The 72,089-nt window shown below is 42.8% G+C and overlaps 2 protein-coding genes and 1 long non-coding RNA gene across 3 annotated transcripts in view; 2 read left to right on the forward strand and 1 right to left on the reverse strand.

Moving 5' to 3' along the window:
• The first annotated feature begins 8,214 nt into the window (after window positions 1-8,214).
• Window positions 8,215-27,781, forward strand: LOC138765678 (uncharacterized). Its single transcript, XM_069942647.1, has 11 exons — window positions 8,215-8,305; window positions 11,394-11,625; window positions 11,731-13,170; window positions 13,458-13,550; window positions 19,310-19,414; window positions 19,608-19,717; window positions 22,129-22,323; window positions 23,615-23,777; window positions 24,099-24,264; window positions 24,960-25,054; window positions 26,850-27,781. Exons 2-11 carry the CDS (start codon window positions 11,478-11,480, stop codon window positions 26,942-26,944), a joined length of 2,610 nt encoding a protein of 869 aa, XP_069798748.1. The 5' UTR covers window positions 8,215-8,305; window positions 11,394-11,477; the 3' UTR covers window positions 26,945-27,781.
• Window positions 27,782-29,319: 1,538 nt separating this feature from the next.
• LOC138802930 (uncharacterized) lies at window positions 29,320-47,073 on the forward strand. The gene is made up of 3 exons (XR_011364829.1): window positions 29,320-29,478; window positions 43,322-43,452; window positions 46,672-47,073. It is a non-coding gene; the product is annotated as an uncharacterized lncRNA (long non-coding RNA).
• Window positions 47,074-62,353: 15,280 nt separating this feature from the next.
• Window positions 62,354-72,089, reverse strand: part of LOC138802738 (uncharacterized) — a 14,850-nt gene continuing 5,114 nt past the window's right edge. Inside the window, exons 2-6 of the mRNA XM_069986361.1 lie at window positions 71,488-71,928; window positions 70,065-70,397; window positions 68,596-68,892; window positions 67,434-67,528; window positions 62,354-65,192 (exon numbers count right to left, since the gene is read on the reverse strand). Coding sequence (XP_069842462.1) covers window positions 65,139-65,192; window positions 67,434-67,528; window positions 68,596-68,892; window positions 70,065-70,397; window positions 71,488-71,503 — 795 coding nt within the window. The 5' untranslated portion in view covers window positions 71,504-71,928 and the 3' untranslated portion in view covers window positions 62,354-65,138. The remainder of the gene's footprint in view (window positions 65,193-67,433; window positions 67,529-68,595; window positions 68,893-70,064; window positions 70,398-71,487; window positions 71,929-72,089) is intronic.

The following is a 72,089-nucleotide window of genomic DNA, read 5'->3' on the forward strand; positions in this document are numbered from 1 at the left end:
GTAAAGATTTTCCTCGGTTAAAAAGTCATATACGCAGGAAAATACTGTATATATATATGTCAATCATTTTTAATTGTATGAAATGATACATATTGCTTTTTGTATACTTTTTCTTAGTATGAGAGAATATTGTCCTGTGCCCCTGAATTCTGTGTTTCCCAGAAAGGAATTTGTTTTTTGTCCTAGGTCTAAGAGATAAGGATGCGTCACTGATGGGAGACAGGGCGAGGGCATGGGCAGCTATACATATCATAATCCTTGATGGTTTGAAAACATGACCAAGGGACATCTTTAGCCCAGCTGATATGACATACTCTATGGGTTCAAGTTGGGTCATTTAAGGTATCTACATGTACAGGATTGAACTTATATTGAAGTGGAATGGATCAGATCATTAATAAGACCACTAATGCAGAGTAGCTTTGAGGAATAGATTAGTCGGTGTTAGCAGCTCAGTCTCGGTTGGTGGGCAATGGGTGCTGTTCTACATCTTTGATGGCTCTGACATTATAAAGAAAATCTACAGAAAATAAAAGAACTCCAGGAACCTATACAAAAACTCGGCCAGTAGGACCCATTCTCCTGGATGGCTTCTATTGGGGCCTAGTTATATGAGTTCTTTGGTTCTTTCTTCAAACAAATTGTGGTGTTCTTTGTTTTCATTTTAGCTTTATATTTTACATGTTTGTGTTGCATAAAGGTTTTTACAAATAAAGAAAAGCCGGCGCTGATAAAGAAATTACGATATATAGCGCTAATAATCAATTATTATTTGTGTGAAATGATATGTACTGCTTTTTGTATACTTTTTAGCACAGTATAGTATAAGAAAATATTGTTCTGTGCCGTGGATTGTGTGTGTCCCTGACAGGAATTTGTTTTTCTTGTCCTAGGCCTAGGAGATAAGGATATGTCCCTGAGAAAGAGCGAGCGGCATGGGCAGCTACAGACATCATAATCCTTGATGATTTAAAAACATGACCAAGTGAATCCTATGTGTTCATTTCTTTACATCGATAGAGTAATTTGTAAGGGGACAGACAGGGGGCAAGTAGCCAGAGATTGGCCCCAAAGCTTTTATATGTAGGCAGACTCCCCGCTTGCTATACGGGGGTCTCCTCCATGATGTACTTATTTCTGTTTCTTATCTCCTTGAACTTCTTTAACTTTTACTTTGTAACCTTCATTTTTTAATAAACTTACGACTGCTTTCATCCTCTGTAAGATCCTCTTTCTAGACAGACGTCTTTATCTCTATAGTGCACTCCGGGTTTACAGGAGCTGTGATGGATAGGATTGATACATTATGATCCATTTTGTAAACAGATTCTAATGCACAGTTGTCAAACTCAGGCCCTCCAGCTGTTGCAAAACTACAACTCCTATCATGCCTGGACAGGAAAAGCGTGCCCATGCATGATGGGAGTTGTAGTTTTGCAACAGCTGGAGGGTCTGAGTTTGACCCCCCTGTTCTAATGGATCGTGCAGACTTCTAGTGACTACTAGTATGTAGTGATCTGTCCGCTAGGGAGTCACTAAAGATTGGCCTAATATACAGAATGCACTGTAGAGCGACTATTAGTCATGCAAATACCCACATAAGAGTGCAAATTACATCATGGGAATGTTTCTGTCCCTTACACACCTGAGAACGACCTTGTTCAGCACTGAAACCTTCATCACTCATGAGGGTTCATTGCTACCTGTCCCTTAGAGCTATCTCACCTTTTCCCTAGAGTTGTACTCCCGCAGCTAGTTCAGAATAGGAAATTTACAGGAATGGGTTGTATACACTTTTAAAACATGACCTTTGGGCTAAGTTCACACAATTTATGGCAGAGGCCATTCTGTGACACAGCAGTGTCACAGAACAGTCTCTGTCTGTAAAGGTCAACCCAGCCAATACCGTCAGGATAAAGTTGATTTCTTTCGAATTGTAATTCGAGTGCGCCCGCGTTCCAATTAGCCATTGCAGACAGTGTAAAGTCCGTCTGAAGCCGGACTTAACATTGTCTGCACTGTCAGTTTTCTGTGGCCGCTATTCAATGAATAGCGGATGCACAAAACTGACATGTCAGTTTTCTGTTTGGCCACATGAAATCCCAGCCAGAGTGTTTACAAAGTTCATATAATCCAGCCGGGATTCTATAGAAAACAATACAATGTAATGTAAGCTGCCTTCATAGGAGTCTGGTAGCAGCTTTCCTTATTGATTAGTCCCATACGATTCCAGTCCTGCTTTCAGAAGCATACAGTCATGTCCACCAAATGTTGGTTTTCTTAGGTTGTTTAATCTTTTACCATGATCATTGTCTTTGTGAAACAGCGCTACCCCTGATTCGAGATACGTGTCCTGGCCAGTCCTGGCACCCCGTTTGTGACATATCTGAAATAGAGTTAAATGCACAGTTAATAACAAACTAAAAACATAGCTGAAAACATAGATACAAATAGTGAGATAGCAGTGATTGAGAGTTGTTATTAATCAAACACATTCAGATTCTGCTTTAGATTCATGCTCCGTGGCCATAGACCATAATCTAATGTATTGATCCCCCTGGCTTCGTTTTGTTTTAATAATCTTTCCTTATGACCTCCTTTCCCAAGAATCAGGACACTGTCAATTATCGTGAATCTAAACTGACTCGCTGAGTGATCAGATTCAACAACATGCTTTGTCACCAGATGTCTACTTGCTCTTGTGGTTATTCATTCTAAGTTTTACCTCCGTTGTAGTCTCACCCACGTAAATCCGTCCACAAGGGCACTGAATCATGTACACCATGAACTTAGAATTACAAGTGTATTTATTGCAAATCTCATGTTACCTGCCTGTATGTGGATGTTGAAAAGAGTTACCTTTCACAATATTACTGCAGTAACTGCAATCTTTCTTGATCCGATATCTGAATGCATGTTTATACTCTTACTTTTACTTTTCTAGTGTGCCATGACTGAGGGTTGGCCAAATTTCGGGATTTTATCCCCCAGACTTTTCACCACAAAGAATCTGTGAAACCCTGCCACTATAGGGGCTGTAAATGGATACAGAAGGGATTCTCTTATTCTCCTTTTTCCTCAACCTAAATACTAATGTCTGTTCCCCAGTGATATTCTCCAATCTATGACCCTCTAGTACACTGTCAGGGTACCCTCTATTTTTAAATAGTTGGCTCCAACAGAGTGAATTTATCATAGGTCGTGGGTGGTTAATGGTATAATGGAGTAAATTATTTCTGCCTGTAATGTGTTACAATATATGGTATACCTTGTTATCTAAAAACTGTCATTCACTATTAGGCCAGCTTCACACTATGTAAGACACCGGTCATTCTGTGACACGGCCGGGTTACAGAAAGGCCAGTGTCAGTGAAGTTCACCCTGGCCGGTATTGCAGTACCTCATTTCTCATTCCAGTAAGCCCACATCTCAAATCACTGTAGCCGACAATATAAAGTGCGGTTGGAGACGGACTTTACATTGCATGATCTGTCAGTCTTGTGCCGTCGCAATTCAATGAATAGCGACCACACAAAACTGACATGTCAGTTGTTTGTGCAGTCGCTTGGAATCCCAGCCGGAGTGTATACAGAGTGTATACACTCTGGCCGGGATTATGTAATCGGTAATTCCAAAACTGCCACTATGGCCGTTGTTTAATGAAATTATACAGAGTATTAACTTAGCCTTAGAGCCTTAGACTTCACCATGGTAAATTTTATTTTTATGCAAATTATTTATATAGACAAAAAACTCTGTTCAAGACTCATCCAAACTTTCCTCGTCCCAAATGACAAATTATGTGTGTGTATATATATATATATATATATATATATATATATATATATATATATATATTTATATTTAGGGGGGCGCTGAAAGGAAGTTTCACACTGAAAGGTTTCACACTGACAGTCGGTCAGTAGTTCTTTGTTAAAGCATACCTGTCATTGCAAAAATCTTTTGACATGTCACAAGGACACATCTAAACTTTTGCACAGTTATGATCTCCACTGATCAGGAAAACAATTGGGGACAAGCATGCGGCAGCTTGCTTTAATTACCCCTGTCACTTGCCTCTGTCTTGCAGTACCATAGACTTATAATGAAGGATGGAGATCACTGAGAGCAGGGGAGTAATATATGCTACCACGCTCATCTCCCAGCTTGTTCTTTTGATTGGTTGGGATCTGAAAACTACCCTACCAAAAAACTTAAATTTAGTGTTCATTTACATTCTACCTGACAATCACTTTGGTTTAAATCCTTTGTTTTAATCAACTTTAGACTAATGTACTGTATATGGCCACCATAGAGAACAAGGCCAAATAGTGATGTGTAAGGGGAGATAAGTGTCGGCGGAACAGTTATTTAAGGTGTAGAGGCACTGTAAAGGTCCTTTTAGATGGCCTAATATGTGTCCTGTATTGTTTGTGCGGCTATTCAAATATATGCTAAATAGGAATAGTAGCAGCACTACGTAGTATATAAGTCGCATGCCAGCGGATCCAAGTCCAGAACACAGACCGAGCTAAATTGACCTACTATTATCCAAACATTGTACAGAAATGGGACATTTGGAAAAAGACTTAAAAGTCATGGTAAAGTCATTGACAGAATACCTCCACTAATATATGGTTTAGACAGAATGAGTGTACTTACAAAACGAGAATTACAATGGATCTTTGACCTCAATGCGTTAAGTAATATGGGACTCAAAGTAGAGTTAAAGGTCAACAACTCTATGTTCAGGTAAATTGTGACTCCACTTGCCTTAACAGACTCCAGCTACTAGATTTGTGGTCATGTTGTGAAACACAGAAAATTTTTTTTTTTGCTTTGTACTCAACTTTTTCTCATCTTCTATAGATTATAAAGATAGCAAGGATAGAGAACTCACCACGTCTGACGGGAGATAATTGGAACTCAACAGCAATCCTTCTATGTCCCCAGGGCTGTGTGACAATCTTCACACACTTTGCGGCAGTACAGACTTGCGTTTTGGACCTGGAGTGGTCCTTGGGAAATTGGCTAAATAACGATCGCCCACAGAACTACTCCTTGGGGTGGATACGGTGGATGATTCGTTTAAGCAACAGGACACACTGCTGCTACGGACGGTTTCCTGTATTTCTCTGCGCTGATGTGGTATTCCCAGGTGAGCAAGCGAGTAGCGTCACTCTGCCTAGTAACGCCAGACAGGGTGCCACAGGTCACATGACCTGATATCAGGAGTTAACTGCCCATGGATCACGACTTGAGCGTCTTCATCCTTTTATACTAATATGTATGGATTTTGGACTTAATAAGAATATTGGCTATTTGCCTAACATTGGCTTTCAAGCGAAACTACCAACTCATGGACATTTGAGTTTTGACACTATGCCATTGAAATGTTGCGTCTGAACCCGTATGCTGCACATGTGTTAATAAACTGCACCTTTTGAAGTTCTACCCAGGAGTGCTGTGGATTTTCCCTTACTATTTAAATACATGGTTATTGGCTTTACATCCCCTCTTTACACAGAGAGATGTGCAGACGGTAAATAATAATTTTTAGGCCTACTCAGAAGATGTGATCAGCTGATGCATGGGCATTTTCCCTCTCCTCAGGTGATCGCTGTCACTGTTACACAGGCCGATTATCGTCCGAATGAAAGTTTCTAGCAACACTCGTTGTCGATAATTTTGCCTTACTTTTCTAGCAGCAGCTTATCTTCCCGAGAACAAAAGGATCAGGCTGTTTAAATTCTGAGTTTTGGCTATATATCACAAGTGTCAAACTCAGGCCCTCAGGCCCTACAATTCCTATTATGCTCGGGGTGGGTTTGGTTATCAGATGGTGTCGGTGGTGATAGGGGTCAGCCATGAGGGAAAATCACTACCAACTCTTTGTTTTGGGAGAGATATGACACAGCGAGAGCACTCTTGCAGTAGCTTACCCCTCCCCACAGAGAACCAGGAACGCTTGGCCATGCTGAACGTTCCTATGTATGGGGAATACGGGTGGAGGGCGGGAGAGATAACTGACGGCTGACCCATTGTTATAGAAAGTGTATAGGAACCTTAACTGTTAGCAAAACTATATACATGTGCCGAAAAAGGACTGATAAAAACTGAAGACTATGTAAGCTACATGTAATCTGTATTATTTACATGATAACATAGTCTTTTAAGTATTAATAGAAGGAAAACTTTTTATACCTCCTGCTTTCAATTCTTACCTCTTCCTCTACCAGCAGCTTTCATGCTTGAAGAAACAATCAGTCAGTGGAGATTTCTTACTACAAATCTGTCATCAAGCTGTTACATGGGGACATTGCTATACTATATGTGCCTCATCTACAGGCTAGGTCGAATATTTCTACTGATACTCGACATTTCCCGACATTTTGCAACAAACCCTACCCTACCCCATGTCTGTCCTATTGGGAACTTTTTACTGAAAACTTTGTCCATTTCCGCATGGGGAGCTGTTGTATTACTTGGATGTATGTCAAACATTCCACTGGGTGATAAGCTAATGTTTTACTTTTACTTGTAACTATACAACCATCCAGTAGCTAGAATTGCATCTAAATATCCTAAAGCTACTTGATTTCCAATGCCGGGGGCAGCACTACTTGTAGAACAGTACTGAGGTTGTTACAGCTTCAAACAGCGCAAAAAATGAATAGACCTCACATAGGCAAACTAAACATGAGCCTAAGGCGGCAGAGAGCGGAAACTTTGTTCTGTGTTTAAAACAAATGTTTGTTACTTCTGTTCCTCATAAATGTAAGAGAGGAGAAGTGATATTAGAAAAGGAATGCAATGTCAGTTCATCGGATATATAGGGTTCACATTAGGGCTATGTTCACCCAATGTAAAAATAAGTGCAAATAACAACCATTGTTGCAAAATAATGGCCGTTATTAATGTTCAAGTTGAATAGCCCAGAAGTGAACAGAGAAGTAGCTAGGATTAATTTGGGACCATGGCAAAAAACTGTACACCACCTCCCCTCCCTCCTCCTGTACCGTTTCTTGGCTTACAAATACCAATGCAAAATACTGAGCCAAATATTGCCACGTGAAACCAGCCTTTTTACAAGTGCCACCTACCTGGCAACCTAAGAACACGTATTCCAGATTATTAACCCATGTTAAAGGGACAGTGATCAGCCGAGGAACGAAGAAACGTTTTTCGTTATCGGCCGCATATTGCTTTGTGTGAACAGCTGATAATAAATTTAAATGGCAGCACATACAATGGTTTATGCCTGATTACACAATTGAGCCCTATGGAGGATCTATAGACGAGCGCCAATCGATCACAAAGATCGACTCTCACGTTATGTGGCACAGATCGCAGAGATTGACTTTAGTTATGTGCAGCACATTGGATTGTGTAAAAGAGTCCTTACTTTCATTTTTCAGTCTATTTCTAATGCTGTTTAAAGTGAATGTACCATCAGTACATTCACTTTAAGTGCGTCATGTGGATAGAATGGTGCCGCCACAGGGAAGCTGCATTTTGAACCGTGGTTCCCATGTACGGTGCCGTTCTATTCCCAGACAACGGCGAGGGAGAAGCACTGTAGGTGGGCGGCCTGCAGTCAGTGGGAGGAAACCCCCGTCCCTCTATGATGCAGCTCCATTGATTCCTCCCACTGGGGCAGGGCCGGCCGGTGCTCAGGAATAGAACGCCACAGTACACGGCAACCAGGCTTCAGTTCAAAAAATGACCACGGCACCAGCGCCATTCTATCAATGTGCGACACTTAAAGCGAATGCACTGATGGTACCATCGCTTTAATATATATCTCCATCTATTAGCAGATTTTTAAAAATTAGTGATGATCTCCAAATGTTGCAGTACATACTGTATAAACATGTTGTGGTGGTAGATGTTGTCTATGGACGTGTCCACACATAGTTCCTGGGGTTTCACAGCTATAAATAGAATCCTAATCATTTCATTACTGTGTACAATAAACAAGGAACTATTCACGTCTTGGGAAATGAAAGCTATAAATAGCCCGGGAAAGACTTTATAACTTCTGATGTCAGATAGCTCTGAATGGGTTCATAATGCTGCTTATGTCACGGAGATTATCACAGACACAAGGAATGAGGAAATGAGTTGCGATAACTACGTTTTTTTTTTTTTTTTTTTTTTTTTTTTTTAGCAGCAGGAAATAAATATTACTTTTGAAATTCTACAAGCTCTCCGCCCTTGCAGGTAATGGAGGCTATAAAACTTGTCACTCACAGACAGTCCTGCAGCCAGCTCAGGCAGCTCACAAGACTGCTGCTGTCTACAGGTAAGTCTCAGGCTTCTCTTAGTTTATGTATAGTCAGAAGTATCTGCTCCCCTGTATGCTTATGTCTGACACAATAGATCCTCAGCAGATTTTTTTACTTTGCTTATTTAGCAATTTTATTTTGTTTCTAGATAGACATAGAAAGACAGAGAACTGCTAATGTTATCCTGTAGCTCCAGTTGTATCCTAAAAAGCTCACTAAAAATAACTACAATAGTAATGCACAGTTCTAGTATAGCTATAGAATAATGTCCTAGAATAGTACTGTATCACATAGTACTGTACATATAGGAGAATTAAAGTGTTAATAATAAACTGTATATATTGTACTTTCTTCTTTTTATGCTGTATCACATAGAAAAAATATAGTCCCCCATGAATACTAGATAGAAAGTAAGTGAAGGCAAAAATGATATGTCTTTTATAAGAGTAGTGCAGAACTATTATTTAAAAGGTTGAATACTAGCGGCATGTTCATTAGATGAAGAAATCACATTCACTGGAAGTCATATAATAACAGGCTGATCAGTAAGTGAGCGACGGCAATATCTGTGCTGAATTAACTCTTCAGAGGTTGTATAATCCAAAACATAGGCGGCAAATAGCACAGGAATATTTTTAGGTAATTTCAATGTAATTTTTGCCTTCTTTTTGATCAACTGAGTGTTATAAGCATAAAGCTGAAGAAGTCACACACAGCATTTTTTGGGGTCAAAGACAGAAGTGAATTAGAAAGGAAGAGACTTTATGGAAAGACTTATATTTCTCCTTTCTGCCTTTGGCTTTGGCTTTAAAACTGCTGTGTGTGAGTCCAACCTTTTATGAGGGTTCACATGTAGCGGATCCGCAGTGGATTTCACGCTGCAAGTTTGCAGCGAAATACGCTCTGGATCCTTCCCTGTCACTTTCAATAAAATTACATACTCGCATACTCGAATAAGTAAAAGTCAGCCACCTTAACCCCCACGGCCTGGTGCATACATTACTGGGTCCTCACTCTGGCTTGCTTCAGGGACCTCGAAGCCGGAGCTGCGGGGGTTAAGTGGGCTGACGTTTACATACTGTATTTGCCGCGGGATGACAATCCCTCTGAGAGGATGTAATTTCATTGAAAGTGACAGGGAAGGCTCCGTAGCGTATTTCGCTGCAAACTCCCAGCGTGAAATCCACTGCGCATCCGTTACGTGTGAACCCACCATAAAGGTTGGACTTAAAGGGAACCAATTACGCTAAAAAAGGACATAAAGCTAAGGAAATGTTCTGGTACATCACCCAGCACGCTTCCCAAACATAACCCTGTACTGTGCCTGCGCGGCGTAATACAGCAGCATCTTCTCCCGCTGTACTGCGCATACGCAGCATAGTAAAGCTATCGGTGCGGCCGACATGCATAGCCAACCCCCCCCCCACCCCCCACCCCCGGGGTGACGTCAGCATGCAGTTATTTTCAACACACCCAGAGGGGCGTGATAACAGCGCCAACCGCCACCATGACTACTTGAACAAGCCACACCCCCACCATGACTACTTGGCAGGTAATTTACATACAGCGCAAGAGATAATTAAACTAACTTTGCGGTTTATATGTACATGGTGTGCAGGGTACAGGGGTATGGGTGCTGGGTGATGTACTAGCACGTTTCCTTAGCTTTATGGACATTTTTAGCGTGATTGGTTCCTTTTAAATTTTCCCAACACTGGAAATACATTTGTAACTGAATACATATCGGACGTTGCAGATCTTTTCAGTATACAATGATCCAAGTGTACTCACCTGTCTGTTTGCCTGCCACTGTCAGTCTATTGGTACCCAGTCCTCAGCCAAGTCTCCTTACTACGAAGTGCCTACTCAGCCAATCATAGGCTGCAGTGGTGAGCAGTGGGGACTGGCAGTGGCAGCAGGCAATCAGGCAGGTGAGTGCAGTTTTTTTAAATTTTTTATTGGCTACTTAAACAATAAAATAAAAAAATAAATAAATAGCACAACTTCTCTATACCACAACAGGTCCGCTGACTTGATTGACAGTAAATTCCTCTCTGTGGCCAGAAGATCCAGTATCCATGGCTACAAACACACCAAGACCGTAATGTGCACGACCCCCATTCTGATCGAGGGGGGGGTTACGCGCATTACTGTTTCGGCAGGTTCATAGTCATGTATACGTGAATTTCCGGCCACAGAGAAGAATTCACAGCTGATCGGGTTAGTGGATGTGCTGACAGGTACATTTTAAAGGTGCTGGTCATTTTATAGCAACATTTAGCAGCTTCATGCACCAGTACATTTATTCCATATAAGCACTTACCACTAACCATTACCATTGCATTGTCTGTGTCCCCAGTGCTCAGAACAGCAATCCTGTCAAAGATATAGCAGAGCCTGGAGGAGCACATGACTTCTCATCCTCCACTCCACTTACATGCTTGGCCATATTATCGTACCGGATCACCGCTCTAAGCATTTCTGAAAATGTACGGTTTTAAAAACACTCTCATGAGTCTGCTTAGTGTTGCTCTCTTGTCATGGTTATGACTGTTGTAGCGCTCCCACAGAGATGGTCTATCATGTTCAGTACAACTGTAATCTTCTGTTTTTTGCCAGAAGTTTTGGCAGTTAGTCTGCAAATATGCAAGCAAGGGGAATTGAGGGATGGCAAGAGTACACCCCCAATTCAGAAAGTGAAACCAGGAAGTGATCAGATCCATGGGGGAGAAGAAATGTACAGCACATTTGTACTTCTTCACATATATGGATGTAACATGCATCTGATTTTATCAACTTTGCTACCCCTTTTGAAGCCACACAACTTACTCCAACATGCATAGAATCATAAGGGACAGTTCACACTGAGCAAAATCAGTGGAATTCCGTGGCAGACCTCTCCGCCGCAGAATCCTACCTACATCAGTGTCAAACAGTGTCTCTATGGGAGGGCTCTCACGCCTCCGCCACTCTATGGTCAAAGAATTGACATTCTGACGATTTTGCTCAGTGTGAACTGGCCCTTACCCAATAGTAACACAAACATTGCTTCTCTATGATCTAATTATAATTTGTGATTGACAGGAATATTAATTTTTTCTTCAGGTTTAAATCTCTGTGCTTTATTGGAAGAATAGGATCCTGGGACTGATAGATATTCATTAAGCATTTTCTATAAAGGACCTCGACATGGAGGGGTTTCCTGCAGTGTTTTACAGTGAGCCGGCCGTGCTGGGCCTCCTGGCTAATGCTGTCAGTGCATTCCTTGTATGTATGCAGAATTTCTCCCTATTTAACACCTCTATTAGTGCTGGAGGAGTGGAAAACATTCTTGCTGGTAAGAACCCCTCTCTGTATACATAGTACTCTACAGCACCCTACTGTGTACAGAGGGTCAAGAGATTAACATAAAAAGTTATTTTTATGTTTTTTTATTTTGCAGGTGTCCACTTGATTCTTATTGGAGGTGTAAGCCAACTCATTGCTGGTTTTCTCTCTTTCCGAAAATACGACCATCTTAGTGGCACTGCCTTCCTTGCCTTCTCGGCCTTGTGGAGCAGCTATGGTGCTACACGAATTATTGTGGGCTCAGAATTAAATCTCCAAAACAGTTCATCTGTAGATACACTGAGTCAGATCCCAGTCAATGAAGGAGCGGTGGCAGGACTGGTAGCCTACATTTTTATTGCCTTCATTCTAGCTTTCTGCTCAGCAACAGTCAACTACATCATGCCTTTTGTGTTTGGGGCTTTAACCCTAACGTTAATATTCGAGGCAGTGGGGCTATTTGGTCGCTGGGCGTTAGTGGTGTCTGGGGTTGTGGAGCTCATAATAGTGTTGTGTGGGCTTTATGGAGCAGGTGTCTTACTTTTGAAAGGCATCACTCAGAGATATGTACTGCCAGGGTTTGGAAATTCTCTGTTTAATGTCCTACTTCTTGGTTCTGCCAATCGTAACTCTTCGAAAACGGCTGCTGAAGAAGAAAAGAAGAAGAATACCACGTACGCTGAGCCCATGGCACTAGGCTACCTGTGTGACACCATCTCACCTTTCATCATGGCATTCTACTGCTTTGGATACATGAAAAACTTCTATGTAGGTTGTATCTGGATCAGCATCAATGTCCTTTCCCAAATATGTTCCAGTTACTACAGTTATCTGCGAGATGATGTCTACCATGCCACTAAGTTTGCTTTTCATGGCATTTTCTGGTTAGTTCAGTCTTGGGAGGAGTTTACGATTTCAGTAATTCTCACACCCGAGAATATCACCAAGAGCAGAGAATCAATGGTTGGTGACTGGTTCTTTGTGACTGTTTCATGTCTGTTTTGCTTTTTGTCCTTAAATAAGGACTTACTAGAAGTGATCCATAATGCCGCGTTTGCTGTCGTGACTATATCTACAATCCAGCAGATCCCAAGCATGGCTGGATACATATTTTTTGGAGTGACTTGCAGCATATTCACGGCAGTTTCTCTTTACACCTCATTTGCCAGCCTGGTTAACTCCATTGCAGAGAAGGTGTTAATACCCATTGGGAACATATTAATATCCAAGGCCAAGTTTCAAAATGTCCTTGTTTGGGGCAGAAAATGCCTTAGAAGGCAAGGAGAAGGATTGGACCTCAAGGAGAACCTCAGCTCTCGTCCATCAGACCCTCTGTTCTTTATCTGTAATGGATTGGCTGCCCTTGCTGCTATACAGAGCTCATTGGACAATACCATCCAGGCACATCTATCTATTCCTTGGGTGCTAATACCTGGAGCCATTATTCAGCTTTACGTCAGCAGAATTGATGTTCGAGCTGGAAGAAGATTTGGCTCAGTTCTACCATTTTGCTTTTCTGCTGTCTGGGCTAGCTGGGTGTGGCTGCGTTTTGCAGGTATGGGATTTATATATTTGAATAATACATGATATCACATATATAATGTTACTATAATTATAGGAGTTAAACTGCGATGGATAAAAGAGTACAGAAGTGTATTTATAGGGCAACTTTTGGCAAGATGCTCTTTCCCACATCTTAGTTTTATTGTTTAATAATATTAAATTGTAGAAAATGTTTCCATTTTTTATTTAATGTGTAAAGAACATAGAACTTTGTAAGATCTAATGAACAATAGTGTTCCTTGGGGATCAATAAATGTAATAAATGTCGTTTCTTTTTAGGTTCTATGCTCGGAATCCATGCAGATAATGACGGCGGCTTCACAGCTGGTGCAATTGCTTTTATGGTAATCGACTTCTTTCTGATAACCTTTGGTGAGTATAATTTGTAGTTATTACTTACAGGCCGGTTGGGAACTTGTTTAGAGATTACAAGAAGAAAGGATGGTCTTATTTGCATCTTAACAAAATCGCTTAGGGAAGACTTGCCATCACTCCTGGCCTGTCTGGTTTAACAAATACCTATACTGCCCATGAAATAACTGAAATTTAAAGAGATTCTGTCAGTAGGATTATGGCGTCCTATCTCAGGGTAGAATAAACTAGTGACAGAGAAGCTGAACAGAATCATATATCACTTACATTGTTCTGTGCAGCTGATTCAGAGATATCCCCCTGAATAACATGAACAATAAGTACAGTATTTTCCTGCGTATAAGACTATTTTTTAACTCAGAAAAATCTTCTCAAAACTCAGGGGTTGTCCTATACGCCAGGTGTCGTCTTAGGGCGGGTGCTAAAAAACGTCAAAACCGGACTAGAGAATCTGAGGTCAGTAGGAAAAAGGATTCCAGCACCACGATTAGAGAATCTGAGGTCACCACATGCGGTGGGGGGAGCTTAACCCCTTAGCGACCCATGACGTATCTAATACGTCATGGCGCCGCGGGGGGTGTTCAGAGCGGGGTCCCGCCGGGACCCCGCTCTGAACGGCGCTGATCCCGGCTGACACGTGCAGCCGGGCAGTGCCTCTGTTAGCCGGCGCGGGTCCCGTTGCCGCGCCGGCTAATTAAGCCTCTAAGTGCAGCTGTCAAACCTGACAGCTGCATTGAAGGGCTTCAGACATCACATCCCTGGTGTCTAGTGGTTCGGATCTCCCCCCCGCGATGCAATCGCGGCGGAGAGATCCATTCTTCTGGCCGTGCCGGGCCTCAGCATCGGAATGACGCTGATCCCGGCTCGGCAGTAGATTGCTATGGCCTGCAGAAGGCCATAGCAATCTATGACCGATCTCATGGATCTTTGCTGTGTATATACACAGCATTGATCTCTATGAGAGATCATTGCTGTGTATATACAAGCCCCCCAGGGGGACTTCTAGTCCATGTAAAAAAAAAAGTAATAAAGTGTTTTTATTAATAAAAAATCCCCTCCCCTAATAAAAGTCCAAATCACCCCCCTTTTTCCATTTTATAAAAATAAATTAATAAATAAATAAATAAACATATTTAGTATCGCCGCGCGCGTAATCGCCCGAACTATTAATTAATCACATTCCTGATCTCGCACGGTAAACGGCGTAAGCGCAAAAAAATTCCAAAGTGCAAAATTGCGCATTTTTGGTCGCATCAAATCCAGAAAAAATGTAATAAAAAGCGATCAAAAAGTCGTATATGCGCAATTAAGGTACCGGTAGAAAGAACGCATCATGGCGCAAAAACTGACACCTCACACAGCCCCATAGACCAAAGGATAAAAGCGCTATAAGCCTGGGAATGGAGCGATTTTAAGTGACATATATTTGTTAACAATGGTTTGAATTTTTTACAGGCCATCCGATACAATATAAGTTATACATCTTATATATCATAGTAATCGTAACGACTTAAAGAACATGCATAACAAGTCAGTTTTACCCCAGGGTGAATGGCGTAAATGCAAAACTCCCCGAAATCAAAACAAATTCGTTTTTTTTTCAATTTGACAGCGCAAATGATTTTTTTCCGGTTTCACAACATATTTTATGGAAAAATTATGCCTGTAATTGCAAAGTACAATTGGCTTCGCAAAAAATAAGCACTCATATAAGTCTCTAGGTGAAAAAATGCAAGCGCTATGGACTTTTAAACATAAAATGGAAAAAGCAAAAGCGCAAAAACGAAAATTGGCTTGGACCTTAAGGGGTTAAAAATGTCCCTGCCATATGCGGCGACTGTATGAAGGGCAGAGCAAGCTGCAGACCTCCGGGGTATGGAAAAAAGAGATACGGTACAGTGGAGCTGTGCTCAGAAAAACACCCCTCTTTCCCCCGTCTGACCGCCCCTTGTATCCTACCAGTATTACTATACCTCCTTCTCTGCTTCTCACATCTCGCTGCTGTCTGATGTTTTTCATTAATTTTTATTTAGGCTGCGTTCACACTACTTATATTTCAGTCAGTATATGCATATTTCAGTCAGTATATTTCAGTCAATATTGCAACCAAAACCAGGAGTGGATTAAAAACACAGAAAGGATCTGTTCACACAATGTTGAAATTGAGTGGATGGCCGTCATTTAATGGCAAATATTTGCTGTTATTTTAGAACAACGGCTGTTATATTGAAATAATGGTCATTATTTACTGTTATATGGCGGCCATCCACTCAATTTCACCATTGTGTGAACAGATCCTTTTTGTGTTTTTAATCCACTCCTGGTTTTGGTTGCAATTCTGACTGAAATATACTGACTGAAATATACGTAGTGTGAACGCAGCTTTAATGTGCTTTGGAAAAGGGGTAGTCTTATACTGCGAGTATATTCCAAACTCTATATTTTAACTAGAAAAGTTGGGGGTCGTCTTATAGACACAGTTATCTTATACGCCGGAAAATACGGTAATCCTCTCCATTTTATATGTGTGTGCCCAGTAGTCCTCGATATTTATTAGAAGCAGAAACTCCACCCACCAGCTGCTGATTGGCAGTTATCTATCCATGCTGTGTATAGGCAGTCAATTGTCAATCAGCAGCTGGAGGGCAGGAGAGGGGTGTGGCAAGAATCCTATTCTCCTGCATATTAGGAGAACAGCTGAACAAAATTACGTAATACAGCGATCTGTAAAGCATTTCTGTCAATAGTTTATGCTGTCTTCATTTAAGGCACCATAAAACTAGTGACAGATTCCTTTTAAATTTCTGGATCATCTATTTTAAAAGCTCTGTGTTGTGCCATTCATCTGTTATCCTTACCCCTTACCAGAAATGTAATACTTAATAACCAAGTGGGTGTTACCAATTGGGGTGTGTCCCTACCCTGCATAATGCTGCGTTTACACGAAATGATAATTGGCCCGATCGTACGATTAACGAAGTCGGAGTAACAATTTTTTTTTCATAACGATCAGCGTTTAGTTGGTACAATATACCGTACGGAAAATTCGTTTTGCGATCGCTTAAGTCTATCTCACACATTGGTTAAATCGGCGAACGACTGTTCACAAGGAATGATCTGCAAATTTTCTGCAAACGATCAACGACGATTTGAGAACATTTTCAAAGATCAAAATGAACGATTTCTCGCTCGTCGTTTGATCGTTCGTTGCGTTTACATGTACGATTATCGTTCGAATTCGATTGTTATCGCACAAATTTGCACGATAATCGTTACATGTAAACGCAGCATAAGACTATCCAATCAAAGCCAGACTGTGTAGCACACGCCCCTTAACTGGTACCATCCAGTTAGTTATTCAGTCATAGATTTCTATTAAGAATAAATAAAATGCACATCACAGATCTATAGACAGGCCAGGAGTGGGGACAGATTCTCTTTTAAGTTTTTTTTTTTTTTTTTTTTAAAGATTAGAAAATGCACCCTATGTTATGTCTTATCATTGTTTATGTTATGTTGCAAGTGGCATACTCCACCTATAGTCTACTGATATTCAGAACGAGCATGCTCCAATTCCCTTTTGACCTTTTCAATGGAACATCTATGAGTGACTGAACGGCACTGGCACATATGTAGTCATGTATACACAGCAGAGAATAGGACTATATTAGCATATGCATGACACGAGCTGGTGTGGAAACACAGAGATGTGGCCTATGGTATACGTAGACATTGGGAAATTTAGTTTGCATGTAGAAAAGGGTAGTAAATTGGGTATTGTCCAGGACAGCCAACTTTTATTTTCTACAGAAAGGCCTTAACATTTCAGCTAAAAATCAATTTAAAGGGGTATTCTGAAAAGAATCCCTTGACATTAACTAGAACCAAAAACTTATATAGATTTGTAAATTATCTCAAAAAATAATTTCAAGCCATATTTAATATCTTACTCTATATGTATTTGCTGTATGCCTTGGAGGAAGTTATGTAGTTCTTGTGAGGGTTTCCTTCTGCTCTGGACAGTTCCTGATATGGACAGAGGTGGCAGCAGAGAGCACTGTATCAGATTGGAAAGAATACACCACTTCCTGCAGGACAGGACATATAGCAGCAGATAAGTACTGGAAGACTTAAGATTTCCAAATAGACCAAATAGAAGTAATTTACAAATCTGTATAACTTTCTGCCACCAGTTGATTTGACTATATATATATATATATATATATATATATATATATATATATATATATACCAACTTAAGGCAGCAGCAAAAATATATTAAAATTCTGTATTCATTAAGATTTTGATTCTGATTTGAAACTGAGAAAAACACTGGAGTTATTTCAGCACATTACATGGAGTGTACATTGGATTTTAGCCACTGACTGTTGATATTTGAATCTGGTTGAACACGTATTTCATTAACAGCTAAAGACCAGAACACCGACTACTGAGGCAGTAAGAATAAAATAATATTTGAACCAAGCAAACATGCTATATATAATTATACACAGGGCCAATACAAGGAACTGGAACATCATTTACTGTGTACCCAGAACCAGTGGACATCCTTTACACGTGGAGCTGAAGCTATTCATAGATGTATATATTTCTCTAGTGCAGTCACATTTAAAAAAAAAAAATCCATACAAATGACATACTATAAGGTGGTGGTGGTGAGAGACTAGATGAACTGGGTCTAAGGACAAAGCAATCTATGCCTGGCAGCTCCTGAGATGTTAATCCATTACTGGTCCTACCCCAAAGTTAGTAATGGCAGATAAAGTGACAACATATAAAAGTGTTTAGTCATTTATATAGTTATTGGGTAACTATCATATTCAGAAAATTCTAACCATGTCACAGTTCCACGTCAGAAGCTTTGGTGAAGGAGCAGCATCATTTAGATGAGCACTGCCCCTGTCCATTTGCACTTGGCCCTTCTCGGGGGAATAACCTTGTGGTGTATGGGCAGTGTCGGACTAGGGTATCTGGGGCCCACCAGATGAAATGATCCCGGGGGCCCACCAATGAAGAACCAGTGTAAAACGGCATGTCATTCAGTGTAAGTGCAGGTTCTAAATCTGGGGGCCCACTGGGACATCCTCCGGTGCTCTGGTGGGCCAGTCCGACACTGCATATGGGTTCATATAAATTCTCTTAGGCCCTCTATAAATCTTCACAACACTCTTTCTGCTCTCCAAGGAGAAAAAAGCCAGAAGGAAATGAACAGGTTATGCACTTCTCTCCGTGCCTCCCTACAATCTTCATTTTGCTGCGTAAAATTAGCTCCATAGACTTATAGTGGAACTCATCTTGTGCAGTGAGATGGAGATTGCAAGGAGATGGGGAGAAGCTCTCAGACACACACTGATGGTTTAGACCCCAACTAATAATAAAAGTGATCAGTTTAACTATAATTATAACCAGTGATCATGCCTGTTTTAGTAAATACTTACAACCCTGAAAAAAGAATTGTGCACAATAATCACTTTAATTCATATAGGATACATTACATAAGATTACATAATATAGAATTTTAAGTTGTTTTTATATATATAGTATATTACGTACACAATACATACAATGCAAGACCATGGTGACTTGCAAAGTTTCACATGGCATTCAAGTGCCATTACATATTCACAAGGTAAATGGTCATTTATGGTCATTACAATAGAAATCCCTACATTTTCTTCCACAGCCTGCGTACAATCATATTAAGTGTGACAATTCTTGGTTGCTTCTCTTTTTTCCAGCTACCCATGCTAACACTGTTCTACTACTCATCACTCTTGGCATGGAGGTTGTGATTGTCAGCTTTCTGCTCTTCACATTGGAAAGGCTTCCACTGGCGTATGAAGGTAAGTGTTTTAGCAAATCTAAATATATATATATATATATATATATATATATATATATATATATATATATATATATCTCATAGGGATGATAAGTATGTAATGTATTAACTATACACTACTGAAGTTCATATACTGTACCTAATATCAATATATCTATCTAAATACTTACTCAATCCAACATCCTTTCTTCTAGTTACTGTGCTGTCCATCTTTAGCATCATCTGTCTATATGGCTTTTTCGCTTCTATGGTAAACTGCATGTTCAACAAAGAACTGATTCCCCTGGGACCTCCAATGTTTAAGGTACTTTCTACCTAAAGTTAACTTAGACAAGTTGTAGATTAAACCAGGCTCAGTGATCATCCTTTATGCAAAATTCATGAAATGTTGCATGATGTATGAGCGCATTTTTTTCAATGCACTTTTTGAGTAATGTAAAAAAAATTGTATAACAGTTGTATATAATAAAAGTCTATAGCACATTCTATGGCTATTAGGGATGGTCCGAACCTGGTTCGGACGGGGTTCGTACGAACCCGAACCCTCCGCAATGATTACTGCTGTCTGCCCGCTCCTTGCAGCGGGTGGATCCAGCGGGAGGAACGCCTGGAAAACTGGGATACAGCCATAGCCAGGCGTTCCTCCCGCTGTATCCGCCCGCTGCACGGAGCGGGCAGACAGCGGGAATCCGATGCCGAGCGTTCGGGTTCAGCCGAACCCGAACCTCGGCGGGTTCGGACCATCCCTAATGGCTATGGTCACACAACATCAAAAATAGAGAAAAGGCATCGGCTTTTGCAATTTAAAATAAAGTCAGTTTTTTCCATGATTTAACTGACTACAATGGCAATACATTGAAGTCAATGGAAAGACGGACGTCCAATGCACACGACGTCAAAATACTGTTTATGTTCATTATTTTCGGACGTCTTTTGCAAACGGGGCGTTTCTTATTAGTTGTTCACACACAGTTTTTCTTTTGTCACCATTCTTTCTCCGTTTTTTACTATTAAATTCAATGAACTTTTTAATTAAGCCGCATCCAAAGGCCAATTAGTAACCCCAATGTAGAATAATGTACTAACAGCCATCATTGCACAAGGGAAGGCCACACAGCTAAATGACGTCTGTTATTTTAGACTTAAAATGATGGCTGTCATTTTAAACGGAGCAGAAAAAATGTTGTTTGAACATAGCCTATAAATGATGCCACTTTTTGCTGAAGCTGCATCCATGTCACGACTGGGGTAGTGGATCCTCTCTTCCGTCACCAGCAATGGCATAAACTGAACCAGGGAGCGGAGTCTAAGGGGCCGCTGGTTTTCACCAGAGTCCGCCGCAAGGTCGGATGGGCTTGCTGTGGCAGGCGACCCCCAGGTTGCTACCCCTGGCTTGGTTTGCTGGTGACGGCGGGCAAGGTGAGCAGAAGCAGTAGGCAAGTGATGATGCAGATGGTGGTCTTAGGCGTAACCGCAGGTGACAGAGGCAATGGACAGGAACAACCGACAAGGGAAGCGGACAGGAGCAACAGGGAGCTGGGCCAAAACGCTATGGGAAGCATGTGGAGGCTCCAACACGAGGGACAGAGCATGCTGGGATTTATAGGGAGTGATATGTGCATACACCAATTAGGGGCGGACTGGCCTTTAAATCTGAGACAGCCGGCGCGCGCGCGCCCTAAGAGGCGAGGACGCTCGCACTGGCCGGTACAGACAGCGACAGGAGTGGGGCGAGGTGAGATGCCCCCAGGGGCCGAACTAGCAGCAGCGCCGGGTCCCTGCACGTGGACACCGGCAGCTGCATGAGACAGGGAAGGGGTGTGGCGGCGGCCCGGAGCGTGGGACGCCGCTGCAGCCCTGACAATCCATTTTATACTGAAGCCATGGTCCTTTAGGCTATGTTCACACTACGTAAGTTCTGTAATAATCACGACCGTTGTTGCAAATTGGCAACAATGGCTGTGATTCTTATGGAATTTACATAGTGCTGCAGGCTAAGAGAAGCTGGGATCCCTAGCGGTGCCGCAAAAAACTGACATATCAGTTTTCTGCGGCCACTATTCACTGAATAGCGGCAGCAGAGAACCTGTCAGTTTACACAATGGAGCGTGAGGCTCCAGTCGCACACTCCATTGTGTTCAGCGGGGAATTCGGATGCGGGCGCGTACTGATGCACTGCGCCTGCATCTGAATTCAGCTGCAATAAAGATCATCAACTCAAGTCTATCACTTTTAAGGGATAACGCAGGGTGATTTTTTGTAAAAGTGTCGGGGAGGAGGAGGCTGAAAGAAATAACATGCTTTCACCTCCCCGACTCAAGGGCTAATACCGTGTACCGCTGATCTGGTCCCCAGACCGCTTACTGTTTAGAGAGTTAGTGACGTGGTCACCCTGCCCAGAGTTGTCCCATATTTATGCATGTGGTACAGATATGTAACGCCCCTAGAATTTTATAGGGCACGAGCACCATTATTATACTATTTAGAATACTACTTATACTAATTATTATTATACTTATCATGCTAGGCACATTTTATCTCCCTACAGTGGTTTTCATGTAATATAGATCTCCTTCAGAAGGAAAGCTTTAAATTAAATTTTTAATATTCATTTATGACGGGGGATTATAGCCCAACCTGGAATCTTTTTCAAAAGAAAGAATATTCATTGGCAAATGGCCATTGTTAATCAATGTTGCATCAATGTGATTACAGAAACAAGAACCAGAGATCAAGGACGAAGTTTCCAGTTCCTGCGTCCTGCCTCAGTCTCGTCGTACAAGTGGTTTGAGAACTATAGCTAAGATATTGGAGGATGGCGGTGTATGTGGCATCCCTACCGATACTGTATATGCTCTGGCAGCTTCATGCAAACATCCAGAGGCCATCACAAGGATTTATACAATAAAGGTGAGAGCGACCTAGCCATACTGCTTCACTCAGCAACTAGATGGGATACATGTGAGAAAAGTTCACAAAAGTTACACGTAATAAAACTTAGCTACTATATATGCTGAGCTTCCATGTTGAGTGCAACTTATACCTATACACGAGTATACAAAAAAGGGGTCCGTGGAGCCTCAGTTGTGAGTCTCAAAACACAGGAATAGCCAGATATCCCTCCATGGAAGGAAAACCTGTTGCCAAGGGGGTCACTCCCAGTGGGGAGATCACCAGACGCCCCTGATACGTAGCCCCTTAAGGCCCACTCGGTTATGAGTATTGGAACATAAACAGGGAAATACCAGGGTGGCCCCTTCTGTGTCAAAGTCTAACTCAGTTGCGAGTATTGCAACATGACAAGGGATTACCAAAGCCAGGCATCCATCCACAGACAGCTGTTTTGGGGTATTTGCCCCTTGTCAGTGTGGAGCAGGATTCTGGCTAATGGGGGAAATGAAAAGTAGACCAACAAAACTCAGGGAGATCAGTGAAAAAAATCCAATGAAGTACTCACTCAAGAGTCTCCATTGATACATAGTCTCCATAGATACTGTAAGTCTCTTTGCTTTCTCTATGTCACTGGCAGCCAGCCTCTTACATGGAGTTGGGACAGTCTCTTTGCTGATAAGTAATATGCAGCAGATAAGAAAGAGTAGCAAGGTGTTTCCAAACTAGCTAAATCTAAGCTATACCATGAGCAATTATATAAAACAAGATTCCCTATGCTATTAATAGTGTAATACCATCACTCTGCGGAAAGGCGGTGACAATACAAGCCGCACATGAGGTGTGTCCCAGTTTTGATCACTCAGAGGTCAGATTAGACGGCTACTAAAATACATGACTTATATAGCTCAGGCACTTGCGTAGCCATCACAGATCAACAGACATGCAGTATATTCTAACTAGCATTTCATATATTACAATGCTCCCAGTTTGGGATGGTCTAAAATGGTTTATATAGCACGTCAAAGCTCCCAATATGTACTGTGCTAAAACAAGCTCCTGATTACATTTATTGCGCTGTTAAGTCAGGGCATTGGCTGTTCCCATGGGGCTTATTCATGCCATACATACATTGGCCTCTATAGATCTATTATGTCCTCCATTGTGCAATAACTGCATATAGTGTACTATTCCGTATGAAAATAGGTTTCCAAAAACATCAATCCCCCTGAGCTACAGACATAGCAGTAAAGTGAATATATTGTTCCATAACCCTGCCATAAAATGCTTGATATATGTCTGTTTACTGCAGGAACGACCTTCAGAGAAGCCCATCTGTATATGTATCTCTAACCTGCAGCAGTTGAGGGTAATAAATCCTCCATTCAGTCCACTACTGTGGAGATTCATGGGCTTAGTATATCCAGGAGGGATAAGCTGCATTGTACAGAAGGGTGAATGGCTGAAACGACTGGGTAAGTGATTGTACTTGTCAGTGTCACCTATAATATCCTATACTATTACTGCTCCTGCTTGTATATATTAAAGTGCTAATTCTCTTTAGCAAGCAAACATATGAGCAATAGGACACACCTAGACTGACCTGTCTTCTGTATAATGTATTCCTATTTAACCCCGTGCAGTGCATAGTCATCATTACTTATTATTCTTTGCAGTAATCATTGAACATTCTACCTTTCCAAGAATATTATAATGGGTTTAATGCTAAAACTTTACCTAATGCACGAAATCTATTGGGTAAAACTTTGACAGAGTCTCTCCTTTCTGTATCGTAGGTGTGGGTCCTGCTTATGCTTATGTTGGGACCAATGACTCCATAATGATCAGAGTTCCAGATCACTCGGTCACTGCCCATCTCACTGACATGACCGGTCCCTTAGCAATTACATCTGCCAATCCCAGTGGAGAAAGTGACAGCACCCACCATGATCATGTGATAAGGTAAGTAGCACCTAGTAGCATACACCTAAGAAACAAAATATGCATATTTGTATGGATGCTAATGCACCATGAACTTGCAATGGCCATGGGCCAGACTCCAATTACATGTTGTTTATATGGGCGGCTACTAACGTCACATGTCCTAGTTTCTAGGACATTAGGTGACTATCCACCACAGTCCATGAACTTTAGATGTAGGTGAAAGCTATAAAATCATGACAATCCAATATGAATGAAATGTAATGTCAATAGCTAGTCTTACATACAGCCTTATTAACCATGCCCTAAATACAATAAAACTTGTGTTGGGCTAGTTGTTTCTTGATCCAGACAGATATTAAAAAAAAAGTTGCTACACGTCTGTGTCTGGATCAGGGAGATTTATGGTAGACAGGTTTACTGTATGCGGATGAGAGCCATGATGGAAGGTGTGGAAAGTTTCAAGTCTCCTAACTTTGTTATAATTAGAATGCAGTAATACATACAGTATATATTGGGAGGGATGCTATATTGAGTATATTATGTGTCAATGTCTGTAATGCTATGCCACACCATGATATTTGGTACTTGGTAAAATATGATTTTGTCTTTATTTTGGTGAAAGTATTAGTTCTCTTCATTCATACAGTAGATTAATTTATTAATAATTATATATTTAATTTTATTTAGCTAATTATAATGTGATTTTTCCATAGCCGCCTGAGCCACAAATTGGACGCTGTTCTGTGTGATGGTTATTCCAATGAGATTGTGGGATCCACTGTTGTGATCTGTACCAAAATAGATGAAGGTATCCTACAAATTCTACAATACCACACAACCACTTTAGTTAAATGAACTGTAACTCTCTCTCTCTCTCTTTCTTTCTCTCTCTCTAATATTGTAGATTATATTCTAACCAGTAGCCTTAGTACAAAAATTTGTTCCCAATCCAGCCATCAACCAGACAGTATTCATCATTGGGATGCTAGACATAAATGGGGCCTATACTGTACACGTTTTATTTTTCCATACAGCATTTCCATACATGTTTTGCAACATTAAGATTTTGCAGAAATCAATAGTAATTAGGTTTATTAGCTGCAAAATGCATTTTTAACATGAAAAAGCAGTTTGAAGCTCTCCCCCGTCTTCATTGTTCTCCTATGGAGAGAGCTAAATAAAAGACCAAAACAGGACAACAAAGAGTTAATCTACAAATACCTCACCCTTTATCTCCTCTGACAGTCAGCACTGACCTCTCTGAGCTCTGATTACAGCTGTCACCCAGTTCCGTGCCTGTAATCCTCTGCTTTCTGCTGTCGGCTAACTCCCTCCTCCCCCCTCCCCTCTCCCTAGAACAGACTGGGTACGTCTCATGCAACAAGTCACAATTTCCTGATTTTTTGCAGTGGATGGAAAAGAGGAGGGAGGGGGGGGGACCTGGGAAAGGCTTTTTTTAATGCAGATAATGGCATATTTGGCTAATAAACCCAATTACAAAGTTTCTTAAAATCGCCTGGACTATTGATTTCTGCAAAAAAAAAAAAAAAATACGACAGTGACTCTTTAATTCTGTAATTTACTGATCTATCTGATCCTGTGACGATCAATTGAAGACGCTCCATAGCGCCTATATTTGTTCACTAGCAGCTGGCAATCAGTTTCCTCTGTAGTCACAACTCCTACTACTAGCATGATGGATCCAATTTCTGAGCAGCTATTCCAGTAATAAGATATGTGCTGTTACCTCTGTACTAGTACAAAGCCGAAGATATTGGCAGATAGGTGCTAGGGGGATAAAATTAATCATACCTTTAGTTTTGTTAAAATCTAGAAGAACCTTTTTATTAGCAGTCCCAGAGGTGGCGCTGAGCTGCAGCATGCACAACTCCATCCCCCCCACCCCCCACTCTACATGATTGATGTACAGTGATCAGTTTCCAGCACTGAGTGATAGAACAAATGGGGGAAGTATGAGGAGCTGCTGCAGCTTGGTATTGCCTCTGTGACACTTCAGTTTCTAACTAAAATGTCATCTCTGTAACTTTACGAAGGGTGATCAGAAAACCTAAAGGTATGTCTCATTTTATGCCCCTATCTTCTAGTGTATGCAGCTCCATACCTAGTACAGATCTGACAGATAGTTACCCATCATATCAGTAAAATTATCAGCTGTTCACAAAATCATAAAAAGTGCCTGTAGGTGTCCCCTCATCCATCAGTTGTCCCCCTGCATATAAATTTTAGCTTTCTTCCCTTAACACTATACACCTTAATTATCTCTCAGAGAACAAAGGGATCAGGCCGTGAAAAACTACCACGCCTGACCCCTATCTCCACCCATATCATCTATTGTTGGAGAGTCGGGAGGGCCCCATGCATCTTATACTGATGGCCAACCCTGAAGGTTCAGACAACTTTAGGATAAAGCATATGGGGGTCTTTATACATGAAATACCACTACAGACAAGGTTCCATAAAGTAGTTATTCCCTCTACTCTAAATCCACAAATGTTATCAGGATCAGTTGACAGTGTCACGTCTATGGTTTCTGTCTGATAGTCCACCAGAAAACCTATTACTTGGTATCCTTTTCTTTCCAGGATCCATTACAATTTTACGAGAAGGCTGCGTCCCAGCCACTAGAATTATGCAGTTATTTGAGCGTGCCAAGAACATGGAGCAAGAAGTGTTGTGAGAACAAACAACGTCTTTAGCTTCCTTTGATTCAGTAGTAGTCCTGCAGGTGGGACTGTGTATAAATGTGTATGTACATATAGTATGTGAGTGTATATTGTATGCTTATTTATTGGTCTCTATATGGACGTAGAAGAATCATTCTTTTTGTCTGAACAAATAAAAATGAATACCAAACCTTTACATTTTTACATTCTAATATAGTGAACTCAACAAGTAAATATAGGTCTATTCTTCCTTCCTTATTTATTGTAATTTCTTACCAACATTTCACGTACATGTACCTCAACGGTCAGGTAAGGGTGTAGGGAGTGGCTGCAGGGCTATTTGGTGGAATTTTGTGGGATACATATTATATATCCAGGGGTGGACTGGATTAAAAAACAGAATCAGAAGTTTTGCTTGCCTTACCGATCCCTTGCAACTACTGTTTCCTGGCTGAGGTGGGTTACCACTGTTGTCACTGACTGGATGCATAGGAATCTCCCGGTATTTCCTGTGTCACAAAATGGTCCCAGGAGGTGGAGATCAGTAGGGACCCAGGCAGTGTAAGCATTGGCAAGGGTATCGGTTAGGTCAGGAATACTCATATGCTCAACCCAATCTGTCCCTTTAAAAAAAAAAAAAAAAAAGGGTCCCACCAAACAACCTCTTTAATTCCATTGACTACACTAGTGTCCGGACTGACCTGGCATAATAATAATTAAATAGCTTTCAAGTAAATAAGTTGATATTTCAATACATGTTGTGAATTATTTAAAGTGTTTGTGTGTGAAAGCTTACCTATAATTATATGTTCATAAAGTAATAATATGAGTAAATAAAACTTTGTGGTATATCTGATTTGAAAAAGCCTCATTAATCATAAAAATTTGTCTGTAGGAGTACATGAAATAGCAGACATTGAGGGGGATAAGGTATCACACAATTGTGATAAGGTATCACAATCATTTAAATGATACTTTAAAATAATCCTTAAATTTTGCAGTATTCATTCTGGCCACTAAGGGCCATATTCCACGGGATGATTATCGTTCGCATAATCGTTAACGATAAATGATCCAAACGACCGCTATTGCGAAAGACTTTAAATCGTTAACCCATTTACATTGAACGATAATCGTTACTTATGATTATTCTTGCGGTCGTCTTGTCATTGCTTTTGCGTTCGTCACTACTGCGAACGACCAAACGTCTTATTCAATGCGAATGATTTGCGAACGAGCAACAATAGAAAAGGTCTAGGTCTTATTCAACAATTTCTCATTCGGTTGTTAATCATTAACTGCTATTCAACCGAATGATTATCGTTTACATTCAAACGACTTATCAATAATCTGAACGATAATCGTCCCGTAGAATAGGGCCCTAAGCCTAAAACTAAACAGATAGATGCTCCTCAAATGGATAGGTTTTGACAGGCGCAGCAACTCCAGAGAGATGTATAAAAACAATTTATTAAAACAACAAAAACAACAGGGCATAGCACGACACGTTTCCAGGCTGGACTGGCCTCTTCCTCAAGTGCTTCCACCTGGTACAAAAAATGTCGTTTATGCAAAAATGGGGTGTGGCCCACCTTGCACACAAAAATTGCACCTGAATTTGGCTGAAAATTCTGGCAGACTTCAAGCCAAGTAATAGCTGGTGTAAACTTTGCACCAAAAAAACTAGACTGTATTCAAGTGTGACAGATTTATAAAACAGCCTGACAAATCTGCCACATTTAAAGACTGTCTAGTCTAAGATTGCACTTACACAGTGTTAGTAAATGGCGGCCATTGTTTGGGAGAGGAAGAAGGTATAAAAATAGATTTACATATTCCTTGTAAGTTTGGTTTGGTAAGGTTTGAAAGTTAGATATTACACCTAGGAACAAGTACATGACATCATTCTTAGATGACTGCAATAAAAACTTAGAGATGAGATGGATAGACTGTAGACTCACAGCTAATAAACTCAATGGGAGAAACTTACTGAGTGGCTGAGCGGACCTGAGACGTCACGTCTCGGGCCCGCGTCAGACACCCGGAAGCGGCCGGGAACCGGGCACCGGAGCGGGGAGGTAAGTGGATGTCTTTTCTTTCAGCTACCTCCTCCCCGGCCACATCTAAAAATAGCCCCCACGCTGGATAACCCCTTTAAGAATTTGTGACTTTTGGTTCCTGGGCCTCCCTCCAAGGGCAGCATAAAACCTTATAGTTACTGTATGGCTAGTCTTGTAAGCAAGTTTCATTTATCATGTGCAGACTCAATGTAGGAACCTGTTCACTCCCTTATAGGGGCATAATGTCTGTAAAAGAGATTGGGGATTAAAGGGGTATTCTAATGGCCTAACCTTTTGTTAGGTGATTGAGAATGCAAAATAAAGTAATTTCGGTAATGTGTTGCATTAGCAAATTTATTTTCTTTTGCAGTTTGGCCCCTTTCTCTCCCTGTAGTGTTGACAGCTCATTGTCTAGGTTCCCGTCCATTGCTATCCGCTCTGAAAACGGTTGCCAGGCGTCACAAGATGGCCAGGATCATCAAAAGCTGGTGAGTTTTCACTTCCTTTCTGTCACCCACTGGCTGGACCAGGAAGTGAGAGGAGATGCAACGGTGCCAAACTGAATCTACAGGAGATGGGAAAACCCCTTTAAGGTCCACCACTATGATAAACCACAGCCAAAAATAAACCACAATTCTGACATAAAATCCTGGCAGGGTTTAGGCAAACTAATTTATCAGATAGCATAATGCTGCGTTTACACGTAACGATTATCGTGCGAATTTGCACGATAACGGTCGAATTCGAACGATAATCGTACGTGTAAACGCAGCGAACGATCGAACTACGCACAATAAATTGTACATTTTGATCTTTCAACAGGTTATCAAATCGTCGTTCATCGTACGCAAAAAATTCGCAAATCGTTCCGTGTGAACAGTCATTCGCCGATTTAACCAATGTGTGAGATAGGCTTAAACGATCGCAAAACGATCGCAGAGTGACTTTCCGTACGATATATCGTACCGTCTATATGCTGATCGTTATGAAAAAAAAAATGTTAATCCGACATCGCTAATCGTACGATTGGGCCAATAATCGTTTCGTGTAAACGCACCATTAGATACTGTAATAAATCAAATTCATTTTTAACCCAGAACCAACCACGATACAAGACCTATATTACCAATGAAAGCACTATACAGAAGACAAGTAATACTGTCATACCATGACCACATTTTACCACCATATAGTGACTGAATATTACCTCCAAACTATGGTATAGTGGTAAATACCATCTCTACACAGGATCCATATAAGATATTACAGTGTAGTTACATCCAGTGACTCATAGGAGGTGTCTCCTCTAATAAGAGTGGTTCACTCTCCCCACTATCTTCTCTATCTGGCCAGACAGTCATGGCGTCTCTGATGACTGCAGAGTTTGCTGCTAAGACAATCCTAGCCTCTTCTTTCTACAGTCATCCTAGTGCTTATAGCAACATGAAATATTTCATACACCACACCCATGACTTAATTTTTAACCAAGACCCCTTATTAAATTGGCACCTCTTAAATACCAATAAATAGTTTTAAATAGTAGAGGAGGTGATATACTACATTTTTCCAATTTACTTTTTCTATATGAAATGCAATCCTATAAATTCGGCCATTAGGTGTCTCACTTACTGGAAAACTGCAGTCAAGGCTCCATCACTAAGGCCATTTGGTCTTTAGTGACCGCAAAAAAGTGACCAAATGCAGGATGTGATGTCAGTTAGCCCTATGAAGATGAATACTAATTGGCCAGTACAAATCCCATAGGTGAGCATATGCACATTTCACGGGCAAGTTACAGAAAAGTATGACCATTAATCCAATCTATTACAGTATTTTTAAAACACACAATATTTTAGTTCTATGTATTGAGAAAAGCAAAAAAAAAAAAACTTCTATTAAAAAAATATCAAGTCATCCAGTACATATCAGCTGCTTTATGTCCTGCAGGAAGTGGTGAATTCTTTTCAGTCTAACACATAGCTTTCTGATGCCACCTCTGATCTTGACTGGAACTGTCCAGAGCAGTAGCAAATCCCTATAGAAAACCTCTCCTGCCCTCCAGAATGGAAAGAATACACCACTTCCAGCAGGACAGCTTCCAGCAGCTTATAAGTACTGGAAGACTTGAGATTTTTAATAGAAGTAAATTACAAATCTCAGGCCCTTTGTGGCACCAGTTGATTTGAAAGTTTTTTTTTTTTTGCAGAACTGCCCTTTCAACTCTAAGGCTATGTTCCGACGTGGTAAGACACCGGCTGCTCCTTGATCTGGCAGGGTCACGGAACGGCCGGTGTCATAAAAGATCATCCCAGCTGGTACTGCAGTACTGGCCAGATGATCCCTTCTGCCACTGAATTCTAATGCGGGCGCATCCATGTGCGGCTGCATCAGAATTCTCCACTGCTCACAATGGAATGTGCGGCCGGAGCCGCACGCTTCATTGTGAGCACTGGCAGGATTTTCTGCGTCTGCTGTTCACTGAATAGCGGCAGCAGAAAACCGACATGTCAGTTTCTCGGCCGTGAATATTACGTAGCTTACGTAGTGTGAACATAGCCTAATGCTGTATTAGCGTGGTTAGGGAATAACCTCTTATTTCCTTAGCACAGTCTTAATAAAATACACATTTTTTTTACAATTCCATTCAAATAGAGGCATGCAGTCCAATGGTTTGGTACACAAAATGGCGACAATGCATTTTATTGGAGTGTACACCTTTTAGCAGATGAAGCAGCGATTTTCAGTTATCTTTTCTTCTTCTTGGATTAACTGCACTAGAACTTTATTTATACAATAGAAGCAGTGAGTGAGTAGAGTCAATATTGAATATAATGGCGGATACATTATTCTCAGAAACACCTTTAAACCCGGAAAGTTCTGAATTGGAAATGTTTTCTTCCTATTTGGCAGGGCAAAGGTGAACACATATTTACACACTTACATGTTCAGTGATGAAAAGTCTTTGTCTCCTTTCTGTAGTGTTAGCTGTTAAGGACAAAGCCATCTGTCCACTACCTGTATCACCTGTATAACAGCTCAAAAGTGTCAGAATTGTTGCAGACCTCTGAATAGGAATCACAGCAACGCCATCAATTTGTATCAATGCACAAATCTATCATCTGTGAGTATATCATTAGGATACATTCACATGTACTAATGGTGGGGGAGATTTATCAAACATGGTGTAAAGTGAAACTGGCTCAGTTGCCCCTAGCAACCAATCAGATTCCACCTTTCATTTTCCAAAGAGTCTGTGAGGAATGAAAGGTGGAATCTGATTGGTTGCTAGGGGCGACTGAGCCAGTTTTACTTTACACCATGTTTGATAAATCATCCCCGTGTGTTTACAAAATCATGATCATTATTAGCGGCTGTCAATAATACGAGATGGCCACCTTTTCCCACTATGATCCCCTAGTGGGAACATAGCCTTATGCTGCGTTTACACGTAACGATTATCGTACAATTAGCGATGTCGGATTTACACATTTTTTTTTTATAACGATCAGCGTTTAGATGGTACGATATATCGTACGAAAATTCGCACTGCGATCGTTTTGCGATCGTTTAAGCCTATCTCACACATTGGTTAAAGAGAACCAATCACCTAAAATTAACTGTCCCTATAATAAAAGATTATCTGTCCCTAAGTCTATTCCTGAAGATACAGACTGCCTGTGCAGTCTAATCCTGCCTAATCCTGTAAAGCGGAGCAGTAAGGGCGGGGGCGGCCATCTTGATGACGTCACAGTGATGCGTTCCAGCGTTGGAACGCAAGGGACGTAATCAAGATGGCGCCCGGCTTTACTGCACCGCTACAGAGGACTGGGTAAAGTATAAGATACAGACTGCAAAGGCAGTCTGTATCTTCATGTAGTTTATTTCTGAAGATACAGACTGCCTGTGCAGTCTGTATCTTATACTTTACCCGGTCCTCTGTAGCGGTGAGCTAAGCCGGACGCCATCTTGATTACGTCCCTTGCGTTCCAGCGCTGGAACGCACCAGTGACGTCATCAAGATGGCCGCCCCCGCCCTTACTGCTCCGCTATACAGGATTAGGTAAACGCATAAGATGCAGACTGCACAGGCAGTCTGTATCTTCAGGGACATACTAATAGGCCCAGTTAGAATAGACATACACAGTGATCTCGCGCTGTATAGCGCGGGATCACTGTGTATTTACAGAGCGGCGGCAAAGGCTCATGGGAGCCCTTCCCGCCGCTCGGCATGCCGGGAGCTTCCTGTCTCGCGCCGGCTCTTTTAAAAAGAGCCGACGCGAGACAGGAAAAGAGAATGTGTATATTGTAAAATCACGGGAGTAATATAAAATAATTCCAATTACAAATATTAATAAAATATTAATTTACAGCTTATTAGCAAAAAAAAAATGTTTTAATTTCGGCCATGATTGGTTCTCTTTAAATCGGCGAACGACTGTTCACACGGAACGATTTGCGAATTTTTTGCGTACGATGAACGACGATTTGATGACCTGATGAAAGATCAAAATGTACGATTTATCGTGCGTCGTTCGATCGTTCGCTGCGTTTACACGTACGATTATCGTTCGAATTCGACCGTTATCGCGTAAATTCGCATGATAATCGTTACGTGTAAACGCAGCATTAGCTTGTATCATCGAGTCACACACCCTTTTCTTAAGGGTGCCTTCACACACTGGATCGGCAGCGGATTTCACACTGCAAATTTGCAGCAAAATCCGCTGCAGATCCAGTGCCTGTTTATCCCTATGAGGATACATGTTTACAGCGGGATTGACATTGAGTATGTAAGTTAACCCCCCGCCAGCCGGTGCATACATCACCTGCTCCCCGCTCCGGCTTTCTTCAGCGGTTCTCGGCTGGACGTTGCACTCAGGCAATCAGTGGATGTGGCGGAGCAGCGCACTGATTCGCAGAGCGGGACGAGCAGACGCCAGGAACCGGTGTGGGGAGCAGGTGATGTATGCTCCGGCGGAGGGTTAACTTACATACTCGCAGCAGGATGTCAATCCCGCTGCTATTATGTATTTTCATAGGGATGAACAGGCACTGCATCCGCAAATTTGCAGCATGAAATGCGCTGCCAATCCGGTGTGTGTGAATAATTATTCACCCAGATTTTCTGCTTTTAATGCTGTAAACGGTCTTGGCCTCAGGTCATAAGCTGTTTATGCAAATCATGTACAGAATTTATCTTTGTCAAAGTGTTCCATGTTCTAATGATATTTTTATTAACCTTTGTGTATAGGGTTATTGATAAGGACAATACAGGAAATAGTGCAAAAAATCTGTCTCTGTGAAATGTCAAGAGATTTTTTTTTCAGTGGCAGGTATGCTTTTGATGCACTTTTTTGAATGTGTCACTTTTTTAAGGGTTTGTTCTCATGTTCAGAAATTATATTTACAATCATTAAATGCAAAGCCAGGAGTGGATTATAAATGCAGGACGGATTTAGAGTAAAGACTGAGGTCTTCTCTTTTTGCATCCATTCCTGGCTTTGTATTCAATAATTTAAATTAAAAAAAAAAAACTGAATGTGTGAACATGCCTTAAAGAGTCACTGTCGTATTTTTTTTTTTTGCAGAAATCAATAGTCCAGGCGATTTTAAGAAACGTTGTAATTGGGTTTATTAGCCAAATCTGCCATTATCTGCATGTAAAAAGCCTTTTCCCAGGTCCCCCCTCCCTCCTCTTTTTCATCCACTCCAAAAAATCTGAAAATTGTGACTTGTTGCATGAGTCACACTCTGTCTATTCCTATAGAGAGGGGAGGGGGGAGGAGGAAGGAGGGAGTTAGCCGGCAGCAGAAAGCAGATAACAGAGGACTACAGGCACAGAGCTGGGTGACAGCTGTAATCCGAGGTCAGGGAGGTCAGTGGTGACTGTCCCAAGAGATATCAGGTGAGGCATTTGTAGATTAACTCTTTGTTGTCCTGTTTTGGTCTTTTCTTTAGCTCTCTCCATAGGAGAACAATGAAGACGGGGGGAGAGCTTCAAACTGCTTTTTCATGATAAAAATGCATTTTTCGGATAATAAACCCAATTACAAAGTTTCTTAAAATCGCCTGGACTATTGATTTCTGCAAAAAAAAAAATTCACGACAGTGACACTTTAACCCCTTGCCTCTAAAGCCTGTTTTGGCCTTAATGACCAGGCTCATTTTTCAAAATCTGACCTGTCTCACTTTATGCGCTTGTAGGTCAGTGATGCTTTAACATATGCTAGCGATTCTGAGATTGTTTTTTCGTCACATATGACACTTTATATTAGTAGCAAAATTTGGTCACTACTTTGTGTATTTTTTATGAAAAACATCAAAATATCATGAAAAATTTGAAAATTTTGCATTTTATGAACTTCTGAAATTCTCTACTTTTAAAATGGAAGTCATATCACATAAATTAGTTACTAAATCACATTACCAATATGTCCTCTTTATTCTGGCATAATTTGGGAAACATATTTTACTTTTTTAGGGTGTTATGGGGCTTAGAAATTTTATAGCAAATTATCACATTTTGTGAAAATTTCCAAAACTGATTTTTTTTAGGGACCAGTTCTTTTTTTAAATGGATTTAGAAGGCTTGTATACTGGAAACCCCCATAAGTGACCTAATTTTGGAAACTAGACACGTTAAAGAATTAATCTAGGGGTATAATGAGCATTTTAACCCTACAGGGGCTGGAGGAAAGTATTCACAATTAGGCTGTAAAAAAAATCGAAAATTTAAATTTTCAAATAATATATATGTTTAGATTAAAGTTTCTCATTTTCAAAAGGAACATGAGAAAAAAAGCATGCCAAAATTTGTAACGCAGGTTCTCCTAAATACAACGGTACCCCATATGTGGGCGTAAACCACTGTATGGGCACACAGCCGGGCTCAGAAGGGAAGGAGCGCCAATTAGCTTTTTTAATGCAGATTTTGCTGAAGAAGTTTCTGAGCGCCAGGTGCGTTTGCAGCGCCCCTGTAGTGTCCGCAGAATAGAATCCCCCCAAAAGTCAACCCATTTTGGAAAGTACACCCCTCAAAGAATTCATCTTGGGGTGTGGTGACCATTTTGACCCCACAGGTATTAGAGGAAAGTATTTAAAATTAGACAGTAAAAATGAAAAACTTGAATTTTTCCAATAATATGTTTGTTTAGTTTTAAATTTCTCAATTTCACAAGGAACATGAGAGAATCCGCACCCCAAAATTTGTAACTCAGGTTCTCCTGAGTACAACGGTACCCCATATGTGGGCATAAACCACTGTATGGGCACACAGCAGGGCTCAGAAGGAAAGGAGCGCCAATTAGCATTTTCAGTTCAGATTTTGCTGAAGTAGTTTCTGAGCGCCAGGTGCGTTTGCAGCGCCCCTGTAGTGTCCACAGAAGAGAAACCCCCCAAAAGTCACCCCATTTTGGAAAGTACACCCCTCAAAGAATTCATCCTGGGGTGTGGTGATCATTTTGACCCCACAGGTATTAGAGGAAAGTATTCAAAATAAGACAGTAAAATTGAAAAACTTTAATTTTTCCAATAATATGTTCGTTTAGTTTGAAATTTCTCAATTTCACTAGGAACAGAGGAGAAGCTGCATGCCAAAATCTGTAACGCAGGTTCTCCTGAGTAGAACGGTACCCCATATGTGGGCATAAAACACTATATGGGCACACAGCCGGGCTCAGAAGGGAAGGAGCGCCAATTAGCATTTTCAGTGCAGATTTTTCCGAAGAAGTTTCTGAGCGCCAGGTGCGTTTGCAGCGCCCCTGTATTGTCAGCAGAATAGAACCCCAATAAAAGTCACCCCATTTAGGAAAGTACACCCCTCAAAGAACTCATCTTGGGGTGCAGTGAGCGGTTTGACCCCACAGGTATTAGAGGAAAGTATTCAAAATAAGACAGTAAAAATGAAAAACTCGAATTTTTCCAATAATATGTTCGTTTAGTTTAAAATTTCTTAATTTTACGAGGAATGGGAGAAAAAACGTACCCCAAAATCTGTAATGCAGGTTCTTCTGAGTAAAACGGTACCCCATATGTGGGCATAAACCACTGTATGGGCTCACAGCGGGGCTCAGAAAGAAGGGAGCGCCAATTTGCTGGAGCAAAACCGCAGCTAGTAATGGTTATTAGAATAGCGCAGTTACTAAAATACAATAAAAAATGAGATTACAGGTAATGTGGGGTGGTCACGGGCAACCTGTGGTGGTCACAGGCAACCTGGGGTGGTCACGGGCAACCTGGGGTGGTCACGGGCAACCTGGTGTGGTTATGGGCAACCTGGGGTGGTTATGGGCAACCTGGGGTGGTTATGGGCAACCTGGAGTGGTTACGGGCAACGTGGGGTGGTAACGGGCAACGTGGGGTGGTTACGGATAAACTGAAGTGCTTATAGGTAATCTGGGATGGGTACCTGTAATTTGGGGTCGTTACAGGCAATCTGGCGTGGTTACGGGCAATCTGGAGAGGGTCACTGGCAATTTGGGGTGGTTAGAGGCAGAGGCAACGTGCGGTGGTCGGAGGCAACGTGCGGTGGTCGGAGGCAACGTGCGGTGGTCGGAGGCAATCTGGGGGGAATTACGTGTGATTAGGGGAAACCTGGGGGGGGTTACAGACAATCTGCGGTGGTTACAGCAACATGGCGTGGTTACAGATAATCTGGGGTGGTTACGGGCAACATGGGGTGGTTACAGACAATCTGGGGTGGTTATGGATAAACTGAATTGCTTATAGGTAATCAGGGGTGGGTACATGTAATTTTGGGTGGTTACGGCAATCTGGTGTGGTTACTAGCAATCTGGAGGGGGTCACTGGCAACGTGTGTGAGTTAGAGGCAACGTGCGGTGGTTATAGGCAACGTGCGGTGGTTATAGGCAACGTGCGGTGGTTATAGGCAACGTGCGGTGGTCAGAGGCAATGTGCGGTGGTTACGTGCAATCTGGGGGGTTACGGGCAATCGGGGCTGATTACGGACCACCATCTGGAGGGGGTCACTGGCAATTCTGGGTGGTTACAGTCAACATGTGGTGGTTACAGGCAACATGCGGTGGTTATGGGCAACGTGCGGTGGTTATAGGCAACGTGCGGTGGTTATAGGCAAGGTGCGGTGGATATGGGCAACGTGCAGTGGTTATGGGCAACGTGCGGTGGTTATGGGCAACGTGCGGTGGTTATGGGCAACTTGCGGTGGTTATGGGCAATGTGCGGTGGTTAGAGGCAACGTGCGGTAGTTATGGGCAATGTGTGGTGGTTAGAGGCAACGTGCGGTGGTTATGGGCAATGTGCGGTGGTTAGAGGCAACGTGCGGTGGTTATGGGCAATGTGCGGTGGTTAGGGGCAACGTGTGGTGGTTAGAGGCAACGTGCGGTGGTTAGAGGCAACGTGCGGTGGTTAGAGGCAACGTGCGGTGGTTATGGGCAACGTGCGGTGGTTATGGGCAACGTGCGGTGGTTATGGGCAACGTGCGGTGGTTATGGGCAACGTGCGGGGGTTATGGGCAACTTGCGGTGGTTAGAGGCAACGTGCGGTGGTTACAGGTAATCTGGGGGAGTTAGGGGTAATTTGGGAGTAAACTGCAATTATTGCTATAATAAAAAGTGTGTGTTTTATCTTTTTGTATGTTTGTCACTTTTTGTACTTTATACATTCATTTTCACTGTATTACTATGATTACTGTGATATTTTCTGTCACAGTAATCATAGTTCAGTGACAGAGACCAAATTGGTCTCTGTCACTTTAAATTTTCAGAGCTGGCTGGTTGTGAAGCGCATGCGCACTTCATTACCAGCCAGGATGTCGAGGAGGAAGGAGCTCCAGGATCAGGTAACGTATAAGCAGAAGGGGGGGGGTGACTGGGGGACGGGGGTGACAGGGGGGGTGGGGGGCGACTTGGGGGGTGACACACTGACACTTTTTATCCCCTGTCACCAATGATTTATGGTGACAGGGGATAAAAAGTGCTTCTTTGCACTGGGAACAGGCGATCGGCGGTATATAGTATATACCGCCGATCGCCTGCTCCGGGACCACACGGGGGGGTCCCGATCACTGCCCCATGCTCTCCGCTACCTCCGGTGGCGGAGAGCATGGGGCTTTGGTCATTTATTCATTTCCATCCCTGCGAACAAACATCGTTTGTTCACAGGGATGGGGGTGGCCATCTTGGACGTGATGGCCGCCCGGGGAGGGTTAGTTATCGCACACTAGGGGGCTGATCTGGGGGCTGGGGGTACATTTTCATCTCCCCCCACCATGGATTCACGGTGGGGGGAGATGAATGCTGTCGGCGGCGCCAGTAATGCCCGGTAGCGGCGGATCGCCGCTGTAATGGTAACAGCGGGGATCCGCCGGTATCGGGGGACTGGGGAAGGGGGCCGGGGGACATAACAGAAGTGGCGGCAGGAGGAAGCAACGTTCTGCAGCCTCCTCCCGCCGCCAGATCGCCGGGATGATACTGAATCTCCCCATAGACGCTGCGGTCGCATTGACCGCGGCGTTTATGGGGTTAACTGCCCGCGGGGAGCGCGGCTCCCCTCCGGGCAGATGCAGCGGGAGGAGGCTATGTGACATAGCCTCCTCCCGCTGCCCGATCACCGTCAGGGACAGCGGGGGGAGGCAGGGAAAGCATGATGTTTGGGGAACGTCATGTTGCGGGAACTACTTGTTTTACATGACGTTCCCCAAACGTCATTTTGCGGCAAGGGGTTAAAGAGTCACTGTCGTATTTTTTTTTTTTTTGCTGAAATCAATAGTCCAGGCGATTTTAAGAAACTTTGTAATTGGGTTTATTAGCCAAATATGCCATTATCTGCATGTAAAAAACCTTTTCCCAGGTCCCCCCCTCCTTCCTCTTTTTCATCCACTCCAAAAAATCTGAAAATTGTGACTTGTTGCATGAGTCACACTCTGTCTGTTCTAGAGAGGAGGGAGGCGGGAGGAGGAAGGAGGGAGTTAGGGCCCTATTCCACCGGACGATTATCGTTCAGATTATCGTTAAATCATTCGAATCTAAACGATAATCGTTCGGTTGAAATGCAGTTAACGATTAACGACCGAACGAGAAATCTTTGATCGCTTTATAAGACCTGGACCTATTTTTATCGTTACTCGTTCGCCAAATGTTCGCAAATCGTTTGCATTGAATAAGACATCGTTCGGTCGTTCGCAATAGATACGAACGCAATAGCGAATAAATAGCGAAGAGAAAACTATCGCAATTACGATCATAAGTAACGATTATCGTTCCATGGAAATGAGTGAATGTTTTCAGGTCTTTCGCAATAGCGGTCGTTTGAGATCGTTAATCATTAACAATTATGCAAACGATAATCGTCCGGTGGAATAGGGCCCTTAGCCGACAGCAGAAAGCAGATAACAGAGGATTACAGGCACAGATCTGGGTGACAGCTGTAATCAGAGCTCAGAGAGGTCAGTGGTGACTGTCCCAGGAGATAACGGGTGAGGGATTTGTAGATTAACTCTTTGTTGTCCTGTTTTGATCTTTTATTTAGCTCTCTCCATAGGAGAACAATGAAGACAGGGGGAGAGCTTCAACTGCTTTTTCATGATAAAAATGCATTTTTCGGCTAATAAACCCAGTGACAAAGTTTCTTAAAATCGCCTGGACTATTGATTTCTGCAAAAAAGAATTCACGACAGTGACACTTTAAGGTCTGGGGAGGTAGGTGTGTCGTCACCAAGTTCCTTACCCACCTGTAACCTGGCTCCAGTTTCTGAAAAACCCAGACTTTTAGGCTATGTTTACAATGGCGTTTAATTAGCGTTAATTGTGTGTTTTTGCTGAGATTTTGATGCTTTTTTGAAAAATGATTTATTAAAGTGATTTATTTGCTGTGAATTTGACTAAATGGACGAAAAATAGGGCTATTTCACAGCGATTGCACAATTCAATGAAAAATTGCAAAAATTTGCGACAAGAGCGCATAATTAATGCTAAAAACAGTGTAAACATAGACTCAGATATCCAAAACAAGGCTTTGAAAAAGAAAAAAGATTATTGTGAGGAGGAAGGGGGATTTTCAGGAAATTCCAGACAACACCTGAATGAATCAAGAATTCTGCTGTCATCATTACCCCATGAGTAAGAAGTAATCATCCCTCGCTCGACGTACAGTCTGACTGTTTGCCAGAGACAAGCTTTATAGACTTGTAATGGACCCTGCTTCCTGCAATGAGTTGGATCACGGAGGCATGGTCTGGATGACCATGTGTACCAGAATAGGCATGACTAGGGAATATTCTAGATACACAGAGTACCACACACCCACCACAGAATATTGACACTGACACTGGGTTTGGTGCAAAGGCCACAGCGGACCAATTTTATTAACACATATCAACTTACAGTTTAAGGCTAGGTTCACACTACATAAGCTTCCGGCCGTAGTGCGTTCCGTGAATATGCGGCCGGAAACTTACGTAGTTAGCGTACAATGCAAAGTATAAGATCCCAGCTGCACAGTTCACACTTCGTACGCCCGGATCGTATACGGCCCCGTAAGAAATGAACCAGACCATTGTTTCCGGCTGGAAGGCTGTAACTTACGCCCGTAGCGTATCGCGCGGATCCATACGTAGTGGTGATTTCTACATTTTTCCACTCTTCTATGCCGATCCAAAAGGTTCTGTGGGGTGTCCGGGGCTAGGCGAAGATTTCCAAGTAAAAGACTGCTGTCAGATCGCTTCGTAGGGGGCTCGGGAAGCGTAAGTAGACTACGGGCGTACGTTTGCAATGCGTACGCATCCGGCCGCATATCGAATATTCGCACGCCCTTAGTTTCAGCCGCACATGTACGGCACCGTAAGAAATGCGTACGGATTCGTACGCAGTGTGAACATAGCCTAAAACATAAACTATAAATTGCATAAGTAACTTTGGTATAAAACTTTTCCAGCAAAAAATACACAGACCAGCTTTCCCATTTCCCCCAGCCGTGCCCCCAGGCACCAGACCAGGTAAACCTGAGACCAAACTCCTCTCCGGGCCTTGGCCGCAGGATCTCATTTACAGCTAGGTAGCACCCCAGGCCCTAAACCATAACAACAAAGTGCCAATTTAACCACCGCCGCCTCCAAATTTCCCTCCTGCCCGTGCCATACAGTAGCGGATTATAAAAGGTCTTTTTTGGGTGGTAGCCCGGGGCCCTGAGCTCCTGGGGGGCCCATGGCTACCCAAAAAGCCTTTAACTTTCAGTGTCATACTGTCTCCTGGCTCTATTTCTGCCATTATTGCAAAAAATGCAGCTTTTTTTACCGCAATTTTGCACAAATCAAGGCATCATGACATTATCTATCCTGTACTATGAACACCACGTAAGTGCTGCCATAGTTACAGTGGGTAGGGGGGCCCAAACTTGATGAACAGCCCAGGGCCTATGGTAAAGTTAAAGCGACTCTGTACCCACAATCTGTCCTGGGGTCCGTTCGGCAGGGGATGCAGTTATTGTCATAAAAACAACTTTTAATCCGGCAGCGCTGTGTCTAACGGCCGGGGCTTACATTTGTATATGCATTAGGCTGGCACCACCTCTCCGTCCTTCCTCCCCACCCTCCTCATCATTAGGAATGATCCAGGAACATTTACTGCTGTTTGAGCTTTGCACAGGTGTATTAATGATCTAGCCCATGTGCCGGGCTGATACAGGTGGGGAATAGGAAGCAATCTGCCTGGAGCATTCCTAATGATGAGGAGGGTGGGGAGGAAGGACAGAGAGGTTGTGCAAGCCTAATGCATAAACAAATGTAAGCCCCGGCCGTTAGACACAGCGCTGCAAGATTAAAAGTTGTTTTTATGACAATAACTGCATCCCCTGCCGAACGAACCCCAGGACAGATCTTGGATTAAAAGCAGCTGTCTGAAGGTACAAGTGGTTTGGGGGGGTCAGATTGGGTGTACAGAGTCGCTTTAATCCACCCCTGGTGCCATAGACTCCATTCTATGCACAGGTGGATTCCGCAGTCTGCCCAAAGAATGAACAGGTTCATTCATTAAGCGGACTGCGGAATCTATCTCTGCTTAGAATGAACGGGCGGAGATGCACGCGGGCACGAGCGGGGGTAAGTGGTAGAATCTGTGTCGGGGTATCCGCATGGATTCCGTAGTGTGCACATACCCTTACACTTTGGGTGCTTGCTTTATGATGCACTGTGGAAAGTTCTGGGTAATATTTCCCTGGGAAATCTTGGGCCTAGGCTGATACATACCATCTACCTAAACTTTTTTTTAGACCCCCATTTTATGTTTGTAAATTGCTATACTTATCTTTTACACTACTGTATAATTTTATATATTTTTTTTTCATTATTGCATATTGCAGACTACTATGAAAATCTTGTAGCCACAGGCAGTATGACTTTTAGAAAGCTCCTTTGTGACAAACCAGGAACTACTTGACTATAAAATGACTGAGTTTCTGGATGACAATAAGGCTTCACATTCAGTAAACAGGTTAGTCAGTAATAGGTAATGAGTAACAAATCCCATGTCTATTGTTACAATATATTATTATAGTTAGAAATTTTATTTTTCAGTGACAATGAAACAACCTGTTCTAAGAAGTAATAATGGCAGAAAGTGACACTGAGGGTTATATGTAACTTTACAATAAATTATTATTATCCAAGAAAGAATAAACATAATGGACGTGTCTTTTTATACCCTAAGGGGGGCATTTATTAAGTCCGGCGTTTTTTACACCGGACTTAAAAATGCCCCTGCCGCTCCGCCGCTACGGAGATTTATGTAGAGGCGGATTGCCTCTACATAAATCCCGTGCGCGCCGGTGCGCCCCGCCGAAAACCTACGCCAGCTGAAGACTGGAGTAGGTTTTCGGCGTATATTTGGGCGCAACGGATGGTAAATTGCGCGGACTCTGAGTCCGCGCCCTCCGTTCCGCCCCCCTACACGCCCCCTTTCCGCCACCCTGGCGTACTCGGCGGAAAGTATGTATGTCCTGCAGGAAATGTTGTTCTCCTTTCAATCTGACACAATGCCACATCTGTCCGAGACAGGAACTTTCCAGAGTAAATCCCCATAGAAAACCTCTCTTGCTCTGGACAGTTCCTGTGTCAGACAGAGATGGCAGCAGAGAGCACTGTGTCAGACTGAAAAGCAAACACCACTTCCTGCAGGACATCCAGCAGCTGATAAGAATCGGAAGACTTGAAATAGAAGTAAAATACAAAACTTTATAACTTTCTGAAACCAGTTGATTTGAAAGAAAAAGATTTTTGCTGGACAACCCCTTTAAGCTTCTGTGGCTCTGTGTTATGGAGCCATGCATACTGCCGTAGGGAGCTGCCATATAGTGCTTCTAAAAAGCACTGTGTTGCTTCAGGGGGAAAATACACCAATAATACAAGAAAAAAAAAATCTGTCTACATATTAAGGCCACGTTCACACAATGTATGAACGTCAGCCGTTGTTTGACATGGCTGTGCCAATTTCCTGACTCTGAGTAGAGTCATTTATAGTGGGATGTTCTCCATTTCATGGAAAACACAGAGAGAATAATATGTACACAGATATAATGAGAAGAAGCTATGTGTCTGTGGTGAGAAAGAGAATCCGAGCTAAGTCTATGAATACATGACCAGGAAACTACAGAAATGAATGGAAATTCCTATGACATCACAGAGCACTGGGACAAATGTCATATGTACAATCAGCTACAAACTGTGGACTGGAAGAAGCGACCAAAGGCTTCCTATTGGTTATAGCAGAATCCGCAGGAGGTTATCCACGCAGATTCTGTAGTGTAGATAAACAAAATAGGACTATGGCCATAGTTCAAACAATCTTAATATTGTTATTGTTATTTGCATAGTTACTTAAAACCTAATACACTAAAAATATTTGAAATTTATCAAAAATTACCACCCATCAATGTAAAATTGTAAAATGAGACCTTACAATGCAGTGATTATGCAGTGCCTTCTATGTATGTAAACTATATTCCAAAGTTATGCTCATTATTCACATAATTAAAATGCCTGTAAACAACTTTTTGACATCACCTCAGTATAAGTAATACTCGCCCATCTCACTGCACCGGCCAGAGCTGTCAGATTCTGTAGTGTGCACGCACCCGAAGAAGGAACAGAGTTGTTTTAAACTGTTCTGGGGTGATTTGCTACTTCTATTTTCTCAGTGCCCCTGGGCCTATTTCAGTTCCATCCGATAACCTACAGGCCTCTCACCCACTCAGGACAAGGTGCTTCCATACTCTCACATCCAGTGTCAGACTGGCCCTCTAGAGGACAGGAGGATCCTTCGGTGCTCCTCCAGATTTAAAACCTGCAGGAACACTAATTGACTTGTTGTTTCTCACTGGTTCCTTATAGGTTGGCCCCCAGGATAATTTCTTCTGGTTGGCCCCAGATGCTTCATCCTGCTTCATCCATTATGGTAATACACATAACACCAGAGTTGGACTGGACCAGAGAATCCTCCGGTGGGCCGCCAGCTATAGAACCTGAACAAAAACTGACTGACATGTTGTTTCTCACTGGTTCTTCATTGGTGGGCCCTCAGGATCATTTCCTCTGGTGGGCCCGGATACCACAGTCTGACACTGCTCACATCCATGAGGCCCTCACAGGCCTGTCAGTCATCTCCTTGATAACCACCTTGATAAGAGAAACCCACTCTGGAACCTGTCCCTCAGAATAAGGGGCTGAAAGAAAGGATTGGAACTGAGTGTTCAGTAGTTAGAAACTACCAAAAGTGGTCCAAGAAAAAATAATGGCTAAACTGGTGGCCGGGTCATGGAATCCTAAAGCTCTTTGACGCATGTGGGAAGCAAAGGCTATCTCATCCGGGCTGATCCCACAGAACTGTACTAGGTACTGCAGTACAAATTGCTATAATAGAAACACACAAAGACATTGCAGCTTATTACACATGGGACAGTGTAGCCATAGACCTGCCAGGGGGCCTGCAGTGTCCCAGAACATGCAGACTACTACTCCTATAATGGCCATTTCTATTGCTGTGTCAATGCCTGTTCTGGTAAGTGTTTGCACTGCAACTGCTGCTGGTTTTCCCCTAGTATTCTCTGGTAATGTGCATTCTCATATATTCCTGTGTATTATTACATTGTACAGTGGTATGCAAGGCTGTTGATCACGTGACCGTGCCAGTGCCCTGTAACCATGGTTCCTCCAATGGCCGACTAGCTCTGGCCAGGAGCAACCATGTGACCTCCCACTTCCTCCTAACAAGTTAGTCTTCCCCCTGCTTTGAAGCAAGGAGGATGTGTGTCGTCCCTCTCCTACCTCAGAGGAGTTGGACTTCTTCTTTGCAGCTCCCACTTCACCACTAGAAGTGTGGATCGAGTGCTCTGCTGTGTTCAAGTCTTCGGCTGTATCTGCCTGCTCAAGTGTCCGGAGTCTTCTCTCTCATCTGGGTGTCACTCCGTTATCTCTCATCATCGCTACAAGGATTCACAGCAAGTATTATTCTCAAGCTAATCCACCCAGCAACGCTATCTCTCTCATACTCCTACTCCCATCATCCGGCACGTATTCTCACAGCCTATGCAGCATCACTCTTGCTTATTTGTCAAAGCCTGCTATATACCCGGTTGCTACCGGACAGAACTGTTGCTACTAGTTACCTCATCTATAATAAAACCGCTGTTACTGAACCCTGGCATTGAACCCGCAGATTCCACAGACCGGCCCTACAGCTGTGCCGCCCTCAGGCCTATACCGTGACAAGTATACACCCTGCAGCTGCCCCGGTTATTGCCCGCTCATAACAACAGCACTGCGGAAGTGGCCCCTAGGTGCCAGGGCATCGCAGGCCCATCTGCAATGGGAACACAAGTTTCAATACTGGACCATCAGCCATGGAATACACTATGTATGGAATGAATGTGGATTCTTACTGTATATCGCTGTGCCATATTGTATATATAAATGTGGCTGTGTTTGTAGCTTGTGCCCATATGGGACAAATGTTATTAATTGTAAAATTTTGCCAACAAATCTGCTATGTATAACTAATGTCAGAATTATGTTTGGGGATTTTTTTTAACACTACAACATGCTTTCCCATTAAAAGTGAACTAGGTATATGATGCCATCTGGTGGTGGTTTTCGGTAACTGTAGTGATTATTGAAATGAAACACCGGCCAACTTACAGTTGACAACAGGAGCGGCAGGAAATCCCCACTGATCTCCCCATCAAGTAACTGCACATCCAGGTTGAAAAGCTGTTCTGTTCTGTGATCAGCTGATAGTTGGCAATGCATTGTCTATGTGTCAGGCAGCTACAGCTACTTACTAAGAGAGAGGAGCAAGAAAATTAGTGCTGCTAGTATTAATTTAGTGTATCAGGAAGTGTTAGAATTCTCTCAGAAGCAGTGACGTCACGACGAACGGTGTAATTCCTATGGAGTGTCCAGCAGGGGGCGCTCTATATATAGAAGTCAATGAGTACTATTGACTTCTATATATAGTGCGCCCCTGCTGGACACTCTATTGAATCATTTGATGTGTATGTAATGTAATGTTATGAACTGTACTTTGTGATTGAATACATTTATGGAATACTTTGGGGAGCAAGTGTCCTTGCTCCCCAAAGTATTCCATAAATGTATTCAATGAATACATTTGCAGGGCACCGAGCAGGGAGGGAGAGGAGTGCCATCTACCTCCCCCTCCCTCCCTGCTCGGTGCTGGGCACATATACACAGTACTACTCCCCCATTATCTTCAGATAATGGGGGAGTAGTACCTGTGCTATCTATCCCAATCACATCGCCGCCGCTGCTCACACAAGGGCCACTCTTCATGCCCCCTCCTCCGCTCCCCCTCCTCCTCCCGGCTTCAAACTAACTATCGCGCCTGCTTCTGAGAGAATTCTAACACTTCCTGATACACTAAATTAAGGGAAATAGCAGTATATGAGCATTTCCCATAATTAATGTACATTAGAAAATTGTATCACTTTCCATAAGTAATAACATATAAAAAAATAATTTTGGCTGGACTTCTCCTTTAACCCGGTCGTTACCTTATTACCTTATCAACATTCCGTCTCATATAGACATTACTAGAAAATGTACCCGGGGCTGCCCGCGTATAAAGTGTCAGTGTGTTAATTAGATTTGTTCTAAAGTGCCCAGGAGGCCAAGCTAAAGGTATTGTTTCATCTGAGTTAATCAGTGGAATTAGTGTATACCTGTAGTGCATAGTTGGAGGGGTTCTGTATACCCACAATGTATAGTTTTTAGGGGTCTCGCATATCTGTAGTGCATAGTTGGTGGGGCTGTATACCTATAGTGTACAGTTGGGGGGGTCCTGTATACCTGGAGTGTGTATTTGGGGGGGGGCTGTATACCTGTAGTGTATAGTTGAGGGAGGTCCTGTATACCTGCAGTGTACAGTTGGTGAAGGTCCTGTATACCTGTACTGTATAGTTCGGAAGTCCTGTATACCTGTAGTATATAGTTGGTGCTGTATACCTGTAATGTATAGTTGGTGGAGGTCTTGTATACCTGTAGTTTATAGTTTCAGGGTCCTGGATACCTGTAGTGTATAATTGGTGGAGGTCTTGTATACCTGTAGTATATAGTTCGGGGGTCCTGTATACCTGTAGTAAATAGTTTGAGGGTCCTGTATAACTATAGTATAGAGTTGGTGGAGGTCCTGTATACCTGTAGTGTATGGTTTGGGGTCCTATATACCTTTAGTATATAGCTGGTGGAGTTCCTGTATACCTGTAGTATATTTGGGGTCCTGTATACTTGTAGTATAGAGTTGGTGAAGGTGCTGTATACCTGTATTATAGAGTTGGTGTAGGTCCTGTATACCTGTAGTGTATAGTTTTGAGGTCCTGTATACCTGTAGTGTATAGTTTGGGGTCCTATATACCTGTAGTATATAGTTGGTGGAGTTCCTGTATACCTGTAGTGTATAGTTTTGGGGTCCTGTATACCTGTAGTGTATAGTTTGAGGTCCTGTATACCTGTAGTATATAGTTGGTGGAGGTCCTGTATACCTGAAGTATATAGTTGGTGGAGGTCCTGTATACCTGTAGTATATAGTTTTGGGGTCCTGTATACCTGTAGTGTAAAGTTTGGGGTCCTGTATACATGTAGTATATAGTTTTGTGGAGGTCCCATGCACCTGTAGTGTATAGTTTTGGGGTCCTGTATACCTGTAGTGTCCTGTATACCTGCAGGGTTGTATTTACCCGTATGGCAGTGTTATTCAGTCACAGTGTGTCGGTATTGGTCATGTCTGGTATGGCGGTGTTATCCAGTCACAGTATGGCGGTATTGGTCAGGTCTGGTGTGGCGGTGTTATTCAGTCATGGTATGGTGGTATTGGTCAGGTCTGGTATAGCGGTGTTATCCAGTCACAGTATGGCAGTATTGGTCAGGTCTGATATGATGGTGTTATCCAGTCACAGTATGGCGGTATTGGTCAGGTCTGGTGTGGCGGTGTTACCCAGTCAGTTTGCCGGTATTGGTCAGGTCTGGTATGGCAGTGTTATCCAGCACAGTATGGCGGTATTGGTCAGGTCTGGTATGACAGTGTTATCCAGCACAGTATGGCGGTATTGGTCAGGTCTGGTATGGCAGTGTTATCCAGTCACAGTATGGCGGTATTGGTCAGGTCTGGTATGACAGTGTTATCCAGCACAGTATAGCGGTATTGGTCAGGTCTGGTGTGGTGGTGTTATCCATTCACAGTATGGCGGTATTGGTCAGGTCTTATATGACAGTGTTATCCAGTCACAGTATGGCGGTATTGGTCAGGTCTGGTATGACAGTGTTATCCAGTCACAGTATGGCGGTATTGGTCAGGTCTGGTGTGGCAGTGTTATCCAGTCACAGTATGGCGGTATTGGTCAGGTCTGGTGTGGCAGTGTTATCCAGTCACAGTATGGCGGTATTGGTCAGGTCTGGTGTGGCAGTGTTATCCAGTCACAGTTTGGTATACCTGTTGTGCCCTGTATATACATGTACTGTATAGATGGAGTAGGGGGCCCTGAATATACATGTACTGTATGGATGAAGTAGGGGGCCCTGTATATACCTGTACTGTATAGATGGAGTAGGGGGTCCTGTATATACATGTACTGTATAGATGGAGTAGGGGGTTCTGTATATACATGTACTGTATAGATGGAGTAGGGGGTCCTGTATATACATGTACTGTATAGATGGAATAGGGGTCTACCAGTTATTACTGTGGATGTTGTGAGGCAGCTTCCCTAGCAACCATTGCTCCCTTTGAAAATGAAAGCAGTAATCCTATTGGTTGCTAAGGCTCCAACTGCCGTGTCTGCTGCAGCTAATTATATCACCTGTGTTTGCAGTGAGGAGATTTTCCATTCATCTCTATGGGGCGCCTCTCTTTCCCCTCCCCCTCGCCTCCTGTACATCTGGTGGGGACAGGACCTTCGCAATAACCTTCCCGGGCACCCAATGTATCTGTGTGCCAAATTTGGGGTCAAACGGTTCAGGCGTTTGGAAGTCTATAGAGGACAGACAGACAGACAGAAGGACAGACAGACAGACTTTGATTTTTATGATATAGACTAGAAAATGTACCCGGCGCTGCCCGGGTATAAAGTGTCGGTGTGTTAATTAGATTTGTTCTAAGGTGCCCAGGAGGCCAAGCTAAAGGTATTGTTTCATCTGAGTTAATCAGTGGAATTAGTGTATACCTGTAGTGCATAGTTGGAGGGGTTCTGTATACCCACAATGTATAGTTTTTAGGGGTCTCCCATATCTGTAGTGCATAGTTGGGGGGCTGTATACCTATAGTGTATAGTTGAGGGAGGTCCTGTATACCTGCAGTGTACAGTTGGTGAAGGTCCTGTATACCTGTACTGTATAGTTCGGAAGTCCTGTATACCTGTAGTATATAGTTGGTGCTGTATACCTGTAATGTATAGTTGGTGGAGGTCTTGTATACCTGTAGTTTATAGTTTCAGGGTCCTGGATACCTGTAGTGTATAATTGGTGGAGGTCTTGTATACCTGTAGTATATAGTTCGGGGGTCCTGTATACCTGTAGTATATAGCTGGTGGAGTTCCTGTATACCTGTAGTATATTTGGGGTCCTGTATACTTGTAGTATAGAGTTGGTGAAGGTGCTGTATACCTGTATTATAGAGTTGGTGTAGGTCCTGTATACCTGTAGTGTATGGTTTTGAAGTCCTGTATACCTGTAGTGTATAGTTTGGGGTCCTATATACCTATAGTATATAGTTGGTGGAGTTCCTGTATACCTGTAGTGTATAGTTTTGGGGTCCTGTATACCTGTAGTGTATAGTTTGGGGTCCTGTATACCTGTAGTATATAGTTGGTGGAGGTCCTGTATACCTGAAGTATATAGTTGGTGGAGGTCCTGTATACCTGAAGTATATAGTTGGTGGAGGTCCTGTATACCTGTAGCATATAGTTTTGGGGTCCTGTATACCTGTAGTGTGAAGTTTGGGGTCCTGTATACCTGTAGTATATAGTTTTGTGGAGGTCCCGTGCACTTGTAGTGTATAGTTTTGGGGTCCTGTATACCTGTAGTGTCCTGTATACCTGCGGTGTTATGTACTGTATAGATGGAGTAGGGGGCCCCGTATATATATATATATATATATATATATATATATATATATATACTGTGTAGATGGAGTAGGGGGTCCTGTATATACATGTACTGTATAGATGGAGTAGGGGGTCCTGTATATACATGTACTGTATAGATGGAGTAGGGGGTCCTGTATATACATGTACTGTATAGATGGAGTAGGGGGCCCTGTATATACATGTCCTGTATAGATGGAGTAGGGGGTCCTGTATACATGTACTGTATAGATGGAGTAGGGGGTCCTGTATATACATGTACTGTATAGATGGAGTAGTCTATGGGAGGCGCGCGCTGCTGCTCTGTACGCGCTGAAGAATGAACATGTTCATTCTTCAGCGCGGACAGGGCAGGAGCGCGCGCCTCCCATAGAGTCCCATTATGAGCGGGAGGCTAACGGCATTCCGCGGCGGACAATTCCGTCGCGGAATTCCGCTACCTTTGCTCAGTGGGAACGGAGCCTTATTACTGTGGATGTTGTGAGGCAGCTTCCCTAGCAACCATTGCTCCCTGTGAAAATGAGAGCAGTAATCCTATTGGTTGCTAAGGCTCCAACTGCCGTGTCTGCTGCAGCTAATTATATCACCTGTGTTTGCAGTGAGGAGATTTTCCCATTCATCTCTATGGGGCGCCTCTCTTTCCCCTCCCCCTCCCCTCCTGTACATCTGGCGGGGACGGGACCTTCGCAATAACCTTCCCGGGCACCCAATGTATCTGTGTGCCAAATTTGGGGTCAAACGGTTCAGGCGTTTGGAAATCTATAGAGGACAGACAGACAGACAGACAGAAGGACAGACAGACAGACAGAAGGACAGACAGACAGACTTTGATTTTTATGATATAGATAGAGGATATCTGTAAATAAAATTTAATCAAGGTAGAACCCAGCCCTCAGGCTGTTCACACATTTACACATTTTGTCCCTACAATATTTAGCTGTCCTGACATGGACATGACATGCTGCTATCTTCTTATGTCATTTTAAAATGAAAGTAACATCAGGTTAGAAGACTCTAAAGGTGGCCATACACCTTCAGTAACTGACAGAGGAATGATCAGCTGGCTATCGGTAATCTCTCCCATCCTCTACCCGTCCTCCTCATACACAGGAATGTTTGGTACGGCGAAGCGCTCCTGTGTTCCCTATGGGAAAGGGAGGGTTGAGCCGCAGCCAGAGAGTTTGGCTGTGGCTTATCTCTCCCTGAACAAAGACCCTATCTCCACCAACATCTGTCGGTGGTTGGTCTGGAGAGCCCCATACACTTTATACTGGCGGGTATAGCCAACAAAAGTTAAGGTAGTTTTCTTACCTTCATCCTCACCATCGTTTTCCTGAAAACGTACATTTTAATCATATGTTAGTTGGTAGTTTCTGCGCACTGGAGGTGGGACTACAGCCCTCTGTGCCCTGATCTGCCCGCCCCCCCCCCCCTTCATTGATATCTGTTCTGCGTGTGCAGTAATGATTTGTGATGTCACTGCAGTGCTCTGCCTGACTCTTCATGAAGAGGGGTGGGTGGGGTGGCTGTAGTCCATCCCTAGTGCACTGAAATGACTAGTTAATCTATTTATCAAACAGCTGTGCTTAGGATGAAGGTAAGAAAATGACCTTCTCCCTCAGCATCTCCTGCCCTAGGGGAACATACAGTTACAGCAGGTTAGAATTTTCCCTTTAGTTTTGCTTAAACCCTGCACTTCTATTAATACCCAGATGTGTTCCTGTAAGAGGGAGGGATGCGTGAACCACCTATAAGGATAAAGAATTGCAGAGCTATTGTCACAGGTATGTTTTCAAATAGTAAAGGAATGGAAATATCATAGTTGGTGCTGCTGAATATTCTGTTCTTCTTTCCTTTAGTGGTATTGGGAATGTTTCATGCACAAGCACTGCCATAGTGTGGACTGGGCCTGATGTCTGCTATAAGCAGGGCCGGATTAAGGTTGGTGGAGGCACTGGGCAACAATTTAGCTTGGGGCCCCCCCCATTTTCTTCCCCCACAAATAAACCATACAGCAATCTATACAGGTGGCTGATTACTGTAGGGGACTTAGCACCTACCCCTCCTCACTCTTGGCCGTATGGCTCAGCATCCTCCTCCGTTCTGCATATGATGGTCCCTAGAGGCTGCAGTCCAGAGCAAGATGCCAGGCCCTAGAGACAGGATAGGGAAGGGGTGAGCATCGTGCGGTGTTCCCATTTAATTCAATGCGAGAACACAGCACTTTAGCACTTTCTGTGCTCTCTTGCCCACTGTGTTAGCCACCACAGCTAGCATGTGCAGTTGTGAATCGCAGGCAGAACCTGGACTTACAAGTCTAAGTCCCATCTTCAGTTCCCAACCATATAAACTACCTGAAGCAGTAAAAAGCACCCAGAAAGTACTTAAAGGTTGTGTAGAATCTATATCGGATATGGTACATGTGAATATACCCTAAGGATCATGGCATATATAGCTGTACATGTGACATGTCTACATGTCATATGCTGCACACAGGCTATATATCATACTCTGCACACAGGCTATATACCATACACTGCACACAGGCTGTATATCATACACTGCACACAGGCTATATGTCATATGCTGCACACAGGCTGTATATCATACACTGCACACAGGCTATATGTCATATGCTGCACACAGGCTGTATATCATACACTGCACACAGGCTATATGTCATATGCTGCACACAGGCTGTATATCATACACTGCACACAGGCTATATGTCATATGCTGCACACAGGCTATATATCATACACTGCACACAGGCTATATATATACCATATGCTGCACACAGGCTTTATACCATACACTGCACACAGACTGTATATCATACACTGCACACAGACTGTATATCATACACTGCACACAGGCTATATATCATAGGCTGCACACAGTCTATATATCATATGCTGCACACAGGCTACATATCATATGCTGCACACAGGCTATATACCATACACTGCACACAGGCTATATATATCATACACTGCACATGGGCTACATGTCATACACTGCACACAGGCTACATGACATATGCTGCACACAGGCTATATATATCATACACTACACATCCCTGCTCTGATGTGTCAATACAAAACAAAGCCTCATATTCACCAGATCTGGGCAGATGACAGGTCTTCTCTCCTCTGGCTCTTCTCTCCTCTAGCTCTTCTCTGTTCCTTCAGCCTGAAAGCCACTGTGACAGATCCTCCAGCATGCTTCATGATGTCACATCCCTGCTGGAGAGATCAGGTTTCCTTGCTGAGGTCCCACGCTGTCCTCTCCTCGGTGAAGGGGAGGGGCGAGGGGGGAGTGAGGACCTCGGCAGGAGACAGGTACCTGGAAGCTTGATAGGAAGAATCCAATCAAAGACCCACCAGGGGGGAGTCTGAGCCTGCCAGGAGGGAGATGCTTACACAGGATTAACCCTACACCTCCCTACCGCCCTGGACAGCATGCAGTGTGGCCAGTGCTGTGTCCAGGTAGGGTTTCCACATGCTTTTTGCGCGTGGGACTGGCTTCCAGACACCACTTCCGGGTTTGGGCTGGTGGAGGCCCCCTAGTGGTGGAGGCCCCTAGGCACGTGCCCCTTGTGCCCTCCCTTTAATCCGGCCCTGGCTATAAGTAAAAAGTTACTCATGAATATAGCAACATAGCTGCTTTTTTCCTGAAATAGTGTCCTTAGTTTCTGCATGGTATTGCAGCTCAGATCCATTGAAGTGAATGGAGTTGTAATGCTGTACCCAAACTGAGGACAAGAGTGACACTGTTTCTGGAAGCATGCAACTATGTTTCTCCAAGGCTGGGGCTACACAGTGATTCCCAATGCACAACCCAGACCATCTTGTCGACTCTCTGTTTGTGCAATTCTATCTTCAAGTGTATGGGATCGTGTTGTGACTTCGCAACGTTACACTATTGTCTTGTATGAGTGATAGAATTGCACAACCAAGCACCCCGACAGTGAGGTTTATGGTAGCACAATAGGCAATTGCTGTGTATCCCCAGCCTTATCCTGGATAACCCTTTTAATCCTAACTATCTGACTAACAGAATTGAAAGACAGCAGTTGTGCGCTATCCAGAACCATACAGACAGATTCTCATGTGTATGACCTCTGTGGTTGATTAAGAACAATAAACTTCCAAATAAGCAGAATTGAGTTTCTAATATCTTGGTGTATTTTTTAACTACAAAGTATAAGTCATTATTGATACTTTGCTATGGAGTTGCCTGTTGTAGGTAGCTTAAGCACCCCACCCTCTTACAGGAACTCGTCTGAGAAGTAATAAGTGCAGTCAGTGCAGAGTTTACTCTTACACTGTTGGAAACAGAACCTGTCTGGTCTCTTACGTGCGCACTGTTACTAAGGAGTGAATCAGTTCTCTGATAAGAAATTTCTGTAACTTGCCCTTGGGCCACAGGCTCTGTATTAACATGTAATCAAAATGCTTTAAAGAGAATGTGTCACCTAAATTTTCTTTTACTGATTAGAGTCAGATACAAAAATCATTATTTTATTCTAAGCTGTTTCTTTTTTCTGACTGACATTTTTTATTTCACTTTTTGTACATTACCATGGGGGCTGCCATCTTTCCTGGGTTGCTCTTTACGGCAGACTCTTGGACATAGAGCACAATAGAGTCTGTCCCCTTGAAATAAATGTGAAACACCACTGAGCGTTACAGCTGCGGCGGCAACCAGTGTTTCAGGCCGCCGCCACACCCACTCTCCCCGGAGCCCATGTGCCACCATCATTTCAGCCCTCTGAGGCGCTTTACTAGCCCCTGCTCCTGCCTCCCATGTCTCAGCCAGTTGCGCATGGCCCCACCTTTAAATAGGACCTGTCACCCCCCGTGCCGGGGTGACAGGCCCCCGACCCCTGTTACAGCCCCCTATACTCACCTAATCCCGCCGGGTCCCGCTTCTGGAGGTGGTCGGGTGACTGAGATATGAGCGCCCGAAGCCCGGGGCGCGCGCTGAGAGATGAGTCCAACACCCATAGAGAATGACAGGCGAGTCCGACGCTCCGTCATTCTCTATGAGCGTTGGACTCATCTGAGGAGCGCACACGCTGGCCTTCGGGCGCTCATATCTCAGTCACCCGACCACCTCCAGAAGCGGGACTCGGCGGGATTAGGTGAGTATAGGGGGCTCTAACGGGGGGTCGGGAGCCTGTCACCCCGGCACAGGGGGTGACAGGTTCCCTTTAAGGGGGGGGGGTAGGGAAACAGGTAGCAGGCAGCAAGGGACTAGGTGGCAATATGTTTATGGGGGGGGGGGCAACAGCAAGGAACCAGGTGGCAATGTTTATGGGAGGGGGGGGGGTAGGGCAACAGCAAGAGACCAGGTGGCAATATGTTTATGGGAAAGGGGGTAGAGCAACAGCAAGAGGGACCAGGTGGCAATATGTTTATGGGAGGGAGGGGTAGGGCAACAGCAAGGGAACAGGTGGCAATATGTTTATGGGAGGGAGGAGGGGGGGTAGGGCAACAGCAAGGGACCAGGTGGCAATATGTTTATGGGAGGGAGGGGTAGGGCAACAGCAAGGGACCAGGTGGCAATATGTTTATGGGAGGGAGGGGTAGGGCAACAGCAAGGGACCAGGTGGCAATATGTTTATGGGAGGGGGGGGGGTAGGACAACAGCAAGGGACCAGATGGCAATAAGTTTATGGGAAGGGGGGTAGGGCAACAGCAAGGGACCAGGTGGCAATATGTTTATGGGAGGGAGGAGGGGGGGTAGGGCAACAGCAAGGGACCAGGTGGCAATATGTTTATGGGAGGGAGGGGTAGGGCAACAGCAAGGGACCAGGTGGCAATATGTTTATGGGAGGGAGGGGTAGGGCAACAGCAAGGGACCAGGTGGCAATATGTTTATGGGAGGGGGGGATAGGACAACAGCAAGGGACCAGATGGCAATAAGTTTATGGGAAGGGGGGGTAGGGCAACAGCAAGGGACCAGGTGGCAATATGTTTATGGGAGGGGGGGTAGGAAAACAGAAAGCGACCAAGTGGCAATAAGTTTATGGTAGGGGGGGGGGGGGTAGGGCAACAGCAAGGGACCAGGTGGCAATGTTTATGGGGGGGGGGGGGGGGTAGGACAACAGCAAGGGACCAGGTGGCAATATGTTTTTGGAAGGGGGGGTTAGGGCAACAGCAACGGACCAGGTGGCAATATGTTTATGGGGGGGAAGAGCAACAGCAAGGGACTAGGTGGCAATATGTTTATGGGAGCGAGGGGTAGGGCAACAGCAAGGGACCAGGTGGCAATCTGTTTATGTGAGGGAGGAGGGGGGGTAGGGCAACAGTAAAGGACCAAGTGGCAATATGTTTATGGGAGGGGGGGTAGGACAACAGCAAGGGACCAGGTGGCAATATGGTTTTTTTTTTTTGGGGGGGGGGGGGGGGTAGCAAAACAGCAAGGGACCAGGTGGCAATATGTTTTTGGGAGGGGGGGGGGGGGGGTAGGAAAACAGCAAGGGACCAGGTGGCAATATGTTTATGGTGGTGGGGGGGGGTAGGGCAACAGCAAGGAACCAGGTGGCAATATGTAAATGAGAGGGAGGGGAGGGGTAGCTCAACAACAAGGGACCAGGTGGCAATATGTTTATAAGAAGGGGGGGGGGCAACAGCAAGGACCAGGTGGCAATATATATATATGTATACCATAGTTATATGTATACACCAGCCAGGCCACTGCTTTTAGAGCAGAGTGGTGTTTGGTAACCTAGACAATGAGCTGTGAGCGATGGGAGGGAGAGAGCAGCATATCTGGAGAAGGAGACAAAGCTGCAAAAAATATTTAACCCCTTAGCGACCCATGACGTATCTGATACGTCATGGCGCCGCGGGGGGTGTTCAGAGCGGGGTCCCGCCAGGACCCCGCTCTGAACGGCGCTGATCCCGGCTGACACGTGCAGCCGGGCAGTGCCTCTGTTAGCCGGCGCGGGTCCCGTTGCCGAGCCGGCTAATTAAGCACTTCAATGCAGCTGTCAAACCTGACAGCTGCATTGAAGTGCTTTATGCACAACATCCCTGGTGTCTAGTGGGTCGGATCTCCCCCCCGCGAATGGCGCTGATCCCGGCTCGGCAGTAGATTGCTATGGCCTGCAGCAGGCCATAGCAATCTATGACCGATCTCATGGATCTTTGCTGTGTATATACACAGCATTGATCTCTATGAGAGATCAGTGCTATGTATATACAAGCCCCCCAGGGGGGCTTCTAGTCCATGTAAAAAAAAAAGTAAAAAAGTGTTTTTATTAATAAAAAATCCCCTCCCCTAATAAAAGTCCAAATTTTCCCATTTCCCTTTTCCCATTTTATAAATATAAATTAATAAATAAATAAATAAACATATTTAGTATCGCCGCACGCGTAATCGCCCGAACTATTAATTAATCACATTCCTGATCTCGCACGGTAAACGGCGTAAGCGCAAAAAAATCCCAAAGTGCAAAATTGCGCATTTTTGGTCGCATCAAATCCAGAAAAAATGTAATAAAAAGCGATCAAAAAGTCGTATATGCGCAATCAAGGTACCGGTAGAAAGAACGCATCATGGCGCAAAAACTGACACCTCACACAGCCCCATAGACCAAAGGATAAAAGCGCTATAAGCCTGGGAATGGAGCGATTTTAAGTGACATATATTTGTTAACAATGGTTTGAATTTTTTACAGGCCATCCGATACAATATAAGTTATACATGTCATATATCATAGTAATCGTAACGACTTGAGGAACATGCATAACAAGTCAGTTTTACCATAGGGCGAACGGCGTAAATGCAAAACTCCCCGAAATCAAAAAAAATTCGTTTTTTTTTTCAATTTGACAGCGCAAATGATTTTTTTCCGGTTTCACAACATATTTTATGGAAAAATTATGCCTGTAATTGCAAAGTACAATTGGTTTTGCAAAAAATAAGCACTCATATACGTCTCTAGGTGAAAAAATGCAAGCGCTATGGACTTTTAAACATAAAATGGAAAAAGCAAAAGCGCAAAAACGAAAATTGGCTTGCACCTTAAGGGGTTAACTTGAGGAGCCCCCCCAACTATAACTATGTTTGTAAATGTGAGGATACCCCTTTAATATGTCACCCTTTAATGGTGCCTTATTTTACTGTATGAAGTAATTCAGTAACAGTATATACCACTTTTAAAATTTAATACATCTATTTATTTTATTGCTTGGATGACAATAAAAGTTAATAGTTTACTATAAAGAAATTAGTGTATTTTTTTTCTAGTTGGGGTCGGTTGTGGACAGAGCGGAAGGATGGGGGTAGGGGGTTGGCCAGGTTGGGCTGACAGCCTGGGACCCAGGATACATTTAATCCGCCACTGGTCAGTAGGTCAGGGAAGAAGGGAAGAAGGAATATACTTTCTGAAAGACTGAAGGTGACCTATGGAACCAGTAATGCAATTAATGGTCTGGAGTAGGGATGGTCCGAACCTGGTTCGGATGGGGTTCGGATGAACCCGAACCCTCCGCAATGATAACCGCTGTCTGCCCGCTCCGTGAAGCAGGCAGATCCAGCGGGAGGAACGCCTGGAAAACTGGGATACAGCCATAGCCATAGGCTGTATCCCAGTTTTCCAGGCAGTCCTCCCACTGTATCCGCCCGCTGCACGGAGTGGGCAGACAGCGGGAATCCGATGCCGAGCGTTCGGGTTCAGCTGAACTCGAACCTCGGCGGGTTCGGACCATCCCTAGTCTGGAGTGAACATCACATGGCTGCTGTGCCCGTGTGCCTAGGCTAAAGCCATGTCTGAAAATGTCAAAACCCCAAACAGCATACAGTACCTGCCTTTATAGCAGTATTATCAGTGGGGCTGTCACCCATCTCATATGAGCAGACAAGGTTTGTCACTACTTTTTTTTTTTTTTATAACAAACCTTATTCTTGCTGATTTACTGTACCTTTACTCTTAATGAATATTGTGCTCTTTTCATCTAAAATTTCATCTAAAATTTGTTGCTTATTTCTAGTTTCGGTGACACCACATAATATTAATCCATCCAGTAACTCACAGGTAATATCTTCTCTGATTGGAGATGGATTGATGTTTGCTTCTGTATTTCAGCCATGGCAGCGTGCACTTGCAAGTCATTTACTCTATAGACTCCATAAAGCAAACAAGTCGGATTGGGATCTTGGGATCGAAGAGAGGAGGAGTGATACCTGGTTCTATCACTTTTGACTTGTTTAATGACAAGTTACTGCAATTTTGCATAGGGTGTTCCCCTCTGTGATACCTGTTTGCTGGCACTGTAAAAGACCTGAGGGAACTATGCTACACATTTGGTGGGAATGCCCTGCTATTTTGCCTTTTTGGACCACATTTTTGACACTACATAATACACTAACGGGGGGGTCACATCCCTATTACTCCTAAAGTCAGGCTTCTCTTAAGGCCCTATTCCACGGAACGATTATTGGCCGTATTCGGCCGATATCGGGAGTTACGGCCGATAATTGTCCCGTGGAATAGAAGGCAACGATCAGCCGACATCATTCATGATCTGCTGCTATTGCTTCGACGAATAGGAGCGGTGGCAGCAGACCGCCACTATCCTCTATGGGCTGCCCGGACGATCAGCGATCACCTGGGCAGCTCCCCGCGGCCCCTCCCGCACCCACCCGCTCACTGCTATTGCGTGTAATAGCGGTGGCAGCGAGCGGGGAACGAGTCCGTGGAATAGTGGCTTTAATCATTCCTGGCATGATCTCCACCCTCAAAAAGGGTCTTTTACGACACTTCCTTACAGCCGCTCGATCTGTAATCCCTCACTATTGGAAGTCATCTGCATCTCCAACCTTAAGCTCATGGGTCTCAGAGGTAAGCTACCTTATGCGAATGGAGGAACTACTAGCTGATGATCGTCTTGCTCATAAGAAATTCTATAGGACCTGGACCACATGGTGGGATTGTCCCGATTTCTCCTCGCTTACTGCTAACTAAACAAATTGGGCTGTTCATTGTGAGACATATTTCCCATATCCTTCCCCCTCCCCCTCCTTTTTCCTTTATTTCTTTTCCTCTTCTTTATCTTTTTTTTTCTTTTACTCCTTTTATTTGCTATATTACAACATAATTATGGTAACACATATAAGTCTAAATTGGTTGGACCTCATATCTGTCTGCAAAACTATTACTTGTTCCATATTAAGCTACAACCAGATACCCATTGATGTACAACCTACCTGTCGATTCTACCAATAAAACTATTGCAGTTGACAGTAACGCTTTAAAACAATTATTTAAGAATATTAATGGGATAGCTTCTTCTTAAGGTGGAAACACAAACTGGTAGTTTAACCCTATTAGAGCCTTACTTTTATTGTTGACTAGGGTTTCATCATACAGTATGTATAGTGAATGTTTTGAAAATTGATTATTACGAAACTTTTGCAGTGGGAACATGGCCTTAACTACATTTTAACTAAACTAAGGCCATGCTCATACCATTTGCTCAACAAGATCAACAAAAGGAAATATATGTCTAATATTTCCTTGTGGGAATGGGAATAAAATGTTTAGTTAAATGTGTAGAATATGTAGCATGCTATTGTTCCTTGTAACATGCTATTGTTACTTGTAAAAATAAACATTTGTTTTGTTTTATACACCACTTGCTTTCTTTATATGGCCAAGTTTTCATTGGTAAAAACCAAATGGGGTGCCAGATATTGGTTGTGAATTCAATGATAGCAGAAGCAGAAGACAAGTTGATTGTAAAATGTTTATTTGACATGGATACAATATTGATGATCAGCAATATAAAGTTTTATATCAGAAAAATACCCATCAGTACTGAAGGAGCTTTACTAAAACTGTCTGTCTTAAACTGAAGTCTCTATTGAAATATACCAAGTATTATGAGGTGCCGGCCTGTTATGAAATTTGGTTGCATCTCACACCATCATAAAGAAAAAAAATTTATTCTACAGAAACTGAAAATTAGGCATTTGCAATTTTTTTATGTCATACAAGAGGTGAAAAATCATTGAATTAACCTTAAAATATTATTGCCATATACTGGCTCACATTTACTATGCACCATTTTCTGTTGGGCGGGGGTAAGAAGTGTCTATGTTTAAAGGGCTGGCTTCCACTTCTCAGACGAGTGAGGGGGGGTGCATGCTGAGAGTGTTGCATGTTGGTGAAACCACACCCCGCACAATGTCCAATAGCTGCCTGATGTTATCACAACATTGATACCATTGGCAGCTATTAAACATTGTCAACAAAATGCAACCGCCCCCTCTCATGTCAGAAGGTAAAGGCCAGAGGGAGGAAGTGAAGCATTGGGGAGCAGAATAGGAAGGACCCTTTCTGCTCCTGGATAACCCCATTTACAGCACCAACTAGACACTTTTTGCCACATGAATGGCTAGCATGTTATTAGTCAAGATAAAATGTATGTAGAGTTTGACACTTGTTGGGTGCTTGCTTGATGTAAATGTAATGATAAACATAAGCCATAACAGTAAAATTAGCCTGTGTAAAAGTGCAGTGCATAAATAGACAGTTTTAGTAATCTCCTGCATTGATTACGGTTATAGAGAAAAACAACCATTACAGAGAATCTCTATCCACCAACCCACCCCACCAAACTGCTGGTACCATCTGTTCGATGAGAGTAAATCCTTACCAGTTGTGTCTTTTAAAGTGCACCTGGTTCCTTGGTTAGAGCAAAAAATTATCTTTTAATCGGCAGTCCTGTGTCAAACTGGTGTGGCCTAGACTGTCTGTGCCCCAGGTCTGTGACACCTATCCTTCCTTCCTTCCTCCCCACCCTACTCATCATTAGGAACAACCACAAGCAGGATTTCTATTCATTACACCTTTAAACTTCACCTGTGTAGCTACAGCCCAGGGGCAGTTTAGACAAGTGATGAATAGGAAAAATCCTAATGATGAAAAGGGTGAAAAGGAAGAAAGTAGGGGCATTGCAGACCTGGGGCACAGACACTCTAGGCCACACCAGTTCGACACAGCACTGCAGATTAAAAGATACGTCTCTGCCCTTTTTATGTGTGTTAGACACAGTTTTGATGACACAGTTTTGTTTTAGTATATCTGGGCCATTGTTTTACATAATCATGTTTTTCTTCTAAGCTGGAGATCATTTGATACAGATGTTTTTTATACATTGAGCCAGAATGAAAGGTAAGGAAAAAAAACATCTGTATGTACACTTTATGTTGCTCACCTCAGATACGGGGTATCGGTTTTGTATCATCTCTGCACACTCCATTCTCTAAAAAGATCTCCACAGATAAGAAAACGTACTAGAAATATATGAAAGGTTGGAAAAATCTAAAAAAGTAAACAAAATAGTCCAATAATTAAGAAAATCTGACGGTACTTTTTGACAAGATGATCTTGAATTTTCAAAGTCATCTCAAAAGTTGTTACTGTAAGTACCGTCTCTGCACATTGTTTTTAATACATTGCATTAAACACTAAGACTGGAGTCTCTACTTTTTTAAGCTTAGACTAGACAGTCTAACAAAGCACCAGATTTACTCGGACAGTTTGAAAATCTACATTTTTATGTGAGAACATTTAAGCACAGCTCCCTTTTCAGCAAGGTCACACCCCACTTTCTGGTAAACCACACTCTTATGAAGCTCAGTGCAAACATGTCTAAAAAGTATCTCAAATATAGTAAAAATTTGGTGTCATGTAAACTTTTTTCCTTGCTTTTTTTGTGTGCAAATTGCATCAGATTTTTGAGTATTGCCCCCTCTGTGCTGGCCACTAAAGTATAAATAATTATATTCAATAATCAACTCACCCCCTTTACATTTTAAATTAAAAATAAAAACTCGGAAAAACAAATGTAATTGGCATTGCCTAAGGCAGAAATGTCCCATACAATGAATGCCGTAATAATAATATAAATACTAGAATTGATGTTTTTTCATCTTGTTTAACCATGAAGTAAAACACAAATAGTTATATGTAGCTCTTTACGCAAAAAACAAAAAAAAAATTCCTTGTACAACCCTATTGATGAAAAAGTTTTTAAAAAATCTATATATAAATTTGGTATCTCTTTGTACTGAAGTTAACCTGTCACTTTTTTTTTAATAAAATTAATGCCATAAACATAATCAAAAATGACATAATTGTTTTTCTTTCAATTTCCCCCCACAAGTAATTTATCTGTTTCATAATACTATGTATAGTAAAATAAAGTATCCAAAAACTCATATGGATCTGTCACTGTAAGGATATGTGGCTGTGAAAGGCCATTAAGTTAAAAAGAAAAAAAAAACAGGGTTAATTTTATATTGTAGAAGTAATAACACCAAGTCGCACACATTACCATAGTTGATATAACTCATAACAAAGCAACACCTTATTACCTAACAGAACACTTAAAAAACACAGCGACACATGTCCAGTAGGAAAATGACATCACCATATCCACGTCACCATCGATTAGTATAGCAGTAATGTTTCTCATGCAGTAAACCTTCACTGGAGCTGTAGGGTCCACAATTAGACCACAGAGACTACTGATTCAGTTTCTTGCATTCTGTACTGAGCCTTTGTCTGCCGGAAGAAAACAATTATTACATTATAACATTCAAATTATATTTTTAAAAAGTAAAGAGCATTATTGTATGCCCCAATGGATGAATACAATGAATTTCTAGATATAATCCATGGGACCAGTAGTTACTCTGACAGGGGTACCCACTTAATAGTACTGACACATAATAACCTCAGACACAAAGGCCTGGGGTACAAAGACCCCTTTTTCGACCTCACCCCTTAACACATAACTATTATTATTTTTTTTTTTTAAATACTGAGCAGTGAAGGTGAGTGTCACACTTCAGGTATATGAATTAGCACCAGCAGAGCCTGCAGTGTTCTGCAGAGTCAAGGCACCAGAAAATCACTATTAATTACCCAAGTGTATTTAAAGCTTCAGCTTCAACATGTTTCATTGCTACACGCAACTTCTTCAGGAAAAGAAGGCTGTCAGCTGCAATTCACATTCCAAACTGCTGACACTGTTAGATAGCTGTTAGATCAGCAAGACACATGTTACTTTTCATATATCTGTAATTTCGGGATTTGGAAAATGTTTTATTATATAGAGAGAAGAGGCAAAGAGGCTTTCCTGAAATCCTTAAGTTCAGCAAGCTGTAACACCTACTCCCCCCCCCCAATACCTGACCCTGCTTGGGAAGAGAGGAGGCATTCCAGCTTGTTGCATATCAGGAGCTTGGATATATGAAAGGTACAATGGGGGAGATTTTTCAAACATGGTGTAAAGTGAAACTGGCTCAGTTGCCCCTAGCAACCAATCAGATTCCACCTTTCATTCCTCACAGACTGTTTGGAAAATGAAAGGTGGAATCTGATTGGTTGCTAGGGACAACTGAGCCACTTTCACTGTAGTGAATTAAGTAAGATTGTCTCCACATGTGTACAGTACAATGATTTATTATTGTGGATATATAAGTAACGCTAGACAACCCTATTGTACCCCTGACAAAGTTCCGGGCTCGGGACGTAACGCGTAGGGTGCTTTGGACCCCAGTCAGCTGATCACACTCTACCTGGTGATACTCTATCTTGGGTGCTTTAGTTCAGTCATTTATTCTTATATACTTTGCTTATAATTGTATACTGTATATTGTTGGACTTATGCACTAGCACTTTGGTATCTTGTGATTTTAATCACTAGGGAGGTTTTCTAGCATCTTATTTATTTGGTAGAGTGTGTATTTATATGAAGCTGAGTGGGGGTTAGGAGTATGGTGTATTGTGCACAGGTCCCTCCAGGATACATTGGGTCTTTTTAAGTGTTTTTAATGATTTTTGGGGTTTGTGTAGGGTTTTCTTGTTGTGTTGTGTTATTAATAAAGATGATATACATATATTTTTGAATTTCATGTGTGTGCCTAGTGGTTTATGACATACATCTTTTTCTTTGGTATGGGACTGTTGTTGGCATAGTACAGTATGTGAAACTATGAGCTGTGACTTGGCTGTGCATAGGGCACCAGGAAACCACTATTTAAAGTGTATTTAAAACTTCAGCTTCAACATGTTTCATTTCTACACGCAACTTCTTCAGGAAAACTGCTGACATTGTTAGATAGCTGTTAGATCAGCAAGACACATGTTACTTTTCATATATCTGTAATTTCGGGATTTGGAAAATGTTTTATTATATAGAAAAAGGAGGCAAAGAGACTTTCCTGAAATTCTTGGCCCCTAGCAACCAATCAGATTCCACCTTTCATTCCTCACAGACTCTTTGGAAAAAGAAAGGTGAAATCTGATTGGTTGCTAGGGGCAACTGAGCCAGTTTCACTTTACACAATGTTTGATAAATCCCCCAATGTGTCTACTATCTAACAGTGTCAGCAGTTTGGAACATTAATTACAGCTGAAAGATCCCCTTAAAGTCCCTTCTGTTAGGGTATGTGCACACTACGGAATATGAGTAGAACGTTTAAGTGGCGGACTCCGCTTAAAGTTCCACCAGTCCCATAGACTCAATGATATTCCCAAACGAACGTATTCCATATTGTGCACATACCCTTAACTGAAAAAAGTCCAGTTTCTTCTCTGCTCCAAAGACAGCTTCTCTGTCCGCTCACTATATCTCAATCCTTGTAGCAGGTCCCACTGGCAGTGCACATGGTGAGAGCCACACACATCCCACTTCCTAATACTTCCTCCCATATATCCTGCTTCCTACTCCTCATCACAGCAGTACACTGCTATATGGTAAATATACATAATATGGCACAAAAAGAAATGAGATGTTACCTGTATAGTACAAATGAGAAGAATAGCAACTCCAATAACAAGCCAAGAGCAAGGCAATAACATCAATGATAGGTAACTTCTGCCACGTATTTCACCTGTGAAGATAGAACATCATATGAGACAAACATTTTAATATAACAACCATATATATTAGATGCTTTCTACAGGGATCCAGTACAACATACACAGGTACAGTAAATACAACAGGCTTTTAGGAGTGCAGAATAATAGCTTTGTACATCTCAGAGGATTTTCAGGCTATGTATACAGGAAGGACGGGAGAGACAACCAATGGCTGTCAGAAGTTTTTAAAGGTGTATATGCATCTTCATGTTTATTTGGTCAACAGTTCTCTACCAACTTGCATTGTTTATGTGTTGTCTATGGGAAGGCTTAAGCCACAGCCAGACAACCCTGGAACTAGTTTAGGCCTTCAAGAACAATAGGGTTTGGAGTTAAAAATCCATCGAGATGAGTGGAATTGTCTGGAGGCTACCATACACTTTATAAAGTCATCCAAACCCCCAAGCAGCTGACTTTAGTATATGGTGTATGGGCATTTGTATTAGATCCCAAAGATCAAATTGATACATTTTGTTATACACGTTTTGTGCTACCACATTCAGAAAGTATGAAATCCTTTAAAGCGAATCTATATCGATCTGACCCCCTACCACCTCCTCCCCAAACCTCCGGTACCACCCTGTAGCTTTCACTGGATGCATGCCTGGCCCCGGGCATGTCTTGTCTCCTGGTGCTGCTATTCAGGAAAAAACATCTTTTATTCCAGTGGTGCGGTGTCATGAAGGTGGGGCATAGAGCATCCATGCCCTAGACCTGCCGAACAGGAATATCCAGCCCACGGGTATGCTGACATAACAAAAAGATAGGGAAGAAGTTGAGGTACTGTAGCATAGGGCACAAATGCTCCAGGTCTTGCCTTTTTGACACTGGAATAAAAGATTTTTTTTTCCTCGAACACAGCCACCAAGAGACAAGGCATGTTGGGAGCAGGCATGCATCGAGAATAGCTACAGAACGGTACTGGAGGTTTGAGGGCGTGTTGGGTCGATACAGATAAGCTTTAAGCATGATGTTTTCCAGAAACATCAAGATAACAAAGTTTCTGGACCACAAAACCCGTAACAAAACCGCCATCTACCGTGTGTATTGTCCCTTGCATCTTCACTACTCCCCTGAATGTCGAGAAGATATTCACTTGCATCCTCACTAATAGGATTTTTCACTCGAACGACAAACTTCCTCTTGGTATCGTCATCTGTAACATCTCGTATGATCAGAGTGCTGTTGTTGTCCACAAGTTGGTATCTCCGAGGGCTTGCGACTCCATCCACCTCCCATGACACGGTGGCCTCTACTCCAGAGAACTGGACATGCAGTGAGATATCTGACCCCAAGCGACTAACGTTTTTTGAGATGTTCAGAATTTTTATAGCATCTGTTATATAAGACAGAAAAGGGTTTGCAAGAAAACATTTAGAGTTTCTTCGATAAACCAGCACATCATACACTTCTATAGCTACTCTTATTGTTAGTTTTCTATGTTCTATAAGTTTTATATATGATGGTATTACTTAAAAATACAATATAAAGTTGTTGATATAGTCAAATATGAGGGTCACCAAAACAGAAGTATAGAAACAATGTCTTGCAGATTTTATGTTGCTTCCAGCACTAGGATATGTTCACACTACGTAAGTTTCCGGCCGTAGCGCGTTCCGTGAATGAGCAGCCGGAGATTTACGTAGTTTGCGTACAATGGAAAGTATACGATCTACGGCTGCACAGTTCACACTACGTAAGAACTTACGCCCGGATCGTATGCGGCGCCGTAAAAAATGTTCAGGATGGAAATGCTGTAACTTATGTCCGTAGCGTAACATGCGGTCCCGTACGGAGTGGTGATTTCTTAATTTTTGCACTTTCATTTGCCGATCCAAAAGGTTCTGTGGGGTGTCCGGGGTGACCGCTGTCAGATCGCTACGTAAGGAGATCGGGAAGCGTAAGTAGACTACGGGCGTAAGTTCGCAGACCGTACGTAGCTGGCCGCAACTTACGTAAATCCCTGGCCCGGAGTTTCACACGTATATGTTCGGCCGTAGTGTGAACATAGCCCTAATCTGCATTGGAATTCACCCCCCCCCCTGAACATACCTTAAAGGGGTCGTATGTGGAGAAGACGGCTGAAGCCTTTTGCTCCGCAATGCTCATTTACTGCGATTTGAGATCTTAGAAGCAAGCCTTCCGAGACATGGAGAGGAGCAGGTGTATCTCAACATCATGCAGCCATTGGACATCCTGTGCAGGTGAAATCCACATCTCGGAAGGCTTACAGCCAAGGTGTGGAAAAACATGAAAAGAGCACCAAGGAGCAGAAGGTTTCAGGTGTCTTCTGTTCCTTGGACAACAACTCCATCAATATGTGTAATTGTTTATCCTCTGAATTAGCTGTATACAGTAGCTCATATGATTTATGCCCGGATATTATTCCATTATTTAATATTAGCCACAAGCTTTATTCATAAAATGAATGAGAGGACTGCAACTAAAATCCTGATTATAACAATTTACATATTTTTGAGAGATTTAGAGTTTAGAATATTCTCTTACCCAGTACAACAATGCTTGTAGATGTTACTATTGTATTCATCTCACTACTTCGAAACTGGATTTCATAGATGCAAGAATCATTTTGCTGAACATCCGTGAGCAGGATACAACCACTAGAATGGTTCAAGCTCAGTCGTTCATTGTCTCTTTTTTTTACTTCAGGTGTTGAATTTTCGCAAAACGCCACAAAAATAGAAAGTCTGTCTCTGCACTTAAGAAGAAGTAATCCATTTGGTTGAACACATTTAAAGCCACATATGGATGTACTTGTTCCCGCCTGCACATGATAATCTGCTTGGGCTACTGAAAATGTCATTAAAATGTACACGATAACTGCAAAGGAAAGATATGAAACTCAGCATCCTGAAATATTGTCCATTCCACATCATTTACATAAATTTCCCTTTAAGGCCCCGTTCACTCAGAGTAAAACTGGCGGAATTCCGGTGCAGAATTCTCCACCGCAGAATCCCGCCTGCCTCCGTGTTATACTGGCAGTCTATGGGAGGCTCGCGTGCCTCCTCTATCTGCACGTAAGAATGGACATGTCAATTCTTCAGAGTGGAGAGTCGCGGAGAGAGGAGGTGCACGAGCCTCCCATAGACTGCAGCATGACACGGAGGCTCCACCGCGGAATTCCGCCAGTTTTACTCTGTGTAAACACAGCCTAAGGGTATATGCACACTGAGCAATTCTCATGGATTCTGCAATGAATTGAAGAGCAAAGATTTCTGCTTGAAATTCCTCTATTTTTCTGCTGCAGCAGAATAGGAGCAGAATAGGAGTGGAATTTGGGGAGAATTCAAGCAGAATTTAGAGCAGAATTTAAGCCCCATTGACTTTTATAGAATTCCTCTAGCGGAATCTGCCCAAAGAATTTACATGTCAATTCTTTGCGCGGAACACAGAGTCCGCATGGAATCCGGACAGAATTCTATGCGCAAAAACACAATAGAAAATAATGGGAACCAAGACTGCTAATTTTTTACGAGCTGAACTCCGAGTGGATTCCGCTCACATTTTGATGCGGAATCAGCTTGAAATTCAGCCAGAATTGCTCAGTGTGCATATGCCCTTAGATTTGATGCTATTAAAAACTTCCTCTGCTACAAAAGTATACTATTATGAGGTACAAAGTGTGGTTTTGGTTTCTAAAATTGTGGCAAACAATGCAGACAGTTATACAAATTGTTTTAAAAATGTTGTGGGGCTGGGACACTGTGTGAACACCCCCTTAAACAAGCCAAATGTACTCACAAGCAGACTTTGCTTAGTCTACTGAACGCTATCACTAGTGGGCATGTTGCGCTATATATGGGAATTACTTTTTGACAATATCCTGACATATACCTACACTACAGAAATTTCATTCTTACCAGCATCATCATAATTCAATCTCAGAGCTATATGAACATATGCTTACCTTTAATGGACGCCATAGTATGTTTTGTACAGTGCTTATGTTTTCATTACAGACCACAAGGGCCAAAGTACAACTATGTCTTGATGGTGGCAATATCCAGTGTGAGGCAATAGTATCCAAGATGTACGTAAGAAAGGAAAATGACTTTAATATTGAGTTTGCACCCTGTTATCTGTTGTACCCTAATAAAGAAACCCAAAGATGCTCAAATGCAAAAAAAAAAAAAAAAGAATCACAACTCAGGGCATTTTAAAGGGTTGGTCCACAACAAGATACAGTTCAGATGTTCAGAAGTCACAGGAACAGTTACATAGAGCAATGGATTCCATGTCTTCAGTTCTGGAGATGTGCAGATTTTTATTTTGCAGGTTCTCAGGATCACTTTAGATGTTACAAACAGTGTTTAGATGATGGGTAATGATGTTAAATCTGTTCTTTACTCTAAAAATCAATCAAAATAAAAGTAAGTCAGCTGTGAATGTGCTCTAAATGCTGAAACAAGCTGTGAGTGAAGTGATCCTAAAGACTTATTTAGGGTATATTCACACGGACGGGCTCGCAGCGAGATTCTCACTGCGAGCCCGGCAGGTCCTGGCAGTTCC

This window comes from Dendropsophus ebraccatus, chromosome 10 (genome assembly GCF_027789765.1).
Source record: "Dendropsophus ebraccatus isolate aDenEbr1 chromosome 10, aDenEbr1.pat, whole genome shotgun sequence".
NCBI classification, from domain to species: Eukaryota; Metazoa; Chordata; class Amphibia; order Anura; family Hylidae; genus Dendropsophus; species Dendropsophus ebraccatus.

What these genes read in the sequence shown, in the direction of transcription:
- LOC138765678 (XM_069942647.1), top strand. Translation starts at nt 11,478, where the DNA reads ATGGAGGGGTTTCCTGCAGTGTTTTACAGTGAGCCGGCCGTGCTGGGC. An exon ending in TGAATGGCTGAAACGACTGG is followed by an intron (nt 23,778 to 24,098) that starts GTAAGTGATTGT and finishes TCTGTATCGTAG; the next exon opens with GTGTGGGTCCTGCTTATGCT. An exon ending in CACCATGATCATGTGATAAG is followed by an intron (nt 24,265 to 24,959) that starts GTAAGTAGCACC and finishes ATTTTTCCATAG; the next exon opens with CCGCCTGAGCCACAAATTGG.